Source organism: Mytilus edulis, chromosome 1, assembly GCF_963676685.1.
Source record: "Mytilus edulis chromosome 1, xbMytEdul2.2, whole genome shotgun sequence".
Taxonomy (NCBI): Eukaryota; Metazoa; Mollusca; class Bivalvia; order Mytilida; family Mytilidae; genus Mytilus; species Mytilus edulis.
The window spans coordinates 70,528,520-70,600,608 of record NC_092344.1 but is presented as its reverse complement, the minus strand read 5'-3'; the positions used below and the strand labels follow the sequence as shown (position 1 = coordinate 70,600,608).

Sequence of the window (72,089 nt, the reverse complement as noted above, 5' to 3'; positions counted from 1 at the left end):
TGTAATTCAGTGGTTGTCGTTTGTTTGTGTGTTACTTATTTGTTTTTCGTTCATTTTTTTTACATAAATAAGGCCGTTAGTTTTCTCGTTTGAATTGTTTTACATTTTCTTATCGGGGCCTATTATAGCTGACTAAACGGTATGGGCTTTGCTCATTGTTGAAGGCCGTACGGTGACCTATAGTTGTTAATGTCTGTGTCATTTTGGTCTTTTGTGGATAGTTGTCTCATTGGCAATCGTACCACATCTTCTTTTATATATTATTGAATTGATTGTATCTAAATTTCCGTGCTCAGTTTACAACATCACCGTAAAATTTACGATGTACTACTCCGTTTGAAATAGGAGTAAAAGGAGATGGATAGGTGAAAAGACAGTAACCCAATGATATAACATAATAAAAGTGCAATATATCGTCCTGAGACAATACACGTTTTAATTGCAATATACAAAACGAGATGATATAATTCTTTTTTTACATTAATCTGTTCTTATAACTAAAACCAACAGATACATACATGTACAACATACAAACAAAAATATTAATTTTATCATTACATATTTTTAAGAGATGAAATACTTTTGTTTCTCCTTATCTATAAGAATCGAAAATTTGTTGACGTTTTCAATAAAATAGTTTCCCTCCTTTGGTTAGTTGTTATTATAGAGAAAGGTAATATTTGATCCTTTGAAAAATTTCTTGCGTTCAAAATGCCGCCTCCTTGATTTACCTTCGTGACTAATATCAATTTAAATATACGCAGAAACGTTATGTGCTACAGTATATGACCAAAGGAGACCATAAGTGAACAGATAAATTCATCTAAGGTCTACTTTGACAAATGGAGTTGGAATCTTGCTTATCAACGGGGCATATAAGGTATCTCCAGTGTAAATACATAGGTAAGGTGTATGCCATTGGTTTGGGTGATATATTTATATTCACTTTCATTCCATTTCACAACAACTTAATCAACGAATAAACTTGTCAACATGAACAAAGTATACTAAGAGTAAACAGTTTTCTCTTCAAATTTACCCAAAAAAGTTATATCCACTTATTTGTTTAAAACATTATGAAACTGCGATTCACAGTCAAACCCCATGCAGATTCAGACTTAAATTATCTTATTCAACTAAAAAAGGGAACATTTCTTATTAATTTATATATATAATGGTTATAATCGGCCACAATGACAGTCAAGTTTCGTTTGAGTAAGATCATACATTTTACATCTGTCCTCGTTGATTTTCACTTTCCTTTCCTTTTCCTTAAGCACAAACTTGAGTAAAAACCAGCTGAGATTCGAAGCAATTTGTTAAATAGTGATAGGATAAAAAAGGAGGCAATCAAAATCAGAAAGCAAAGAGAACACATATTACCACATGTACATGCAAACACAAACTAGAGGCTCTCAAGAGCCTGTATCGCTCACCTGATTCTACTTGGGTTTTTGAAATCATATGAAAAAATATAAAATTTGGCTAAAAGTGACAACACAACCTCATTGATAAGGAAAGGAACATGTTTAATTTCATTCAAAAGTCCCCCACTGGCGGCCATCTTGGATGGCGGATCGGCTACAAAGTAACAACACTTGGTCAGCAGCTCATAAGGAACATTCATGCCATGTTTGGTTTTATTCCATTCAGTGGTTCTCTTAAAGAAGTCATTTGTATGCATTTCCCATAGGGTCCTATGTTAAACTAAGTCCCCTGCTGGCGGCCATCTTGGATGATGGATCTGCTACAAAGTAACAACACTTGGTCAGCACATCATAAGGAACATTCATGCATTGTTTAGTTTTATTCCATCAGTGGTTCTCTAAAAGAAGTCATTTGTATGCATTTCCAATAGGGTCCTATGTTAAACTAAGTTCCCGGCTGGCGGCCATCTTGGATAATGGATCGGCTACAAAGTAACAACACTTGGTCAGCACCACATTAGGAACATTCATGCCATGTTTGATTTCATTCCATTCAGTGGTTCTCTAAAAGAAGTCATTTGTATGCATTTCCCATAGGGTCCTATGTTAAACTAAGTCCCATGCTGGCGGCCATCTTGGATGATGGATGGGCTACAAAGTAACAACACATGGTCAGCACGGCATAAGGAACATTCATGCAATGTTTGGTTTCATTCCATTCAGTTGTTCTCTAAAAGAAGTCATTTGTATGCATTTCCCATAGGGTCCTATGTTAAACTAAGTCCCCCGCTGGCGTCCATCTTGGATAATGGATCGGCTACAAAGTAACAACACTTGGTCAGCACCACATTAGGAACATTCATGCCATGTTTGATTTCATTCCATTCAGTGGTTCTCTAAAAGAAGTCATTTGTATGCATTTCCCATAGGGTCCTATGTTAAACTAAGTCCCCCGCTGGCGGCCATCTTGGATGATGGATCGGCAACAAAGTAACAACACTTGGTCAGCACTCCATAAGGAACATTCATGCTATGTTTGGTTTCATTCCATTTAGTGGTTCTCTAGAAGAAGTCATTTGTATGCATTTCCCATAGGGTCCTATGTTAAACTAAGTCCCCCGCTGGCGGCCATCTTGGATGATGGATCGGCTACAAAGTAACAACACTTGGTCAGCACTCCATAAGGAACATTCATGCTATGTTTGGTTTCATTCCATTTAGTGGTTCTCTAGAAGAAGTCATTTGTATGCATTTCCCATAGGGTCCTATGTTAAACTAAGTCCCCCGCTGGCGGCCATCTTGGATGATGGATCGGCTACAAAGTAACAACACTTGGTCAGCACCCCATAAGGAACATTCATGCTATGTTTGGTTTTATTCCATTCAGTGGTTCTATAAAAGAAGTCATTTGTATGCATTTCCCATAGGGTCCTATGTTAAACTAAGTTCCCGGCTGGCGGCCATCTTGGATGATGGATCGGCAACAAAGTAACAACACTTGGTCAGCACCTCATAAGGAACATTCATGCCATGTTTGGGTGCTATAAACAGTTTCGTACTAAAAACTAGGGGTATTTCCCCAGTGAGATTTACATACTGATGGAATTCCCTGCTATTTATATACCACTAAATGAAAAAGTTGATTGTTTTTTTATGTTCAATGTGAAAAACATATATTGAAATTCAATTAAAATGCCACTTTTGTCAAGATTTAAAAAAAAAAATGTTTTTGTGACTTCCTACTATATGGGAGGCAACTCCATAAACAGCTGATTTTCACCTGTTGCAAAAAGCACTTTGATTTGTCAGGTAAGATAGCTCCTTTCGGAGCAGGCGAACGTAGGCTGAAACTACATTTTCTTAAATCAGCCGGATAAGCTCTTCGAAATGCATATTATAAGAAATCTTAAACATATGCACAGGTTACTGATCCGTGTGTCCAAAGGTGGTCTGTTTTTAAGGTTTTTTAGGGGGAAAATGCCTAATTTCCAGCTGATAACTTGTACCAATTTGCATGTTTAAACAAGAGATGTTGGATTTTTTTTTATTTATTCAGAAAGTTCATAGAATTATCTTTCCATTGATGTATAGATATCTATATAACTATGAATATCTGACTTCTGCATGATGGGTCCACTATTACATGCCCTGTTACAGAATGACGTCACGTAAAAAAACTGTTGATTGCACCCTTTGGTTTCATTCCATTCAGTGGTTCTCTAGAGGAAGTCATTTGTATGCATTTCCCATAGGGTCCTATGTTAAACTAAGTCCCCCGCTGGCGTCCATCTTGGATGATGGATCGGCAACAAAGTAACAACACTTGGTCAGCACCTCATAAGGAACATTCATGCCATGTTTGGTTTCATTCAATTCAGTGGTTCTTTAAAAGAAGTCATTTGTATGCATTTCTCATAGGGTCCTATGTTAAACTAAGTCCCCGGCTAGCAGCCATCTTGGATGATGGATCGGCAACAAAGTAACAACACTTGGTCAGTACCTCATAAGGAACATTCATGCCATGTTTGGTTTCATTCCATTCAGTGGTTCTCTAAAAGAAGTCATTTGTATGCATTTCCCATAGGGTCCTATGTTAAACTAAGTCCCCCGCTGGCGGCCATCTTGGATGATGGATCGGCTACAAAGTAACAACACTTGGTCAGCACCTCATAAGGAACATTCATGCCATGTTTGGTTCCATTCCATTCAGTGGTTCTCTAGAAGAAGTTCAAAATGTAAATTGTTAACGACGACGACGACGGACGACGACGGACGACGACGGACGACGACGACGGACGACGGACGACGGACGCCAAGTGGTGAGAAAAGCTCACTTGGCCCTTCGGGCCAGGTGAGCTAAAAATGACGATCTAAAAAATCTACACAAAACTACCGAGACACATAGATTTTGAGCAAAACGAACCACACATGAAATATGGAACGAAGTTAAGTGCACCGGAAGAGTATTTAGTTTCAAATGCTTCACGAGTGGCATCCGTCGTGTTAAGTTGCTCGTGGCATCCGTCGTGTTAAGTTGCTCGTGGCAGATAACCCCCACTGATAAGTTCATTTCCTGGTGTAAAACAAATATTTGCTAGAATTGCCAATGAGACGACTCTCCACCAGAGACCAAATGCGTAGAAGTCATATGTCGCGGATAAACAATTTTGAGGGAGCACAACCCTTCTCATACCACGGACAGTGAAATCACAGTACAACATAAGAACTAAATCTGTTGAAAAGGCCTTAACTCATCAGGTCGATAATACAAAACAAATTATCAAAAACACAGATCGGATGTGACAGGGTATTCATTTTACACATCCAAGCAAAAAAACAAAACACTAGGTACACCGTATACAAGTCATACCTTAGAGTACTCGCCATTGAACGAAAACAGACAAATTTGTGGCTTCGGCAAGTGTAACATTTAATATGTAAATTTTTTACCCGTAATCCTTCGAGGGACATATATTACATTTAGTGGTCAATCAAAACAGGATTGCGACCGTAAAACTTTTGCGCGGCTTACTTTGACATGAAGCCGTGATATCGCATTTTACACCGCTAAAAAAAATTTTTTGCATGCAGGGAAACTGTACACGTCACAGAATTTTTCAGACGGAGAATCTGACTGAATTTTATATAAATAGTTCATCTTTTTTTTGTGCAAATACTAGCAAATTAAAGTATTGCTTAAGTTCGCCCATCCATATCATACAGACGAACGTTAGTTCATTTTCTAGGATTGGAAATAAATTGTGTCACTAAATGATTGCATGGTCGTTATGCCTGAATATCATTAAATAAAAGGTTTACCCTTTAGACTAAATTAATAGTTAATGATTATACAATGTAAAGTTAAACATTTACAAAGTGAAGCACATATTGTTAAGTGTTTGAAAACAATCTAAGCTAACAATTTAAAATTATTAATGACTTTATAGTCGCTGCAAGGATGGTAGTAACAAAAGAATAAAAGTTTGACATAATATAATGAAGTCAAACGTTGTACTTAAATGCGTTCATGCATTCATATGTAAACTATTGAGAAAATGAGATATTATTTCAATCTACAAAAGAATTTGTATTATTTTATCTAAAATGTCAATATAAAGTAATTGTAATTGATAAATTTGATAAATAAACAATTAATAACAACGTTATTATTTCTAATTAATTAGTTTATTTAATGTTTAGATTTTTCTACAATATTTTTGAATTAAATATTAAATTTTATTGATTGAGCCACAATTCTACTTGTATTATTTTAATGTATTGATACTTGTTTTTGCTATTGTACTATGTATAATTGACTAAGAGCAAAATAATTGATTTCGATAGCACAGTCTGTTATGGAAGGTGACCGAATTGGTCAAATTGGGTGAAGGCAGACAATTACAAACTTAAGTTTCTTTTGTTACCTATTCTGACATCCGATTCTGACTTCTTTTAAACTGAGTTTTACTGTACGTTATTCTGTGTGTTTTTCTTCTTCTTTGGCTAGAAGTATAGGGGTAGGGTTAAGATCTCACGAAACATGTTTAACTCGCCGCATTTTTGCGCCATTCACAAGTCAGGATCATCTGGCCTTTGTAAGTCCTGTATGTTTTGGAGTTTAGTATGGCCTCCATTACCACTGAACTATAATTACTCATTTTTGTTAAGGGGCCAGCTCAGGGGCGGATCCAGCCATTTTAAAAAGGGGGGGGTTCCTAACCCAGGACAAAGGGGGGGGGGGGTTCCAATTACATGTCCCCATTCAAATGCATTGGTCGTCCAACAAAAAAGGGGGGGGGTTCCAACTCCCGGAACCCCCCCTCTGGATCCGCGCCTGCAGCTAAAGCACACCTTCGGGTGCGGGATTTTCTCGCTGTGTTAAAGACCCATTCTAGTATTTGACTTTGGTTGTTTTTTATTCTTTGATCAGGTTGTTGTCTCTTTGACACATTTCTTATTTCCATTCTCAATTTTAATCTATAAAATTACAGTATATGTATGTATCGTGACCACTTTTAAATAAATCTATAAATTATTCTCCAAAATACTTAAATTATAATGTATCCAGGGATGTCGCATTTTGCATTTTAGATTTATTTTATGCTCTGTAAATTTTGAAAATAGAACGCTTTTTTAAATACCAGATTTGCTTAGGCAGTTTTAAAAAAGCAGACATGTAACGTGTGTTAAATGGGTGTAAACTTTTGTCAGACATTCGAATGAAAGAGAGGTTCACTATTTAATAGTACTACTAATATGATGATAAAATTCTGAATTTACTAAAACAAACTTCACGTGAAATATTAAATTTTTCAAAATGTTTTAGTTGCATAAAATTAATTGTTTATGAAATATATTCATTTTTATTGTTCATTAAGTAAACACTAGTATCATGTAGTTACGTTTAATTAAAGGGGCCTTACCGCCCGTTTACACAAATGTACCAACTAGAACTTCTACACCAGTAAAGATAAAGATATGCCTTACAAAGTGATAAATAGAGAATAATACATGGCAAAATCTGTATCATATGTCGTATCATCCCGAGACATCAATATCAGCCCAAGGGTCTTTAGGCCCGAGGGATGATATTGGTCGAGGGTGATACGGCATATGATACGGATTTTGCCATGTATTATACACTTTATCATATATTTCAACAGAAGAGTATTATTATATTATATGAACTGTTTTCTGATCCATAGCACTGGGTTACCTTCAGTTCTACTTTTGTCTTGTTTCAAAGGCCTTAAAAAAGATCTGCTCAATTAACCGAAGCACCTGGGTTACCTTACAATTTGCGTGCTGTTGTAAATATTTTGTTTATTATTGTATTAATTTGTGTGTTTTGTATTTTTCATAGTTGCATTTAGTGTGCCAAAAAATATGAAAACTTGACGTTCGTGACGTCACATACAATATGAAAACTCGACGTTCGTCATTCAAAAAAATTACCTATTTTGAGGAAAATTTTTCTGAAGCAAAAAAAACCCCCAAACTGACTTTATGTAAAAAAAAAAAAAAAAAAAAAAGTAAGGGTGTGATAAAGGGTATGCGATAAAGGGTAGGGGTGTGATAAAGGGTATGCGATAAAGGGTGCGCATCAAAGTTGCGCGATATGGATTAAACAGCAGGCTATTTATCACATATGCAAAACTACTGTATTTACTACAAAACATATGATAAAACTATATATGTGGTCCCAAAAATGACAGATAAAGAAAGACATCTATTATTAAATTTAAAGGTATCAAGCCACGCATTGCCGGGGTCCGGTCGGAAAGAAAATATAAGAAAGTAGAACAAATCAAAATAATGTATAGCTTTGACATAAAATTACTGCTACAGTAACTTTATTTGAACTTAACGAAGCCATTAATGCTTGTCCTAGAACATATTAAGTCTTCGTAGGTTAATTCGTTTGCTTTCGACGTTTTTTTTTTATCGGATGTTGTTTTTTACTATCAATGCCCAACCACGTATTCTTATCAGAAGCAGCTTTTTTTCTCGTACAGTCAGTTCCAACAAATATTTGTGGGAACTTTGAATGGTAATTTGACAATGTTTTCATCTATCTCATTTCTGCTACATGTATAAATAATATATTAGATAAATAAAGTAAATATTGAAACAAATGTCTTACCTTAGTTATCAGATAGTGGAGTAATAAGAGGAAAGGGGGTGGGGGGGGGGGGGGTGCGTGTGTCTTATATATCCTATTTTGAAAAACTTGGGTTTAATTTTTTTTTCTTCATAAAATAAATTTGAAAAAAAAGGTCAAAGGCTATGACTGAATTCAAGCTAAAATTATGTGTTCGCGCCCCAATTGATTAAAATTAACTTAATCATTTTTGAAATGGTTCGAAGAGTTAAATTCTAATTTATTTCGAATCTAAAGCCGATCGTGTCAATCGTTTTTTTACAGATAGAAATAAATGCGAAGATAACATTTGATCATTTTATTAATGCAGTGTATATGTTTCAATGACGAATAGCTCGTGTTTCCGTTGTTTTAATGCCCAAGGGTGCGTGAATGTGACTTACGAAATCAATGTGGTCACTTTGGACTGCTTCCGACCAACAGGAAAACCATTTCCAAAGTGGGTAGTGTGTTTGGCTGTGCGGGATGTATATGTACGCAGACACGTCGGGTCTATGAGGGGGTTCGTAGTTGTACTGTTGCACAGCAAAAATGTCAGTCCCTTTCCAATATACTCTCATTTCCCAGTGGCAGTCCAAATTTTCCCGACCATCAAACCGGTGGAATCATATGACAGAAACCATCCATTGTTTCATTACTATGTAACGAGTATTTCTATTGACTAATTAATTCTTGTCCTGAACATGCATAAGCTATTTATCACTGCACATTAAGTAACCAACTATTGACCAACTTACGTTGTACAAAACAGACTTTCAATATTACCGTCAAATCCATTTTATTTACATGTATTTACATATTCTTAAAAATATAAAATGGAAACATGATCTAAATAAGTAAAATATCGAGGTCAAAAAGTTTGTAAACTGAGGATGAAAATGATGGACAAGGAACATAATTTTGCCTTATTTTATCCATTTTGATGTTACTGCTATTACTTTCAATATAATTTTAAGTGGTTAATAACTTAAAATGATGCTTCGAGAAAATAAATGCTTCCCATAAGAATTCGTGGTTTGGTATTGTTGTTTAAAGTTAGAATTAAATATCCATTAACAAACGTCGAAAGCAACGAAATTAACCTTTCTGTTATAGAACTTCCATTAATGTTTTTAATTGCAGAATTCAAGAGGTTATTCGCCATATTCAAGATGAACAGACCATAACATAATTTGAATAACGAATCTGGATCTAAAAATATAGCATTGAACGTTTTTATCTTTTGGATAACAAGTTTTACATAAAACTGGTCTTTTCAAATTACTTTATTTAGGTGTTGAGAACCTTTGGTGACCCCATAGTTTAAGGGTCTTTAAAATGTACATAGTGAGCAGTGGTCGTTACATACAAACGTCACCTAAATTGTCCCAGTCAATGGATGAATTTAATGTGTCAATCAATGGCCACAGCTACACTGTTTTGAATTTCATTCTAAGTGACGTACTTAAACTATTTACAATAACATATTTAGATAGGTTTTGATGAATATAAATGATAATTGTACTTATATACAAAAATGAATTATGTAACTCATTTTAACTCGTTTGTTTACGTTGCCTTGTTGTGATGATTTTCGGTATCACAAGCATGTATTTTTCCGTAAAATGCATAGCTTATATTTTCAATATTCTGACGTCATCGTTCTATGACGTCGGATAGATCATTCATAAAAAAGCATATGACCTGGAAGTACGATCGGAACAGCCCAAACAATATATTCATATTTTACCACGGGTGTGTACTCAAAGCGTTTGAAGGACGTTTTATTAGAAATAAAGGTAAACAATGTCTAAAAGCAAATATAAAATAAAAATACTAAAGATTATGTAGTTCTTCCTTCCTCGTCAACTTTAATAATGTGCATCTTGCAACTGACAGTTTGAGAACTTATGTAATTCCTGATTAATACAAATCACGTGGATAATAACCAATTTATCGGTACATAATAGCCCACATTATTATCTGGTAAAGCTATTAGTACATATTCATAATCGGTTCAATTGAGATAAAAAGCCCATTAAATTTGTTCTATTCGAAAAAAAATATGTTTAGAATATATTGTGAAAAACAAAACTTTCTGTTTCTTTAAATGTTCATGCGAAATTAGAAATATTCTTTGAATAGATAGTGTAATTAAAAGATAAAAGGCTATGAAGAGTTAAAAAGCGACAAAAAGCTATTATCTTTATAAAGGAGATACTGAAAATGTGTCGATTTCTGATGCATACAAATCGCTAAAGATTTTGATTGATCTGCTTAATTGCAATGTTTGTTGTTAACGTTTACATGACTTCATTTAGCAAATATTTCATGAACAAGGGAATAAGATAATTACAAATTCGCAAGATAGGTACTGTTAAGTTGATTAACCAGGGTATAGAACAGGGAATGTACAATACCACTGAAATAATTGATAAGAGTTGAAATTTTGTCTTCATAAATGGCGCAAGGTTATTGTAAGTCCTCTTTCGATCTATGGTCGACTGTGGAAGTCCCTTATTGGTAGTATAGATAGTTAAAAAAACCTATTTGTCTTGTTTTACATTTTCATTTGTAGAGATGGTGGCACTTTTTGTCGACTCTAATTAATACTAAGGCTTTTCTACCTCTGTAATAGATTACCATAGCTGTTTTTGGCAAAACTAATAAAATATAGGTATTTTTGGTCCTCAATGCTCTTCAACTTCATCATTTATTTGGCCTTTTAAACATTTTTTTTATTCAAGCGTCACTGAGGAGTCTTTTGAAGACGAACCGCGCGTCTAGAGATGAAAGTGTAAAATTTTAGTTTATTTATTTCCCTGCGATTATCACCAGCCCAGTAGTCAGCACTTATGTGTTGACTTGAGTTACCATTGATATGTTCATAATAATAAATTAACTGTTAACAAAACTTTTTGAAATACTAATGCTTTTCAGGAATAGATTACCTTAGCTGTATTTGGCAAAACTTTTAGGTATTTTTTGTCCTCAATGCTCTTCAACTTAATTTATTTGGCCTTTTATATTTGTTTTGATTCGAGCGTCACTGATGAGTCTTTTGTAGGCGAAACGCGCGTCTGGCGTAAGTGTAAGTTTTATATCCCACACCGCTGGACGGAAGTAAGAATGAAATCTGCAGCATTTTTCTAAACAAACTATGATAGTAGAACACCCTATTTGAAAATAGTTTGACTTCTTAATGAAATGGCCAACTTGGTAAATGTACTTCATTTATATATAAAAAGGAAAATTAATAAATATTCATTATTTCACTCTTTTGATTGTCAATATCACATCTTGAACTGGTTTTAAATTTCAAAATGATAAATTGTTAATGTTTTTTGAAATAATTAAATGCGAGTCAACATGAAAATAAATTAATGATCATGCATAATCGGAGACGTACTTCCCGCAAAATTTAGTGTTTCGAATTTTGGTAAAAAATGTCGTTTTAATCCATTTATCGTATAATTACTAAAAATCAATATATAACAATTGCATTGTTCATAATATTAAGTTCATAACACTTCAAATAAGGTTTGCACATGCGCTTACGTTTGCCTGTCACAATAGTGTTGTTATAAATTTCGAAGGGGCATCTGCTGTCACAATCGTGTTCACCGAGTTTGACTAAAACAAATTTTACCAAGTAAGAGCTACTTAAACCTCTCTATAAAAAAACCTTGTCACGAAACCTGAAAATTCTATTGGTTTTTTCTCTTTAATTATCATCTTTTTGTATCATAATATGTTTGTCACAAATACGACAATTCGTATCATCCCCGAGGGTATCAGAAGCCCAGGAGTCAGCACTTTGGTGTTTACAGGAATATCAATTATATGGTCATTTTAATAATTTCCTGTTTATAAAAGTATGAAATTTTCAAAATACTAAGGATTTTCTCATTCCAGGCATATATTACCTTAGCTGTATTTGGCACAACGTTTTGGAATGTTTGGTCCTCTATGCTATTCTTCTTTGTACTTGTTTGGCTTTATAACTATTTTGATCTTAGCGTCACTGATGAGTCTTACGTAGACGAAACGCGCGTCTGGCGAATAAAAGTATAAGCCTGGTACCTTTGATACTATTTACATGTATCAGTAAAAAATATATAGTAAACAAGAAAAAAAACCATTGTTATTAGGTTTGGATTATTTAACAAAACTGGGATAATTAGGTCATGAAAGATTTTAAAGCCCTTTCTGAAAATCGTTGCGTGAATCTAATATTATTGTTATTTCGTAATGGGTTATAGTGGTGAACAATTAATTAAAGTAAATACTGGCAAGTGTTTGACAAAGATGTTACAGGTTGTATAGGATATTTGGTAATTAATATTTTATAGTGTATTTGTTGATGTTGTAACATGAGAAATTTCAGGTTATGACGAAAGTTGGCACTTATTAAACGGTTAAACACACTGCAATTGTATACAAATGTCCTAAATCAGTAGCATGTTGTTCAGTGGTTGTTGTTTATTGATGTGGTTCATAAATGTAATTCGTTTCACGTTTTTTATATCATGGATTAGACTGTTGGTGTTAATGTTTGAAATTTTTCATACACGCCATTTTTGAACCCTTCATATCTTGCTCTTCAGTGTGAACCAATGTTCCGTGTTAAAGGTTGCACTTTGACCTATAATGTTTTATGTTGTCACTTTGATGGAGTGTTGTCTCATTGACACTCATACCACTTCTTTTTATTTATGTTTATTTATGTTTATTTAGTGTAAAGCCACAGAAAGAGTAGCTGATGCTCGATAGATATATAACGTTACTTTTATCATACTTCTAATAACGTTTTTTTGTATTGCTATTTTCTGGAGAACCCGTGTATTTTAACTATGAAGTCTGAGTCAGAAGAACAAATGACAAAATAGCAGTTAACCCTGATATTTGTTTTTTAAAAATTATTTCTGTTCAATTTTAAATTATCAGAAGACGTCCACTCACAAAAAGATTCAAAATTTGGGACATATCTTAAACCCTCCTGTTTCATCGAACTTACAAAAATGAGTGATTATAATATGATACAGCGCTGATCCTAACATTGAAGCTATAAAAGGAAGAGTTTAAAGAGTCACGACTGAAACCATTCTTTCGATTAAAAAAAACCCGCTCTTATTTATAACAAAATATTTTTTCATAACTAAATAACCCTTATGAAAGACATAAACCATGGAAAACCACAGAAAGACAGGCTCCAGACCTGGGAACGCCATATAAATAAGGTGGCAGGGTAAAACATGTTTACTAGGGCCAGTCTCTCTCCCTTATCTAGGACAAAGGTGTTACAGTCAAACACAATAATAAGCTATACAAAAGTCATATAACAGTATAACACAGAGATCGTTTAATACAGTTTATTAAACAAAATGTTTTGAAAGATACAACTATTACTTCATATGAAAAGTTCCTACCATTTATAATTTGTAAAAAAGGTAAATCAAGAAAAGCGCTTCGGACGCAAGAAATTATTAAACGTGTTGTTTTCAATAATAGTTTCTTTCCAGTTTGCATGAACAAATCATTTGTGGGAGAAAGTAGTAAAACTATTTTGTTTTTATTGAACCTCTTTCTAGAAAATCAAGACGATAATAAAATAGGTATGCTTTTTAATCAGGCCTACACATCTAAACATGTTTTTCTTTAGCTTAATTGTTTCTGTAAATGTGACTTAGGACGTGTATAAATATATTAACTCCGCTTGCTTCTAATTCTAAACATTTGCTTAAATTATCAAGGATCTACCAAGAATTGTAACATGACAGGTGTTGTACATTCGTTTGACTTGTCTTGTCGTACATTTTTGCCATTTGATTAGGGACTCTCCGTTTTGAATTTTCTTCAATCTAACAACTCATATCTTATGAAAGGTTCTACAATTTACAATTGACAATCGACAATTTACAATCAACAATTTACAATTTACCATCAACAATTTACAATCAACAATTTACAATCAACAATTTACAATATACAATCTACAATTTACAACACAATCCTATTGTTTTGTCTTTAATGTTTACAACGCGACATAAATGTACAACATATACATGATAAAGTACAGATCACTTAAAATAATCCTTTAGACAAAACCCAGATAGCATGCAAGTGAAACAATGAATTCTTTTTGAGATGCTAAATTTGTGTATATACATTTTTTGAGTTTTTGCTGTAAAATTAAACGATATTTTTTATATGGGATCACAATATTTAATGATATTGGATGTTGTGTATAATATTTGATTACGATCTAATATCGATCGCTGAATGCATTTTTTACAGAATTTTTATTTTTGAAAGAAATTCCGTTTTCATTTTTTTAGATGAAAATACCCAATTTTTTTGTTTCAATAGTAAATACCAATCTTGTGGATAAATTTATAGGGTACAAGAGACAAAATGATATTTTTCCACCAGATTTCAAGGCAAAATGAAAAGTTTACAACATGTATTTATAATTTTAGGCTACCGCGTGAGTTTACAACAGCTAACTAAACTATGTATTCATTATAAAATGGAAATATCTGTTGTCATAAATTTCATGCTAATTAATATCTGTTTTCTTCCTTCTTTTGAATGCTCGGAATTCGTTCACATACTGTGCTTAACTGAAAGTAAAATTTAACTCATATGATGATAATGGTGAGGATATTGATTTCAACGTGTGTGGCATCTAATTCACGCATATCAAGATAGCAAATAGTAATGCGATATGACTATAAAACATGGTTTCTAGAAGACCGATCCCTCAGCCAGATTTTTGCCTCGAGAGTTTACAGGTCAAAATATTATAGACTTGAATGGATCAAGAGTTTGCCATCGATATAATATTATGATTGCCTCTAAATGTTTTTTTTTCGTTTATAGATTTCCGACTCATTCTTCAATAACTTTTTATAACCTTCATGAATTATAACTAATTGCCATAGGGTTTTAAAATATGAACTAAGACAGTTTAACGTCATAAGAACGCCACATATGAAATTCCTTTACTAAGGAGAGACAGTTATGTAATTAATCTTGATAGTATTGAGAGACATAAGTGAGATTTAACTACTGATAACCCTTTTTAGAGAAACATATATCTGTCAAATATTTGTCAATTCGTCCTTAAAAGTTTGTCAATTCGTCCTAGAAAGTTTGTGTTTTAAATGACAATTCAAGAACAACTTGGATACGTTCTTTGATATTTGTACACAATTTGTTAGCCAATACAAATTGTGTCCGACTTTGATGTTTTATTTTCATGTGGTCGATAATTATCCCTTTAACTGTTTGTTACTAAGTTTTTGATTTGTTTTCTGATGATAATAGTTGGTTTGTTTTAACACAATGCCACGAACCATAAGGAATAAATCAAGTTCTATTTGACGGCATTTTTGATAACTGTTCGAAAAATGTTTTTAAATATTCAAATATATAACTTAAACACTGATAGGTACAATCATTTTTTCAAATGTTTATATGAAATAGACCATAAACTACACATGCAAAACATTTATTATAAGTGCAGATATGTTATTACCCTATTCCTAGTTATGCTATTGTTGTCTGTGGTTTTGGTCAGTTTGTTTATTATATATTGCGCTTCGTCTTCCTTGATTTTTTTCTCATGAAGTAATTTTTCAACTGTTATCGCGATTTTATCCGCCATACCATCATCTTCTGTACTCTTATCGTAAATAACTTTGCCTTTGCCTTGTGCAGTGCTTAGCCTACTGGAAGCTGCAATTGTACCAGTAGGTGATAAATGACAAGCAAACAAATGTGACGATTAATAATAAAAGTATTAAGCGATCTTTACATCAGTTTTAGGATAATGTATATCTATATAAATGTACCTTGGTCAACATAACTAGAATTTTATTTGGAAAAGCTTGATGAGGCTGGTCCTTTGTCGTCAGTTATAGATGCAGCGTAATTGCATTGCTGAAATAAGCTACTCATTTCATGATTGAGACATTGTAATTGACTTGCAAAAAAATAAATGAAAACTTGGAAAAGCACTTAATACGAACTTTATTCGTATATTGCATTGTTTCATTATTCTTTGCTTGCCTATCTGGATTTTGTACAACTTATGTTTAACAACTGATAATGGACAATATTTATTCTTTTATGCAGGGAAATATTTTGCAAAACCTCTTTTTTTATTCGTTGACACATATAACAGCTACTGGATAATATTCAACAAAGCGTTACTTTGGTCATATAGATTGTATATTTCGCCCCCCTTATAGTTTCAAATTTTACCGTTTGATTCTTTCGAAGTCACATTCCCAGTTTGGTACGTCTTCTTTTGCTGCAAACTCCTCTGGAAATAAAAAAAAAATACATGCAATGTTGTTTGTGCGTACAGGTAGGTTTAGTAGGAATTTATATGTCAAATGTATGTCGTTTGAGTTTGTAATGGAATATTTCTACAATATAGGTGATATGTTTATGCAAGTTGATTACATTTTCTTATGATGTTTGATAGTTAATTTGTTTCCATGCATTTTTTATTTACATTGTCAAGCTTTAAATCAATCTTTTTTATGAAGTGTTTTTTTCTGAAAGCTTTAAATTTCTGCATCAGTACTAAACTTAAGGTAGGTACATATTCGTTTTGTCTGTGTCTGACTCTCCATATTAAATCAGCAAAAGTACACAGAAATGTCACCTTATTTTAAATCTCCAGCTTATTAAATAAACTCAATGTAGATATCAGGATTAAAACTGTTTTTGTAAGACGCACTTTTCTACTTAAAAATTCTTACCAGTAACGCTCGAATTAAGAAAATGAGAAAGGTCAAATAAAGAACGAAGTTGAACATGTTGAAGAGCATTTAAAACATACAATGACTAACAGGTCGGCCATAGACGGGTCATGTATTTATTTTCATGCTCTAGACAATTAGACTTACATTGCAAATAAATTTTGTGAAAAGTTTATTAATGATGATGACCACATCAATGATTATTCATGTCGACACGGAAGCGCTGGCTTCTTCAAAAGGGCTGAAGATAGAAAAGGGAAAATACAAACGACAAAAGTATTAGATACTTACGTTTCCTCTGATAGATGCAAAGGTATACAGGAAAGGATTTAAAGCAGAGTTTATTGGCAAGATAAATACAGCAGTCCAGGCATAAACCTCAGCAGGAATGGAATGTCCTCGTAGCGCCATTAATCCTGCAAGTGTAGCATAAGATAAGTCTTTATTATTCAAATTGTTATGACCTATTTCATGGTCGATATAAGCTCTGAAAGAAATGATTCACTACTAAGCATTTTTACATTTCTGTTTGAAGAACACGATGTTTTCATGTATAATTCAATAAAACATCATAATTAACGAGGCCCAATTAAAACGAATTATGAAAAATCTGACCAATAACAATGTCTGTATTTTTTTCTCAAGTCCTATAAAAGTATAATGAATGGATTAAGCTAAAAAATATATACCCGAATTGTATGTGTCTTAATGATGTATTCTATTGATTTTTAAGTCTAGTTCTGAAATTGTTTTCTAAAACAATGATACAAGTGGAAAATATCGATGCATTTAAAAAAAAAAAAAAAAATCAAACTTAACCGTGTGAAATAATTGTGTATTTACAATAACGAGTTTTTGAATAATAATATTTTCAAATTTTATGACCGATCAAGTCGTTATTGATGAGCCAAAATGTTAAGAAAATGGGAGTGGGGTACATGATTTTAACAGAAACCTGAACACCCCATATCAATTTTTGTTTTTTTTTCAAATTTTAGATATGTATTTTGTCATCACTCATAACAAAGTAGTTGAAATAATACATGTACTACTTTTTTTCATCTAAAAACAGAGACACATCCCTTATTTCCAAAATTGACAGCATAATAAATTCGGTACGAAAAAGCAAAAAATAAAAAAATAATGAAACTTTCCTACATTAACACCTACCGATAGTTTGTTTTCAAGGTATTTTTTTGTCAGATTTGTACACTTTATCTTGAGTAAAAGTATGAACAAAAGTTAAATTGTGAAACTGTGATTTGTTTCATGATGATAAACCAAAAATGGATTTATATCTACTAAAAGAGAGTTATATTATTGACATCTAAAGTTATACATGCTGCGTTATACATACGTCTGAAATAGTATTCTCTTATTCTATAAGTAAACATGTTCGAAAAGAAAAGATAATCGTAAATCTATTTCACCTTTCGTTATATTTTCAAATCCTTTTCCAAATATTCTTGAATATAATTTTTATTCTCATGTCATTATACGTAAACTGTTTATTGTTACATTGCGTTATCGTTACCGCTTAGGAAGATATGAATATCTGGGTTTTTGATTGAATTTTGAGTGTCCAAAGATATCGTATAAATGGTGGGTGTTCGTTTACTTCTATTATTGTTTGTCCCTTTATCTCTCTTGTTTCTCATTCAATTAGTGTAATCTGGACACTATGCTGGAAATTTGTTCAGCTTGACATAACGGAAATGAAATGTTAACGGAAGTTGTTACCGATCTACCCAAATTTATCTATATAGCATTTCTTACCCATTACGCCAACTGGAAACCAACATAAAAAGTCGCTGAATACAACAAGGAAAAGTTTTCTTGCAATTGTTAAGTCCTGGTTTTTCTTGGTGGATCTAATCTGAATCGGATTTGTAACTTCTTTATATATCACTAACTGTGTAACAGCGATTATCAAGAATAAGATAAAATTAACCACAATGAAAATTACAAAAGAATATTCCCAGCCATTTGGTTTATCTCTGGTAAGTGGTAGTGCAAGACAAACTGCAGACCGTGAATAGAAATTTCCGTCGAAATATGATCCAGGAAATAATGGGACAACGGCAAGTATAAATGAGGTAAGGAAAACAACAACAGATATACGTATTGCTGATTTTTTTCCAAATCTTATTTCGCCAAATGGATATTTAACCGCGATAAATCGATCGATAGTTATTAGAAAGAGAAATACTACCGAACTTTCACTAGACACTGTAGATAATATTCCAGCTATTTTACAAGAGACTCCATACCGCCATGACAGGTCATTCCAAACGTAATTTCCACGAAACATTACATCGGCTGATGCTATTGTCAACATATATATACCCATCAAACAGTCTGAAGTTCCTAGACTAGTTATGAAAATGCCATAACTCTTTGACAACGATTTTCGGTCGTAAATAATGCGGTAAGCAAGAACAAATAAGTTTCCAAACAAACCACATATACCGATGATCCATAAGCACGTTCTAAGTATATCGTTTCTCATCATGTCGGAGCATGATGAGAACTCGTCTCTGGCTGGTAAACATTCTTCGTCTTTTACAGAATCCGGTCTAAGGCAACAAAATACGAAGGCATCTGAGTATAGTTTCTTAAGATTGATTAGACCTTCAAAAATACTTTTCTGAAATGTTGTTATTTTATTTCGTCTTATGTCTAGAATTTTCAAGTTTCCTAAACTTGCAAAACTGCGATCTTCCACCATTTTTATTTTGTTGTCAGTGAGATTAAGAGATTGTAAGTTTGTTAAACCAATAAAAGTATGTTCTATCAATAGATAAAGATTATTTTCTCGAAGCGATATCATCGGCAAACTATTTAATCCAAAAAACGATTCGGGGTAAATATTTTCAAGGAAATGATTACCTAATAGAAGAATACTTTTTAAATGGGTTAATCCTCTGAAAACATGTTTTGGGATAGCTGTCAACTGGTTAAAAGATATGTCCAATAACAGCAGGTTATGAAATTTACCAAACTCCAATCGTTTAAGATCGTTAAGCTCTGTCGAAGATACATTCAATTCTGCCAAAAGGATATTTTCTTTGAGTTTTAAACTAGACGATGATAAATTTGACAGACTCAAGTCAATTTTTCGAATTTCAGAAAAAAATGAAATTTCAGAGATGTTTTCAAATATACACTTTCTTGACAAACCGTGGCATTTACAAGTTCCTGCACATTCTGTATGACAGAGTAGTTCGTCATCAAATTGTGGGCAATCAGCAAATCCATTACAACGTTTGTCTGGATTTAAACACAAATTACTACTGTGACATCTAAAAAGACCGCTACATAAAGGTTTGCCTGTGGAATACAGAAAATATATAGAATTTTACAGTATCAGTATGGAAAAGTGCAATACGTGTTTCGATATTAAATACTGAATCATCTTTCTTTAACTTGTTTGTCAAAGATTCAAAGAATTTTTTTTTTTTTTTCATATTTTGCTTCTTAACCAATATAAAAGAAATTAATAAAGAAAATACGATCTTGTCAGTTCATTTTTTCTATATTGTCTTAACTTACTACAATTATATTCCTCTTCGCCTCGTGGGCAATCTTGAATTCCATTGCAAAACAGCTTTGGAGGGATGCAGTAACTATTTTGACACTTAAAGTATCCTGGAGGACATAGGAACTTTTCTGAAAAAAAAACTTTTTGTATTTTGTTTTATATAAAGAATAGCTGTAACAAACCTCCTCTCAACGACACATAACTTGACAAAAAATATACTCCGTAAAGGACCTTTACCATGTTTCATCGGTAATGTTTTTTTTGGAAGAAGTTCCTCCCGTAATTAAACAATATAGAAAAGAAAGATCTGGTACAATGTATGAATATCAATGAGAAAACTCTCCACAAGAGACCAACTGACGTTAAGATATCAACTATAGGTTACCTTGCTACATTTAACGATGATCAAAACCCATACCACATACAAGACTTTAATAGCGTGAGAGTCACCTTTTTTCTGACATTAGTCAAATTTCTTTCAGATGGTTTTCGTTGATACATATTTAGAAAAAAATCCTTCATGCTACTGTCATGATTTATTTGCAAATGAAAAAGACAATGACATCATTGGTATAAAAATACCTATACTACAACACATGTCATGTCATGATTGGACATATTATAGTAATAAACATACTTGAAACCAGTTAAGGTAAAAGAGAACTTAACTGAACAATTCATAAGGCTAAAATATTAATACCGACCATTGACACTGCACAAATTTATGGATATCAACAGGAATACTAATGACAATTCGCATCACGAATTGTTTGACCTTATTTGACATGTCTGTATCTAAACTAATGACATTTTACCACGTTTTAATTTGTGGCTCAACATCTAAGTCATGAGCCGTCATATAAGTACCGAATGTGACTCATTCCTGAACATGACTGTTTTGCCGATTGTGAATTTGCATTGCTATAAGACGTATCTCAGTGTTTGTAAATTCAGCGTTCATGTTTTTATTCATGATTTTTCGTTTATGGTTTCGATTGGATATTGTGTCATAGATATAGGAAGATGTGGTGTGAGACAGTGAGTGCCAATGAGACAACTCTCCATCTAAATAACAATTTATAAAAGTAAACCATTATAGGTCAATGTACGGCCTTCAACACGGATCATTGGCTCACATCGAACAACATGTTATACAGGGCCCCAAAATTACTAGTGTAAAATCATTCAAACGGGAAAACCAACGGTCTAATGTCTGATCGTTTGTGGATTGAATTCTGTATTTTTGGTAAATGATTTCTGAAATAAACATTTAAATAGCATGTATCAATTTAATTATGCTAAAACTGAAACAATGGCTACTTTATGATGGGCAGCCTACTAGTCTGATACTTGACCAGCAGTAACCGACCTTATGTTGGCAAACTCGTTGCCCTAATTGCTATTTGCTTGACAAATTTGTTAAGGAGACTTTCTTCATTTAGTTGAAATGTGGAACCAGTTCATTTACCACAGTTAGATAGATGCGACAGGTCTCTACAGCCAATAATTTCTCCTCTTTCGTCATAATCTAACAGACAAAGTACATTTGATGGTACACTCTGACCTCTACTGCATAAATAAACAGTTGACACTATTGCAACATCTGAAATGTATTGAACATTGTTAAGGTTTTTAAAACCGTATCATGTTTATCAAATAGAGTAAATGTTTTTTGAATACTACAATATCTTTCATGAGTGCCTTGATGTAATCAAAGAATATAAGATAGTGTATATGAGAAGTTATAGAAATAATGGCAATCCTCGAAAAGAAATAATAAACATAGTCGATTGATCAACTGACACATTATTGTCACGAATTAATAAAACAGACGGAATCTTAAAATAAACACCAGAAAGCGAATGGTTCTGTAGTTCGTTTCCATTTTTTGCTGTTGTTAATAAAAGTATAAAAATGTTGTGACAATTCATGCTAATAATTAAAAAACAAAAATGGATTTATTTTTATACAATGTGAATATTTTACACGTTTACTGGATTGCAACATTTCAGTGTCAACGATGTTTCGATAACGTAAGTCACTTGGAGTAAAGGTTCGTTTAGTACTGTGAAAAAAATTATTGAAACATATACATTTACATTGTTAAATGGTCATTTTTTGTCACGTTATCATAAAAGACTGACTTTTCTTGTTACTCTCAGAGATACAATTTAGTTAGTGTTCAACAAAGAGTAAGGGCCAATTTTCCCTGTTTTTTTTCACTGAAGGGCCTATTTCAAAAAGTGCTGAAAGAATAAAATTTACTATAAAAACAAAAATAAAAATGCTTTTTGATCAATATCTCGATTCTTATATATCATGATATGTGTGATAAATAGTTAAAATATAAAACAACACGTTTAATAATTTATTGCGTCCGAAGTTTCAACCCCTCAAAAAGGATGACAGTCGAAAATGCGGAATATAGGGTGTTTTTAGGTAGGAAAAACAGGGAATAACCCAAGGAAAACATTTTAAACCAAACAAAAGTTATGTTTTTTGTTAATGTTGTAATTTATAAAACTTTTCTCCTCAAAAATGAAATTGGTTTAGTGTGTCCTTAAATCCTAAAAACCAACTTTAATGAAAAAAAGTTGAACATCGCTAAATTGTACCTAAAGCTCCTTAATACACACATGATGAACAAGCATCGCCGTGGCTCCGTAAGTAGAGCATATAACTGCAAATGAAAGATTGTTTTAAAGATAGAGTTCAAATCTCACTCAGAATTTATGCCTTTTTGTGTTGAAATATAATTAAATTTTAATGTTTCTATCATATCTTTTCGGATGTTTGCTTAATTCATAGTCATTATGGATCATTTTGACTATATATCAATTCATTAAAGAAAAAAAATAATGTGTCTCTTATTGTGTGCTTTCCCATAACTATCCATTACTTTAAATTCCTGTGTTTATATTTAATATATATATATATATATATATATGCAAGGAACATCTGCCGTCGAACTGAAGTAGGTGCCTGTATATAACCAATTACACGATAATTGGTTATATAGAAATGAAGCCCAAATGTTGCGTGTATAGTATTCACATAATTGATAAAGGCCATTGTAGAAAACTTTCAAACAACACAAACAATTTTTCGAAACCTTGAATAAGGACGATTTTGAAAATGGTATTATATTTAACTAATGCAAACAGCAATTGTGTCGCCAATTCAACAACTGCGTAGATACTAGTGCTGATAGTTTTACCACCGTCCCTGAACTGGTACCTAAGTCATCAGAAAATAAAACAACTCCACAGAACAAATCAATTACACTACACATCGTCACTGTAGGTAAAACATCAAGAAGCTGTTGCATCTATATCACAACGAAGGGCCCATTTGTAAAAAAATGCCAGAAAAGTCCAAATTACATGTGTTTTTAACACAAGGTGTTCTATGACCAACTGGTGTAAGATGTTGTCCTGTTAAAATATATCTAACTTATCGTATCTTATAGACGATACAACCTTAAAGACCAGGACAAATGCAGATATACATGTATTAAGAATGAGAAAAACATCATCCCATTTGAATTTGTCCGATATCATTTGGCTTCTTGACAAGTTACGTGGTATGGTACCTTATGCGCATAAGGGGTGCTGACAATTAAACAAAATCGATATAAAAAAATCAGTAGTATTGGCCTTGTTTTTTTGTAGGAATACCTGTTCAAGGTATGAAAGTAGATGATGTGACGTATGTTCATGTACTATAATTAGCATCTATCGGGCTATTTAAAACATGATTTACCTATCTAATCGAACGAAAATTTAAGAACTCCGGGGAAAATGACCCTTGCTCTTCGTATCACAAAAATATTTAAAATGTATTATATTTTTCTCCTAAGTATTAATTTTATTCTACTGTCAAAACAAATGAAAATCAGATTAACTCGTATCCAAGGCTTGTCAAGTGTTGACTATTTATGTCTTATAGTTTCAGCAAATATTTTTATAGCTGCTTCTATACATGAAAATATTTACAGTTTGACGTATTGCATTGACGCTGGTCTAATGTTGAACACCTGTTTAAGACTCATGACGGTTTATGGGTCGTTCTGTTGAGCTCTTAATTTCGTATATCATAGTTTCTCTTAATATCCATATTCAGCAATGTTATTTTAAATTGGAATTGATTTGAAATTGGAATTTATTAATGATACTGTTAAGACAAACCATTTCCTGATACTGTTGATAATATTTCATTTAGATTTTAAAATACCTTCTTCACATTTTAATGGCCCTAGATGAACTTGATAGTAAGAATCGACACTTGATTTCCATTCTTCACGTATCTGTATTGTTTTAACGGGTAGATCAGTATTGTTTTTTAGAACACCAGTATCTGATCTTATTTCGTTATCATCAGCTAAGTACCAGTAATGTGGTTCATTACCACAGTTGCACCTTTAAAAGTAAACATATTGCACGTGCTGTCTATCAAACAAATACAAAACACATTATAATCAGGATCATAGTAAAATATATCAATAGAGCGTAGAAAGCGTTTAAGCAAAAAGATACGTTTACAAAAACAAACTTTGATAACAATTAAAAATGTCACAAAGTGTATGGTTCTATTTTGTAGTTGGGTTTTAAGTACTTAGAGATAGAAATACACTAACAGATATTAATATTATTGTTAAGTTTCTCAATGTAGATACAATTGTTCGTTTGATAAAGAGAACTTGCTTGTTTTGCGTGTTTATAAATGTTGAAATCGTAATCCCGTCCTATTTTACTTTTTTTGACACCGCAGAATGACACATTTTACCGATGTTTATCTTTTCTCGTAATGACCTATTTTCTGACACTTCAGACACACATGGCTTTATTTTCGGTTTCGATTTGGCTCGTTTTGCCCAGTCTTTATTTCTGTGTTAGACAAATGTCTGAAGCTTGTTCGGCATTACTTCGTTTTTTTAATTGCGTAATGGCATCGTCTGAATAAAGTTTTTTTATATACTTTTTTTCATGAACAATGGTTTTTACTGTCCATTTAATAATTTGTATCTGCTGTCCATATCTTACAAAGCATTCTATTTGACTTATGTCTTGTAAAATTCTGATTTTAACAAAATGATAAAAATATCCCTTTATCAAACATTTTCTTATTTCAACTTTTCAAATGTTTCTGTACTTTCAATCCTGCCTTCTTTTTATCGATTTCGACGTCAAGGGAAACACCACAAAATAGCTCCCTTTGATTAATAACTGCTGTAAAATATTTCCTTGTAAAAGGGTCTAAATACAGCACAAACAACATTTTGTTCGACCTGCTAGTCAAATGCGTTTTGTTAAAATATATTTTTTCACTCTTTTGGTCTTTGGAAAATGTTGTTTGTGCTGTATTTAGACCCTTCTACAACGAAATTTGTTACATGCACTCGTATAACAATTGCGGTTTTTATCCAACGCAATCATAGGTTTGAATGTTGTTTTCAATTAAGACCTGTTTATATACATTTGTATATGCACTACTTTGTTATTTTGGTTTGTCGTATCTCTGACTATTTTTTTTATCATCATGTTGTCGTTTGAAATAGATTTAACGATTTACCCGTGGAATGTTTATGTCTTTTTTATTTCCTAATCTCATACTATAAAAAAATATCTTACTTGTTGGTCTGGTTATTACAGTTTCCGACAAACGGACATTCACAGTTGCTTTGATTTTGTTTATTGTGTATTTCTCTTCCATCTAGCGATGATCTGTACATCATGCTTTGTAAGAAATGACATTTGACTTCAATGGCCTGTTGGCATTTTTCCAATTGCTTCAGTTTAATGATCTGGGCATCACTGGCAAAATATTTGGGCGTTATGTTGAAATCTTCCCTTAAAGTAACCGTTTCCTCATTATCATGGTGGACAACTGTTGTTATATGAATCTGATCATTTGACTCTTGGAATATGCATTCTACCAAAGCACTCTCTAAAATGATAAATGTTTAAGTGTAAATAGTTACAATCATAGAAGACAGGTAATTTTTAATACGAACTCTTTTTCCAGCAACAATGATATGTAAGTATGTATATTCAATTGAATACTATAAAGTCTGCCAAAAGTTAAGCACCACCTATTTTTATTGCATCCATTTTTTTCTAATTTCCAAAAATAATTACTCCTCGAAAAAAGAAAACATTAATATGATTTGGGTCACTTATGAAGGTTCTATGCATTAAGTTTTTGCGTTCATAGAAATAGTGTAAATTACACAAATCAGAAACGAAATTTAAGTTTCACTGTGATCTTATTTTTTTACAACAATTAATCACACAACATCATTAAAACTTTCTACACGTAATCTTTGGTATGTTCGGCAAATTTGATGTAAATCTATTTCAAACGACAACATGATGATAAAAAAAATAGTCAGAGATACGACAAACCAAAATAACAAAGTAGTGCATATATATAAACAGGTCATAATTGAAAACAACGTTCAAACCTATGATTGCATTGGATAAAAACCGCAATTGTTATACGAGAGCATGTAACAAATTTCGTTGTAGAAGGGTCTAAATACAGCACAAACAACATTTTCCAAAAACCAAAAGAGTGAAAAAATATATTTTAACATGATGAGATCACCTCTAGGTTTGTTGGGGTTCGTGTTGCTTATTCTTTAGTTTTCTACATTGTGTCATGTGTGCTGTTGTTTGTCTGTTTGTCTTTTTTCAGTTTTGGCCATGGCAAAATGAGCAAATATATGTTTACAAGGTTACTTACTAAATCTAAAGTATATTTCAGTATATAGGCAATTACTCATCATTTATTCGAGTTCCCTTGAAACATGCAAATATCCTTTATAAGTTATTAGAAATATATATATATAAATATGGCTTGAAAAAGATACTAAGCTTGCCAAGTGGATTAAATGAATTAAGATGAAGTGAAGAAGAAACAAAATTAAAATAAAACTAAATAAAACAAAAATAAGATAAATTTCATACAAAACGTTGAGTGTCACTGATATATTTCTGAACAGATTTAAAAAAAGCAATATTCATATATGAAAATAATCTGTTTCCAAGGAACAAGTAATAATTCAATATTAGTATCAACATTATCAGCAATGGAGTAAATGGAATCAGGTAGGATCTGTCTTACATCATTGTACAAAGGGCAAATAAAAAAGAAATTTTGGTTATCCTCAACAGGTTGGGTTGATTACAGCTGCACAAAAAGTGTTCTTGGATAAGAACTGATTAAGCAAATGAAATTTTAGGTTGCTAGCATTATTTCTGAGTTGACAATGACTTATATTAAGTTTCCTTATCCCATATTTGAAAGGTTCCCTTTTAAATTGGTAGACTGGTTGCAAACCGGATAAAAAAAGCTGCTTTTCGATGCATAGCAAGATAAGTTTTAATCTTATATTTATGTATTCTAACTAATTTCGAATGCAAATAAGAATGAAAATTTAAGATAACTAAAAGGTAACACATGTACAGATGACGCGCCGATCTCTTGTCTCTTTTCCTTGTTCGCATTGCCATTTAATTTTTGTTCGTACTATGGAACATAAGTCGAACTGACGGACCTCTTGTCACATTGAAAATAAAATTATTGGTAGATATTATTCTAACTATTTGATTTGAGATTTTGGTAATCTAAATAAATCCTAAGAATTTTCAAATTTTATTGTTTCAATTCTTAATCAATGATTAACCTCAATTCTATGAAACATATGTATTGATAATGCAAATAAAATTACTTTAAATGATTGATCCTCCTATAAAAAAGAAGATTCAATTGAATCAGAGACCTTTTTATCGCCATTATCAACCAGGATTTAATGTATGTAAAGTAGAAACAATTTTGATTGTTTTATTGAATATTAAACTTCATACTATTTTGTCTCATCTAAGAGGAATAGCAACATATATGATTTAACGCATCTGTCGTGCAAAAGATATATCATATAAAATGATATTACTCGAAATAATCGACCTTTCTTACTGTATCTCGGCATATTGCATTGAATGATGATAGAGGGGAGCAAAAGCTGTATGAAATTTTGAATTGATGGACTTTCCGATTGGATTCTCCACTGAGTTCAGTATTTTTGTGATTTTACTTTATACATACTTTGTTATAAAAGAGGGGCAAACTATACCAGAAGGACATTCAAAACTAAAGACTAAGCAACACGAATCCTACCAAAATCTGGAGATGAACTCAGGTACTCTAGAAGGGTAAGAAGATCATACTTTACATGTTTCTCATGTTATTTCAAACCCGGTAAATAGTCTTATTCGGTAGGTCATATTCGTTGACAATAGTAGCATTGAGCTGAACGACGACATTATGTGTTATCTCATAAGCATCACGACGGGTGCCACAGTGGAGCAGGATCTGCTTACCCTTCCGGAGCACATGAGATCACCCCTAGTTTTTGGTGGGGTTCGTGTTGTTTATTCTTTAGTTTTCTATGTTGTGTCATGTATTATTGTTTGTCTGTTTGTCCTTTTCAGTTTTAGCCATGGCGTTGTCAGTTTATTTTCGATTTATGAGTTTGACTGTCCCTCTGGTATCTTTCGTCCTTTGAGTGCATTTTATACAACATCATCATAGCAAATTGGATGTTCAATACCTTAAAGTATATGATGCCTGCATGTTTATTCGTATTTTTAAATAATTTCCTCCTACACATAATAAAATTAAGTAAAATGTTTGTGATGTTAAAAAACCAAGTGTAATAATTTTTCAGAGATTTTTGTCGTAACCACCAAATTCGTTGTTACATATACGACCGAATCGAAAACAATGAGATTATATAAACACCATAAGATGGTGGCATGGAATATGGAGAACGTCACCATCTAAAATACGGATAATTAACAATAGGAAATTAAAATCTCTATTAATTTAATGATCATTGACATAGTGGTTGGTCACCTAAAAGACAAAACAAATACTAGTACAAGAACTATCATCAAAATAGTATGAATGTCATTGAAAATTTATACAGGTACAATAACTTACCATTAAGATATAAATCGATAAGGTATGCTCCATTCCTTTTTTCCCCGCCGGCCCACCAATCTTTGCAAGTATGTTGTCTTTTTTGTAGACAGTCTTCAGATTCGTCTTCGTGAAAAAGTCCACTACAATCAATCATTCCGTCACAAACTCTTGTTGAGGGTATACATTGCTGATCGTAACATTGAAAACTGTCCAATCTACAGGTTTCTGAAACATTTATGTATGACCTTAAAAAACAATCATAAAGGTCAATGATATCGACGGTAAAGTCGCAAAGCAAACCATAATGGTTTTACGTTTTTCAAGACGACTCCAACTGGGACAATAAAAATCAAATCTAAAAATTATATACATCGTTGTGAAACCAATAACGATTGGATAGTTAGCTGATCTTTATAGTTAAACCAAAAAAGAATTTGAAAGTAGATATAATCTACATTCGTTAATGTAAGTTTGTTTTTCTGTTGTTCATATTTGTAACTAATGTTTAAAAAAAATGGTTATATGTGTAAAATAATGCTAAAGCAGTCAGCAAGTTAATCTCAATTATTTCAATAACTATTATGAAAATGCTGGCAAAAAATCTATTTAGAACATATGTAGAAGACACTCGAGTCGAGGAACACTTTTGGGTATTTATGAGATGAAAAATATTTACATGGTTAGCATATATATGTATTTAACACCAACGCGTTTACCAGTTTACGGAATGTGAACTATCAATTTATATGTAGCAACACACAAGCATTGCCTTTATATTGAGTATTTATCTATAATGTTACCATTATGTCATTAGAACTAGGTTTCTGTTTCCAAAGAAAGCTATTGAGTAAAGGGTTTCAAGTGGTAAAGTTTTAAACATCCTTTCGAACATTTTACGGACGCCTTCACAAATTTGTTGACTGTTATGGGAAATATGTGCCACAGATTCAAACGACCAAAGAGATGTCCTAATTGCCGTTACCACTTCCTCGTTCTCTTGTTCTCTATCGTGATATCACCGAATTAGATGCATCACCAAAAACGTTCTTGCCATTGTCAATAAAAAAAATTGATTTGGGTCATGTTGCTCAATCTTTGTTTCTTTATGTAGCATATTGTAGACTATCAATTTGTAATAGTGTTTTTCGGTTAATGTCGGCATATCATCTTCTGTGGTATCTTTCGCCTCATTTTTAATGGAATTTTGCTATACTTAAGTAATGAAAAAAATATGTGGGTTATTATTGTTTAAATTTCGAAACGCACTTAAATCTAACACCGTTTATTCAGCTTATTATTAGTAAGAAAATTGTATTTAATTTAATCTTGTGGATTTTGCATATCTTTTCTGAACAAAATTTATTTAAGAATGGCAACGGAGACTGTATAAACGAGCCATAAAACCTGATCAAAGATCAGAACACAAACCAACGCCATCAATGGCACTCCAACTCAGCAAGAAAATCTCAAACCCACATGCGGGCTTCAACTGGTCATCACATACGATTTAAAATTGATCTTCAAAAATAAACTATGCATGCATTTACCACAATCAATTTCCTCGGACTTGTCAAAACAATTTTCCACAAAGTCGCATCGTTGTTGGTTGGTTATACATTGTCTGTTGGTACATTGCCATTCATCAAATTGACCAAAGTTTCGTCGAAAATAATTAGTTAGTCATGAATAGTATAGAATTTTTAAATCATGAATAACATTCTTTTTCTAATACAGAGTGTTAAGGTACTTACATAATTATTGATATTCATTTTCAAATTAAAATCACTCAATTGAAGAAAAAAAAAACTTTTTTTAAGTTTTATTGGCAAATGCCAAATTATTATTTTATTTCGAAACCATTCGTTGTTACCACTGCATTTGGTTTTTTTGTTTTCAATTTAGTTCATAGATTATGTCGTTCAGGTTCTTCTTTGAATTGATTGACATTTGTAACTAAGGAATTGACGCTAACAACTTTATATCCGATGTACTGAATATGTTTTTTTCTCGTTTATACCAATTTTCAAAGGGATTTAAAAAAATAAATTATATTTGATTTCTTGGATCTGCCATAGTCTGCATAAAAGCATTCATAACATTTTTTCTCCCGTGAATATTTGAATTCGTAATTTACATGCACGACAATTGCTACCGCATGATTAATAATTAATCCAAAGTACCTGTAATTTAAAAATCTCTCTTTTTTTTAAAATTTAATAAACAGACTACATGTATACAATTAAGTCTTTTTACCACAAGTATTTTCATCCGACCCATCCTTGCAATGAAGTATGAAGTCACAATAAAGACTTATTGATATACGGCTGCCATCATCACAGGTAAACTGGTCCGTGGTATCTATTGATGCTGCAATAGATTTCAGGAGGTGTTATCTCATATTTTTGCTTGCTACCAATTATTATCGTGAGATTGTCACGTTGTCAATGGATCTTTAATTGGTTTTCTTATTTAGATCATGAAATTATATGGGTCTGCTAGAATGAACATTCAAATTTATTAACCTTTTTTGCTGACATCTGGGTTGTTGCCTTGTGTGTAAACTTTGTCTGTATTGTTTAACGACAGAAAAGGTTTGAATGACGTTTTTTTTTAAATTTTCTCTAGTTCTTGGAATCCTCGATGTTGGCTACTATTATGACAATGTTTGCTCGCCGGGTTTCGAGCTCATGCTATTCAAATATCGAGACAACACTGCAAGCAATGTGTGCAGCGCACAAGAACACTCGGCGACTTAGAAATCAGCTTTCGATGGCCTAGTATTACCTTTCCTTGTCAGTAAAACATAGAAATGCAACACAGTAATGCTAAATTAGGCATGAAGATGGAATTGATTGCAGACTAGCTAGAATTTCTTCGTAAAGGACCTTGAGATACTGTCTCAGAATTATAAATATGTGTTTTTAGCCGTGTACTACATCCACTGGTGATCTGCCATAGAGTTGCCACTCGTTTAGACGTTATTGTATACATAGCTTGCTGTTCGGTGTGAGCCAAGGCTTTGTGTTGAAGACCGTATCTTGACCTATAATGGTTTACTAAATTATAAGTTGTGATCGGATGGTGATTTGTCTCATTGGCACTCATACCATATCTTCCAATATTTATATATAATTCGTCTCAACATTTGTTCTTTTCTCGTCCGGATTGGAACTCATGTTTCTGAGATATCGTGGCACCAAATCACCTTGCACTGTGCCCGACGCGCTAGACCACTCGACCACCTAAACGTCACCATAATAAAGCTTTCGGTGGTCAGATGTTAGTTTCCTCGTCAGTTTCAATCTAGAGTTGCAACATAGTACATGATATGTAAAGCATGAAGATGGAAATGTTACAGATCAGCTGAATTATCTATTGGAAAGGATCCTACAAATTAATGTAAAATGCAGTCACAGAAATAATTTCATTATAAGTACGTCTGAACCGGTGACATGTCTACAGCATATTTTATCCATCGGATGACCAGCACTGATGGTGATGCAAGGCTGAAAATAATATCTGTATATATAATTCGTCTAAACATCAACCCAACAATGTTTGATCTGACTGTAAATTTGTTTTCGGAAATTTTTGTTCTTCCTTCGCCGGGATGCGAACGCATGCTACTGAGATATATTCTAATGATTACGTTTTAGTGGTAAAACCCTAAAAAAATTGGGAAGATACTAAATCCATAGTGATATTACCTCTGTCACTTCTTATATTTTTAGTCACAATGGAGTTATATGGAAGCGTTAGAAAGATATTTTATAACGCATGATATATGCACATAAAGTGTTTCTTGTTTGTTGAGCGTTCTAAACTTTTTTTAACCCCGCCACATTATTTAGGTGTCTGTCGTAATTCAGGAGCCTGTAGAATAGTGTATGTCGTTGGATCATGTCTATCATATTTGTTTCTAGCAAATTGTTCATGCTTTCTTAATTTAAAAGCGTCACTATTTTATATGTCGAGGCCTTTTATAGCGATTCTTACGGTATTGTGTTTTTCAAATTGTTTTAGGCCGTTCGGTTGCCTATAACTGCTTACACTGATTTGTTTTAAATCTGTCGAATTAGTTATCACACTACATCTCGTCATTTAAACATTGAAATGCGCGATAAACTATGTTGTTTGCTAATTATGTGCAGAGTTCTTTTTAGGGAATATCTTGTCAATGAACTGAAAGTTGTAAATATAAAATGTTTAACTATGTTCAAGTTTTGTCATTTGGATCTTAATTTTCGTAAAATTGTGTCTTTTTTGTTTGTTTCGAACATTATTATTGTTAAAAAGGTTTAAAATTATACTTACAACAATTCCGCTCATCATCACCAGAGATACAGTCCTCCACAGAGTCACATAGAAAAGCATTTAAGATATATTCACCAGATTCGCACATGTACAAATTATCTGTTTGTTGTGTTGGGACATGTTTCCCAGTGTTTCTTATGTCATCTAAAGACATGCCAAAAAAACACCCACATTTTGATTATTAATAAAATATCATCAAATAGAAAACCGTTTAAGAAGCCATTTTTTTTTAATCAAACGCTATGCATGATTGATGTTTACCAGTAATTGAATCTCTGTTTTTAAATTTTCATTGAGAGTCACCTAGGGTATAGAGATATGTTCGTATTTGTATTTCCACCATTTGGCAGTAAAACCCTGGCTAATGTGTGCTACCATTTGTCTATATGAGATAGGTTATTGCGTAGTTATGTTTAGACGAAAGGGACATTACATCCAATGTACGTTTAAGGGTAAAATCATTTTCTCCGCAAGTTACAGAACCTATCTAAGGCTTCAGAGGTTGGCCCTCTGCACGACAAATGTTTCTGATCTTATCCGACATCCCCTAATTTCAAGGGGAAAGTCTACATTTCCTCCATGCTTTAAAGTAGAACTACTAGTATTATGCAGATCTAGAATATATATATAAGTACATATGTTGTTCTTCCTATTCTAAATTCAAATACAATATTTTCTACCGATATCAAGGTACAGACATTAAATAAATATTTAATTCACATACATTCAGCCTATTCAAATGGCTTCTGTCTATTTCATTATCTTTATTTGAAAACATGCTATAGTAAAGAGAACATTTTCTCGTTGTTTTTTTTTATTTTGTAGGTATCAGAAATCTTACCTTGAGCTTGGAAGTCTTGACTTATTTCACAAAGGAAATTGGATATTTTATCATAAGCACAAGCAACATCATGCCAGTCGTTCATGTTATGAATACTAAACAACTTAATTATTGAGCATTTTTCATTTTCTAAACCATCCGGCTGTTGCATTCCTGAAGTAGGATCGTAGTACCTTGTCGAATGGGAAAAGAAAATGGTAAATATCTATACAACAACTATGGTATAATGGGAACAAAGATGGTCTGAACAAGATATATCTATTAATGTTATTTCACCGTTCACCATAGTGTAATTATATACAAATTAAATTTAGCATCATATTTATTATAATCCCATTGTTATCACGAAAGCTAGTAGACCATCGTCTAAGAAGATTAAATTAAACATAAACGACACTTCTTGTTCTTCATACTTAGTTAAACATTTGATTCTAATTGTCATATACCTTAAATAAAGTCTGAATTATGACAGTTGTTTTCCATTCATTTGATATCTTTGTGCTTTTGATTTTACCATTTTACAATGGACTTTTCGTTTTGAATATCCTTGGAGTGCGGTATTTTTTATTTTACTTTTTCCTTGTATATATTTTCTAACTTCTGTGAAGTTAACTTTTCTTACTTTTAATCACATTACTATGTATAATTATCGACAATTGAAGGTTATTCTTGTAATATACGACTTTTGTCGGGAAATAACCCTCGCTATCTTTGAAATTTAAACGTCGGGAAATAATCCTCGCTATCTTTGAAATTAAACCAAAACAAGAAAATTACATCATAAAGATATAACAGACATACATTTTGTCTAGCAAGTTAAGTGGTATTTTTTGTGACGACGGTTTCCAACAAGAGGCTCTCAAGAGCCTGAATCTGTTATTTATTGCTTAAATCTTTCATCAATGATTATTTTTGCTTTTCAATATATATTGATTTGTAGATCTTACTTTGCTGAAAAATTTTGCTTTGTACAGTTTTTCTTCATCTATTATAATATTCAAGATATAACAAGATATTGTCTGATGCGTCTGAAAATTTCAAGGCAGATAGGTCTTGACCTGATATACATTTTTACCGATGTCAGATTTGTTCTAAATGCTTTAGTTTTTGAAATATAAGCCAAAAACTGCATTTGACCCCTAAGTTCTATTTTTGCCCATGGCGACCATGATTTTTGATGAGTCAAAACTTCGGATACAATTTATAAACTATATAATTTAGGGAAAATTCAGTGTTAGTTTGAAGGTATTTGCCCAACAGTTTCAGAGAAAAACATTTTTCAAATAGTTTACGACGACAGACGACGACAAAGACGACGGACGACGACGGAGGTCAAGTGAGGACATAGGCTCACATGGGGCCCTTCGGGCCGCGGTGAGGTAAAAGAGTTGTAAAGATGACAAATTTTATCAAAGTTTGTATAAAAACATAATTTCAATCTCTTTAAAGAATACCTCTCATGTGAAACAAGTGTTTGCATTTAATTCTTGACCTATGCACGGTATGGTTAAGCAAAAAAAGACAATCAAACAGAAAAAAGGTCCATCAAACATATCATATATAATCTTGATGTTCATATAAACCCACTTTAGATTAAAGCAAAAGCAAATTAAAATAAATACCGAACTCCGTGTGAAGTTAAAAACGGAAATTCCTTAATCAAATTGCAAAATCAAAAGCTCAAACAAATTCGACACATCAAACGAATGGATAACAACTGAAAACATATATTAAAGAAAAAAAATGGCGAAATGAAATACAATTAAAACAAAGTGAGATATGACAAAAGACAACTTCTGGTGAGGTTCTTGTTTTTGGGAAATAACTATATACTTGGCAGGGTTCGTCGGGCTATTGTATTAAACATCCTCTGTGTTAGTGGTAAGAACAAACAAGCCAAGTTGCCTAACCTAGAAAGTTTTAGTAGGATTTTGATAATTTAAAGAGATAGATGTAAGTAAACTTACCATGATGTGAATGTCATTGGCTTACCATCAGACCAAATGTAATCATTAATACTATATCCATTCGTCTTCTTTCTTAACCCTTTATTATAAAGAAAATACAAATAATGTACATGTGTGAAATACTTGTTTTTATGGTGACATCCCTTAACGTATTTAATCAAATTGTACTGATATTATTGATATTGTTAAAGCATTCATACTTTCTTGATACTTCAAAGACATTTTTTAGATGGCTAATATGAATATATATACGCAAGGGAATAGTTGCAAAACTGAATGAAAACATTTAGTTGCAGTAGGAGGAATAATTTATACATATGCATACCTATGTTATTTTCTGATACAAGTGAAACCAATCTTTTTTTCAAACAATTTAGTTATATCATAAAAACTTTTTATGAATTAATTTATATTGTTTTCAAACACCCCTCACATGTTTATCTCAATGTAGTCTTAAGAGAATACAATATTTTTCAAGTCACAATATTCACTTGAACAACATTACAGCACAAAGTTTAAAAATTATGAATTTTAAAAAGTCAAAGGATTTTTGTTTATATTAATTAAAGAATCTGGTACTGTTAATCATATTGAAGAGCCAAGAACCTATATATGCACGATTTTCACTCGACTCGTTGCTAAGGACTGTTATAAGGTAATGAATAAATTCCATTTCTGATTGGTCGGCTATGCTGACAAGATGTCCTCCCTGAACCACGCATTCACTCTCAGCTTCAATCCATGTTATTCCAAACTTCTTCCTCTGCATCCCGTAGCAACTGTTTTTAAACATAAACCAATTTTCTTCACAACCTTAAAAAAAATAACATTTGACGAAAAAATAAACAAGCAGTACATGGTCAACATCATTCTTACGCATGTTTAACGTGACAATCAATAGGATATCAGCCTGTTGCATGTATTGAATGACTCCGTTTATAAAACTTTATATTTAGGACATTTTTGTTATATTTGAGCATGGATGCAAGGCACCTTCTTTATTATTTCTTCATGTTCAATTGTTTTTTTTTCTTTTTTGAATATTTGTTTCTTTTTGATAGGTATATCATGAATGATTCGAAAAATTTCTGAAAAGTGATTTTCTGTAATTCGAGATTCTTATTCTTGAATTATAATTACTATCAAGTTATTTCAGAAAGAACATGACCTTCGTTTGATGTGTATAACACAATAGCACAAACAAGCAAAAAAGCTAGACCAATAATACAAGAACTGATATAGATTTGATAAATAACTGAATAGTATTAAATATATTTTTACGACAATGTATGCTTACTGGTATTTCCTAAATCAAATTTTTCCTGTATAAAGGACTTAAATTCATATTTCCCGAGAAATCCACCATTTCCTTGTAAATCAGTTGCAGCTTTAAATTCAATATAGAGTTTTTCCCAGCTTGATATCAATACATTGTAAGGCCGACTGCCCTTACAAAACTTCCCTAAGCTTTTACTACGTCCTTGAAGATCGATATCATTAACAGAAATAAAGGACTTTTCGCATGAGGAGTCATCAGTAACATCTAGATTTATAATGTAAAATGTTACATATTGACCATATGCTCCCTCTATTTTCCAAAAAACAAGCGTCTCCCGGTTGATAAGCTATTGGGAACCCTGGTGTAAATATGTAAGCCGATTGCTGGTCACATGTCTGAAAACAACTATCTATTCCGCCACATGCAGGTAAATCTGAAGAAAGACAATAATAACATTTACAACCTGTCTATTGAGTGTTTTGCGTCAACAACAATTCTGCGTAGGTGCAACATTTCTGATCGTCTTTTATTCCTTTGAGAAGTAAAATGTTAACATATATCCGTGCTGATAACGACAAACACGCTGCCTTTTTGTCTATTAGTGGACGTACTGATGGACAAAAGATGGCAGTATATGGAACGCAAAAACTGTCTTGTTATGACCATTTTCATTATATGATGTGCATTTACCTTTATATGATGTGCACTGGTCATTATATGACGTGCAAACACCTTTATATGACGTACACATATGCTTTTATTATGTGCAAGTATCTTTATATGATGTCCAAACATCTTTATATTATGAGCAAATATACTTATATGATGTGCATACCATGCACTGCATTATTATTAGAATAGTAGAATAGAATGATAAACAAATGAAAAGTATATATACATGTAACTGTTGCATGTATATACAAATATTAATATAATATATTACAACAAACCAGAGTATACTGATTTGTACACTACAATATAATAGTGATTACGATGAGGTTGAATTCCCTGTTATTTATGAACATACTGGAAAATCATGTATTTACTTCTCTAAAAAATAAAACGCAAACGGTAGGTTTAAAGATATTGTCAGAAATAAGCCTTGTAAAATGAGCATAGAGCATGTTATAAAAGAATAATTTCTTTAATTTAATAACTTTAACTCTATGCTCATTATTGTAGACCCCGTATGTTCATTATTGAAGACCCATCGATTAAAACTAAACTTTGCAATTCACAATTTGTCAATTGTCCAATGATATTTGGTTGGATTTTTTCATCTTTTAAATCAAAGAACAAATATGATAAGAATTTTCTCTTTTTAAATCTCAACCAAATGATAGCTACAGATTTGATCTGGGTTTATATTAATTCCGCAGAAGCAAATCGGAATCAGTTATGACGTTGAAAGTAATCATTATAATCGTTATCATGTTCGTTGACCATAACGACGATGAAAGCACATCATATAATGACGTTTTGACATCATATAATGAAGTTAACCGAACCACATGACATAAGATTACAAGCACATAATATAATGACCCAACCGCATCATATAAAGATGTTTGCACATAATGTAAGGGAAAATGTACATCATATAAGGAGTCTGCACATCATATAAGGTGTTTGCACATCATATAAGTATATTTGCACATCATATAAGTACATTTGCACATCATATAATGATATTGGCACATCATATAAGTATTTATGCACATCGTATTCATAATATAAAGATGTTTGGACATCATATAAAGATGTTTGGACATCATATAATGATGTTTGGACATCATATAAAGATACTTGTACATAATAATACTGATACTTTATTCAGAAGCAATACAGCTGATAGACTATACAATTTTACAATATGTTTAAATACATGAGTGTTGTATAAATAACAATGATTATATACAATACATGTATGGCGTTTTTTGTTTTGTTTGTTTAAAACTTTATCATTTTTAATCATTGATTAAATAAAATATTAATATATAGCATCGAATTATAAACAGATATTAACAGTAACAGGGGTAAACTGGAAGATATTGTAAGTCAATCAATAAAAAGAGGAAGCTTCAGAGCATTCTAAGATATTTGGTGGGTTGGTATGCTCAATCTTTCATTGTATGTAACGTTTTGTGAACTGTTGTTCTTTTATTTATTTTTCTCTTTTAATCATTTTTTTGTCTTCGGATTATGATTTTTTGATTGTCAAATATGTATTTTGTTCTACTTTTTTAACATGTGAATAAAATTGCACATACCAATCATAGATACTTTCAATTCAAAAGCTTTTGAATCACTTTCTTCCAAATTAAAACAAGTTGACAGCTGTATCGTCATTTCATTTGATACCGATATTAGTTTGACTCCATCAAGTTTTTTATCAGATGGAAGAATATTCTTTGTATAGCCACTCTTGTCTCTGATACTCAAGGTGTCTTCACATTCTCCTGGATTTATGTCGTACACACCAATCTGAAGTACAAAAACAAGATTTCCGATTTATCAACCTGTGTAATATGCAACCAAAATGTGTGGGTACAAACTAATATAACAAAATCGCTAGATTGCCAACTTTAACCAAAATTGATTGACTTAATTATTCAAGACAATGATTATAACGTTGAGAAAAGTTGTTGATACTCCTCCATCCAGCTTGGTAAAGACACAGAGGTTGTCGGTACGAATCAATGGCGAGTCTATTATAGATAAAACGCGCGTCTTGCGTGCTAAATTATAAACCTGTTAGGTATAAGAAGTTAGGTTTGATCTGAAAAGTTATTTAGATCTGAATAGCTCTTGAAAGCCCGAATAATGAATTATTACGTCGTTTTCAGTTTTCACTGACTTTTCATGCCTAACAATTACAGTACATTCAGAACTGTTTAGATTGTTTGCTTATAGTCAATTAAGTTCTGTTAAGTCACTGATTAGTGGCTTATATTTACTTGGACAGATCAACATCATATTGATTCGTCTGAAATGCTACTTAGCAGTCCTAAATCAAAATTCGGTAAATTCACTGCATTTTTCATAATGAACTCCTTTGCGTCATGAGCAATTACACTGAATCTCCATAAATATATATTGAAATAGAAGATGCGACATGTACAGTTTTGGAGCACCCGAGTTCACTCCCAGTTTTAGGTGGGGTTAGCATTGAGTAGCCTTTGATTTTCTATGTTGTGTTTTGTATTTTTTTTCGTTATGACGCTGTCAGTTTATTTTGACTTATGAGTTTGAATGTCCCGTTGAATGTTTGATAGAGATCATCATAGTTTTATGTAACGTTGTGAAATATATGTGCAACATCATCCACATGTTCAAAATGTCACGAAAACAAACCGTTCCTCTTTCCCACGTATTTTACATTACAAAATGCATTATATCTCTGAATTATTATTTTTTTTATGAACAACACGAAATAGTGGGACAAGAATTTTTTTCCAAAGAAGAAAGTGTGGTGTCGTGTGTAATGTTTTGCTATTGTTGTAAATTTGTTATATTAAACCAGAGTGTCGTTTCCCCTTGGGTGACTGGGGAAACGAAATATGGTCACTTGGTCTTCTCCCGACCGGCAATAAAACGCTTGCCAAAGTGGGGAATCCGTTTGGCTGTGCCGAATGTATCAAGTTTGCAGTCACGTCCGGTCATAATTGGGACGTTAAATCCGATGTCTCATGTAAAGAGAGTGCCACGCTCTTTGAACGTTTAGATACCTTGTGACAACTCTTTGAGGGGTCCGTAGGTGGCCTGTTGCAGGCAAAATGTCTGCCCCTATCCAATATAACCTCATTTTCCAGTGGCAGTCCAAATTTTCCCGACCATCATCCCGGATGGCCTCTATTATTACAAGACCTACCTGTTGTATTTATTGTTAATTTGTTCTAGTCCTGAACATGCATGAAATATTTGCCACTGGACGTTAAGCTACCAACAATCAATCAAATATATATGGAACATGATATTCAACAACACAGTGATTGTAACTTTAAACAATTATTCCTCTTTGTGTAGTTTTGTACGCATTTTTTGCAAGTAGAAAATATATTTTTGACAGCAGATATTGAATAGTTTATGCTAAAATCGTTTCCAGACTTATATGAGGGTGATCAAGGGATAGGATATTATACATGTTATAAACACTTTTTTCTGTAATAATAAATTATGGTTACTGCTAGATGTTTTTTCTGGTATTTTGCATTACTGACATATTCATATTTGTCAATATACACAATAAGTTTTGTTTTACAAAAAGAGTAACAAATTTTTCCATTTTCTTTGGCCGTTTACCGTTTGGTATATACATTTATGACGTCTCATTTATTAGTAGTAACTTTTGCAACATTTTGATATACATATTATGATACGATACTACTGTGGAAGTTCTGCGTTCGTTTTAGGTGCAAAACGGCTTCTGGATTGATAATTGAAACTGCCATCGCAAATTTAATGATCCTATAGTCAATATGCATCTCTATATTTGGCAAAATTGTTCATTTAAAATAGATGATAATATATGTTATGAGAGGAATTTATTTTAGCACACGAAAAAAATCGAAATAAACAAACACAACCTAAACGATTCGACCTATGATGAGAACAACAGCTAGTTATCACACTATAAATTTGGTATACATGGTACTCGCCTGATGGCTAAAGTTTACATGTGTATATCGTGCCATGAAACTTACATACTGTAAGCCACATTATTGGTAACTTATAGCAATTATGTATATTTTAGTGTCTGCTGAAACAGCGTTGCTTCTTTTCTATCTTACATCGTACAATTTAATTTTAAAATTCTTTGAAGTTTTGGTAAAATTTGGTGTGTATGTCATACTGGCCTTTTGAAGATCATTCACCAAAATTTTCTTTTGTAGTTTGATGTAGACAATTTCAATCTTCACATAGTTTTCAGACTCAATAGACCAAACACAATTTATTCCCTGACCATAATTCAATGGAAAACCCGGAGAGAAAATTGTTGTTTCGTCCTTGTTTTTCAGAAATATTTCTGAACCACATTCGTTAAATTCTAAGAATTCTGAAAGATAAGATAAAGACATTGTATAGGTAATTAATTTTTTCTCGGAGTTTAGTATTATTTTTTTTAAAATACCTTCAAAAGTAAAATTCAATGAAACATGAGTAAAACTACTACGAATCTTTTAAATAAACGTCTATGTACCTGTGCAATAAACAAACAAAACAAAAATCAAGTACAATAGTTTCATCATTAACTTTACCACTCAACAACATTAATGTTTATCTTAGAATGAATTTTGAAATAATATCTACCTGACATAAATTTTACCTTGAGTTAATTATATAGTAAAATTATTTATCACCTGCTAATTATAAATGAGATATGGTATGAATTATGCCAGATTGTGTTCGGTTTATAGATTTGTATTCCGCCTCGTATCGTTTCCAAATTTTTAAATGTTCTTTCTAAGTTAAAAGTTGAATGTAAAAAAATAAATCTTACCTTTAAAACACAATCTTTGGTAAAAAACGTTAACGATATCGAGTTTATCAACCCACCACTTTTGAAATTGTCGTGAGTATCTTTGACCAAAATGCAAAGAGCAAACATTTTCGCGGTCATTAAATGTAAAGGATAGGCATGTTATATTTTGGCAGTGTCCAAAACATTGCTGTATATCGGCACCTTGTTTTATCATGCGGATAGCATCATGGTGTTCTTCCATCCAAAACGCATGGTATGGTAGAACCTCAAAGCCTAAATCGTATTTGTAATTTTTGCACCAAAGATCACGTCTTGCTGAAAAATAACAGATAATGACTAATATTTGTAAATAAGAATTGTGAAAAAATGTCAAAACATTCAAATTAATGACGAAGTTTCTGTTCACCACAAGGACAACCTTTTTGTAAAGTGATAAAAGTTTAAAATATGATTATTAAGTCATTGATATGAATAAAGAATAAAATTCAATAGGTATCAGTTGCATTGGATCAGTGACAAATAACAAATACTTGATAAATTATTGGATATGCAGTATTATCTACCAGCAAAACGATTGTATGACTTAACACATAAGTTCTTCTGTGTTGTCTGTCTCCTTTACAATGAGTTCATTGCAAGATTTCAATTTGTTAATAAATGCTTTCGGACCGTTTATCTGTAAATGTTGACAGCTCTTGCCCATGGTGAGAAATTTCGAGGATATTGTTTATTTAACTGGAAGATTATCTTAGTCCAACGGCAACCATTTTTTTTAAGAAATGGAAAACGTAACTACTGATTGTATTGATAACTCTGCATGATTCGAGTATATATCACGTACATACCAATTAATTCAGGCATTACATCTAAAATTTGGGACAACAGATAATTTTACGTTATTTTGACACATTTTACATTCTAGGGAAACAAATTCTGCCCAAACAGAAACAAACTCAAAATTGATCCGTAATGTTTTATTCGTTCGGAAAACAGTTTAAATGAAATAGTATATGTTTAGTGGCAATTACTTCTGTCAAAATTGTCAAACGTAACAATTGTCAGACTTGATCTGTAACTTTTTATAATTTGACTACGTACAAAATAGCTTGATCAAAAGGTTGAACAATAAACTTACATACTGACAGTTTTTTGGAGAAGTACATGCCTAAATTATCCTTTTGGCTTTTGTCTTCGTTTGGTTGTTTACTAGTAGACATTTCCCTTATTTTGTTTAATTAAAGTATCCCTTTCATTCTCGTGTATCAAAAGAAACGACATAAAAGTTAAATCTCTGATTACTGAAGATGTTTTACGTCTGGTGTTTACCATGTGAATTTATAGACTTTCAATATGCAATGATTAAATAGTATCATTTGAAATAAAAGTTTAATCCATTTTATTTAAATAAGTATATTTTACCACAAATTTGCATTGTTTTCCACATTTATTATTGTGCTTTTACCTTGTTTTGGACAGCCAATTATTTCTAGCTTTAAACATGCATCTGTATATTCAAGTGGAACAATTTTTATGTACCGGCTGTAAATTTCTGTGGTGAAAATAAACTGCTGAATTGATACTCCTATTGAGGGATTGGTTCTGAACACCTGTTGGAATATAGAAAAGAAATAAAACTCAAATTAACTACATAAGTTCTGCGTAAAAAAATGGCGCGTTTTATTTCAGTTGATTTAATTTTCCTTGTATCGATCTACAAGTCCAACGGATTTTAACAGTTTTTATTAAGCAGCGATTGTGGTCTTTGACCGTTTCACTGGTACCTATATTATATTGGGCTTCAAATTGTTCGGTCATTTTTAGTCTTCCAAATGAAGCGTCTTCTCGAGATCGATACTAGCTGTAACTCTTTATACTACAAGGTCGACGTAACTTCTCGTTACTATCAATTACCAGTGGTAGATTCCTACCTATATCAAGATTGTAAAGTTTTTTTTTGTATTACAACTTTCTCATATAAATTGAATATACGATAATTTGGTGTAACTGTTTGTTTATCCTCCTGTAAATGGTTATTCTCCTTAATATCTTATGTATTTGGCTTTCAAAAATAGCTAGAAACCACAAAAATCATTCATTATATTTTTTTTTATACTTCGAATTTTAGTATGACAAACTAGTTCACAATATTGATTAGGGGCCACCTGGAGCAAGCCTCCGGGTGATGGATTTTCTCGCTGTATTGAAGATTCATTGGTTGCCTTCGGCTGTTTTCTGCTCTTTGACTGGGTTGTTTTCACTTTCACATGTTACCCATTTTTATTTATAAAACACCTTTAAAAATGAATCCTGGTTCTTTATAATTGATCATGCTGACAAGATATCAAGAATTGACCTGGTCTTCTATCAGAACTCAGCAAGTCTTTGTTAAGATCAATAATCATTAATATGGTTATATTAATACATTAAATGTTTACAAACATTTGAATTTTGATTTTTGTCCCATTAAATCAATTACCTTAGCTGTATTTGGCAAACCTTTTCAGATTTCTTGGTCCTAAATGCTCATTACTTCGTACTTTATTTGCCCTTTTTTCGTCGTTGAATCCACTGAAAAGTCTTTTAGACGTTTGGAGTACATAATCGTTATCCTGGTATATATGATGCTTTTTCTGCATTCGATTGAAATTATAGAAATTGACCATGTTTACCGTATTCTTAAAGGTATAAACGAATAAAAGAGTTTGACATATTTTTCATCCAACAAAGGGTCATGTAATTTTAGATGACACAACTTACCTTTATAGTTCCCTTTGGGTCTTCGAAGGTAGCAAGATTATTCCTATCAATTCCGTGTAAAATATTGAAGGAACTTATAAGTTTAACATTTTGTCCGGCTTTTATTCCTTGTAGCTCAACGCCTTGTATTTTTAAGGACACTATCAAATCAACCTAGAAATATAAATATATTTTTGAAGTTGTCGCCGTCTTAGCTTAGATACTTATATAAACGTCTGATCTTTAAATTTAACAATTATGTGCTAACGACATTTTGAGTGAGTGTTATATGGCATGGTGGGTGATGAGTAAATAGCAGGAGATAATTACATAACAGTTATTGACAAACTGGTCATAATCGTGATATATTGACTGCAAACAAGACTGGTATTGACTAAGACAGTATAATGACTGAGCCTACGGACAGTCCATGTAGCACGATATTGACTAGTTCTTCAAGGAAGTTTGATTAAAGGGAAATCCTTCTAAACAGATAAAACACGTCCCATTGATCATTAGCATGTACAAGTCCGTTAACAACCAATTGTTTTGGGGCCATTTTGTTCTGTTAAAGATTGATGGAATGTATTACTGGGGAATACATAATATCATATACTCCCTTTTATTCAATACGAATTTAAACCGATATGAAATAATGTAGGTTTCTTACCATAAACCATGGGGCATTATCAGTAGATCTTGCACACCAACCATTTTCGGGACGGAAGAGTCGACTAAAGGTAAATTGATGATCATGGTCCTTATGTGATGAAGATTCAATCTGATAATCATAGACGTCACCAGTAATGAGTCCAAGTCGCCGTCCACACATTGTTGCTTATGTTATTAAGAAAATTATAAAAATATAATCAACAAATTAAAACATTGAACACGTCATCAACAGAAAGTCATTGTTAAAATGACAGAAGAATAGCAACAATCGTGGATTGTGATTGTTTGCATAAGGAGAGGAAATGCCATTACTTTACGAAAATGATGGCCACTGGTGGTGTTTCAGATGATAAGGATACTTTTTAAATATCGATGAGACGTTGTTTTAAATCTCAGGAACTCCGTTTTGTATTCTATGTTTAGCAATTATCTTGATTATTACAAATACATCACAATTATCTCATTATATATGAGTTTTCAATTGAGTAACACTACTTTAATCAGCTGTCGAACGATTTTTTGATCGTCATGATAGACAATGATTTTGAATATTCTTAGCAGAAAGATAAAGCTACTCTACAAATGTATATGTAACTTTTCATCACGATGCAATGATTTTTTTTTAGATGAAGTTGTTCAAAGTTGTCTTTCATTATTGATTTGTAAAAGGATTTTTACAACTGCTTTACTGCTTTCTAATACTTGGTAATTGCCGGTGTATATTTCTAATTCGAATTACTTTTAAGAACAGTACAGCAAAGATATACTGGTGCTTTGATGCAGATGATGAACATGAAGTAAGACGAACTAAAAAGGAAAATACATGTACAAATACTGTAGTGTCATAGGTTTGTGAATGCAAATATAAAGAAACTGTTATTTGTTCTTTATTTTTAACTTATTCATAAACTGAAGTGTAAGTTGTAAATTCATTAATACATATCATTTAGAAAGCTGTCTTGTTTAACTATAACTTAACCAAAAACTCACTTCAAACAGAAACAGAAGTCAATTAGAGGCCGGACGTCGATCTGAGTCTAACATGTATACTGCATTTACTTCGTGTTTGACATATCAAAATAGCAAAGTGTTACTTACATTTTCCAACGACCTGTATTTCGTCTATTTCAAAGTAATGCAAGAAGCCTTGTTTATGACCAGGGTCAGTAATGTCATAGTTCTTTACGCTTACATATTGTCCTATAATTGGACGTTTACACTGAAAGCGAAATATTTTGTGTTTCCATGGGTTTCTATTATCGTCACATCTGTATGCTCCATATGTCAGGAAGTCCCATCGATGTTTACTAACATACGTTCCTACATATCTGTTGTTTAAAGGGTACCATACTGAAATGACGAAACACTTTTAATTCATTTGTATCTAGTCAAAAATAAAAATTAAATACAGCAGGAGTTTGATTGCTAACAAATTGAATCTTAAACTTGAACATTTTCTTTTATATAATAAACAAATATGCATGTTTTTCCTAGCAAATGGGAATACGTTTCTCACAAAAAACAGTAGCTGTCGTAGTTATTTGCATTAACACATATTCTTTTTTTTCCCTAGCAATTATCTTCCCAATGGAGCCATTTCCAATATTTCATTTATTTCCATTTGTCTTTAAGATAACGTGATAACACAAAAAGTTAGACTCAAGTCAATTGAATACACTGATCATATATTCAAACTTCATTTTTTCATTGTGTGATTAGAGTATGGCTTAGGGTTGGTCAATGGATAGGAATGAAAACAAATGCAAGCGTGTTGTGTAGATAACTTCATATACATTAACAGCATATTAAGTTTTATTGGAATCGATGAACACATAATAAAACTGAAAGAACAAAACATATGGCATAGTAAATCCAAAGACACGTGCCTGTGGTCGATACCTCACGATACTTCAATACATGCATACCGAGATGGTTGTGTTTTATTGCAATGTGACGTTCATATAGCATGTGAAGCCTCATCTTGATTATGTTTTTCCTTTTGCATAACTCTCATGTTTCTTGTCGGGGTTCATATATTGGTTTTTTTTTTTGCTTTTTTCGATCATACATTTTGTTATTGGAAAATAATTGTTGAAATGCAATTGGGGTAGTATAAGTGGATATGCTTGTCTTAAAGTCGAACGATTTAAATTTGAAATTTTCATCGTTTCACGTTTATGCTAATAAGCTTACCTTTCTGTCGGTGAATAACGATTGCATGGACTTCAATATACTCTTCAAGGTTAAGTAAGTACCATGGTTTAGAAGATGGCCTCTCGGATACATATGATGGTCCATTACCTGATAATTTCAATATAAGATATTTAGAATTAAGAACGAAATCAATAAATCATACTAATCTTTTGTAAAAAACACTTTGATTTTCGTTAAAATTCATATTTATTGACATGTCATCACCAAGATGTTTGAAGCGAAGCCAGGCCCGATATGCATTTCATTGCCCTGATAAATTCCGTATTAGGACAATTGAACACTGTGTAACGAATTTATCCTGATTTTGTTATATTACATATCATTATATTCAAATTCAATATAAGGACAATGTAAGTAGCAACATATATTTTATATATTTAATTTAACACTGTAAAAAATTAAAAATATTAGGACTATAAAGCAACTCAAATATTTTTTTTATTAGGTCAATGATATAAGGGAGATAATTCCAATTAACGAAATAAATAAGGAAGATAATTCCAATTGACGTTATAAAAATTGTACTGAAATTTAAAAGGACAATATCAGACAATCAAATTGCGAGAAATTACTGTTAATCAGAATAATTGATATTATTATGGAAAATATCTGTATCCTCGTTCTTGTATCTTTTTCATACAAATAAGATTGTATGTAAGAGCTGATTTTGGCAGGTAAAAAAAAACAATTGTTCTGAACCTTTTCCATGTTTCACTACAAAGATAATGTCTTTGATTTAGCCATGTTATTATGGACTTTCCGAATTGATTTTCCTCTAAGTTAAGTATTTTTGTGATTTTACTTTTTCCTTATATTAAGTAATTAAAAGTTGCAATACTCCGCTGCACGCATCTATGGTATGGGACTTGAAATAAAGGATACACAGTTACTGTCTAATATGCTTCCTATCGTGACCTACTTTTACAAACTGACAATCGAATGAGAACTAAAGTTTACCACAAAAGACATTACTTCACCGTTCTATATTTATGTAAAGAGAAGTAAAGCTTCTCTAGTATACTGAGTATATTTCTCTAGATATTGAGATATGCCATAGCTTGATTTCACAATCATGCTTTAATTGATCGAGTGTTGCTGATTACAATGAAGCTTCTTGAATTAAGGATACAAACGGCGCCATATGCGGAGCAGGGTCTGCTTCCTGTTCCTAAGCACATGAGAGCATCATCCGTTTTTCTAGGATTCCATATTATTTTTCATTGAAGTGTTTCGTAGATCATTTTTTTTTTCAAGTTTATTTTTTCATGCTGTTTGGGGGTTGTTGTAGGTGTTCTGATGATTTCTTTCATTTTGTTCTGCTACTTTAAATTGCCTCTTCATAACATACGAATTAAGCCATCCAATACATATGACGGCATATTTCTTTCATCATGTTTGGCTGCATTATAGCTTCTTCCTTTCCCAAATACTTGCAAGTTGACTTTCTCTGAAAACAAAGATAAATAGATAACCTGCAAGCTCTATTCATATAGAATTTAACATGATCTTGTAGGTCTTGGCTCATACCAAAGATTATCTGCATGCAGATTTATACATGACAATTATCAAATCAAATGTATTAGAAGTCCTTGTTCATGATATCAGCAAAATTAGTGAGAGTGCATTCAAAATGATAGTGAAAGTGGTTAATGAGGGGTTAGTCGTTCAACAATTTTCGAAGTATAGCACAGCTATACATGCAGTTGGTCTTAATAACATTCAATTATATCTTGTTGTAAGTAATGGGAAACTAGTTAAATATTCGACATACTGCAGAATTTTTTCCCAGTCATGTATGTTTCTTATGTAATTCACTTCTTTATATTTTCTGACACACAACGTACCTTTAACCATGCTTGTTAAGATTGTAAACTTTCCATCAGAAGGTTCGTATAATTGTATACATGTGCTATCCACGCAGTTGTTGTTACATCTTAACTGTCATCACTTTGGAAATTTAGAGTTGTGCCAGTTCACATCGCAAATAACTATTTTTATTTTTGCATATTTTTGCAGTCTTTGCGCAGTGTTTGGAAATATTTAAATTATACCAGCGTCTCTGATGTTTGCTTACACTGTTTTTATTTGTATAAATTTCAAGATTGTAATAATGTTATGATTAGAACAGATGGACGTGATTCATTTTACATCAGGGTATTACTGAAGAGAGATGTCTTGTATCCAAAATATTAAATATGTGTTCATTTTATTGTTATTTTATGGTAATGCTGTACCCTTATTGACTTGTTATATATTATATTTTGTAGTGTACTGTATCATAATTACATGATCCATCGCCCTGTAAGATTAATTGTTGACTCTTTATTCAGTCATTTTATATATAAATATATTTATATATATATATATAAACACATTACAGTAGCATTGATAGCTTATTAGCAAAATTATATGTAGTAAAGTTTGCGTTAGAACAGCAAAGTTTCCAGAAACAATTAATGAGTTTCGGAATGAACGTGTAGTCAAATAAGACATGTTAGATTGGGTTCGAGCGATACATATTCATTAGGGGTTAAAACGTCAAGGTTGAAAATGCTTGAGATCACTGTAGATAAACTATAAAAAAGCACTATTCTACAGATACAGTTTGTTTAATTCTGATCTAAACTTTTTCCTTTATACATGTAGGGTTGATACAATTTATTGAATATTTGATATATTCGTTTTTCCAAATTTTGTATATTTTTCCAAATATTAATACGAACTATTTCTTCGAAATACTCACCACATTCTGGAATATCACATGTCGATCGGGTATTATTAATATAACAACTCGGAGGATTTATTCTTGTTTTTCTACAAAAGTTGTTTTCAAATTCTCCAACCCATCGTGTATTCGTGGCAAAGGTCAACTCTACATCTGTCCATAAATCGCAGGGTTTTCCATATTTTGAGATATTTAGATGGCCATTATAAGAGGCACCATTGTCAGTTTTATACGTACATTCTCGTTTGCCTATGTTTTAAATAAAACTTAAAGATAAGATAAATGTGGTACCGTCTGTATATTCATAAATTTTCTATCTTTGAAGATCATCATTAAAGATGGAAATGGTACATCACTAAATGAATATATTATTAAGATACATATATATTAAAATCAAAATGAGAATTGTAACATTTTGTGTCTAAAGAAAATATTTCTGATGTTGATACTAATTTTATTTCGGGTGTATATTTCTCTCGCATTTGTATAATTCGTCCGGAATTTTTAATTATGTAAAAGATTACTTCTAAAATATTCATAATTTAGAACGGTACTTTTAAACTAACAATGTTAATTGCTTATATCGCACGAAAAGTAATGTTATGCTTTTACTCGTTCCAACGGTCGATTAAATGGAATTTACTAATAAGAAAAAGAGCTATGGTGACGTTTACTGCCATATTAAAGTAACCTTACATTTTTCATAATAACTTAAATTGGCCTTTTTAACTTACTTGGATTCGAGTGTAGCTGGTGTGCCATTTGTGGACGAGACGCGCGTCTTGTGTAAATACATTATTTAAACCTGGTATCTGTAGTGAGTTTATTGGCAATGGGCAGATTAATTTAATGGAAGTATCTAAGAAAGGTAAGATAGAGTTTGATTTAAAATAAATTGTCAGTCAAAAGATAATCAGATTAAAAAATGAAAGCAATTTTCTACATGACATGCACCAGCGCTGGTACTTGTTTTTCAAATTATTATAAACTTTTATATTCTTGTCAAAAATGTTAAATGCAGACTCGATTTCTATATTTGACATTGTCTGGTTTTTATTAAAAGTTACTGATCTTTTGACAGTCATATATGACGCAATATGTATACAACTAAACATATCATCATGAAAGTTTTCCAACAAAGCCATTTTACCACATATCATTATAACCCTTCTTATTTTTGTTATTTTATCCTTAAAATAATTTCCGTATGCACAATAAAAGCCTGCCAAAGGCAAATTGCAAATTATAACTGACAATTAGCGCAATTAAATTAGATAAATTTAGTTTGCATTACATTCTAGGACATTTTTTTATCATTCAATGTTCTACACCCTTCTTACATTAAACATAAAAAAGTTAAAGCCATAAATAGATAATCTGAAGCCATGGTCAGGTGTTTTCGAATAGGACTGACATATGGACTTATCTAATCGAATCTGTGTTATTATATAGTATGAAAATCAAATATATGTTATTTGTTCCATAAACTCTTTTATTATGAATATAAAATGTATACTACATGAAACACAAATATTTTCATAACATGTGCTTTGACAGGATTTTTATTTTATAAAAATATTATACTGCATTTTATCATGATTCTGATTACATTCGATAAAAGAGAATTTGGGTTTAAAGAATGGAATTACAGGCAAAATTTTAAACAAGTATAAAAAAACATAATAGAGAAAAAAATAAAATAGAGAAATAATAAAATAGAGAAAAAATGACAATGAATAATGACTAAAAAGTGTGTGTGTGTGGGAGGAGAGGAGCATATGTATCAAGTATAGTAATTAACTGGCAAGATAAGAAATAAATGGCGAAAAAAATGGTCTAACATTAAAGATATAAAGGACTCCCATGCTGACCTTCATAAACGGTTAAATTAAAATACTTACTTATTGGTTGGTAGTAACATAAAGGTAATCCAATATGTGAAGTATGCGTAGGATGTGATAAAAAGTTTGGGAGCAATCCATCAAGCAAAAAATTATTGTCGTAAGGGATGTAAACTTCGTCTAATTTCCAGTCCATTTTATCTATTTCTTGACATTTTTCGGAGGAAGGCCCCTAAAACATAAACAAATTAAATCAATAAAAATGTTATCCAAATAAAACAGACATAGACTATATGAAATCTGCTTGTGTGGAACATAGATTTGTAACCAGAAAACATAACTTTTACATATGTATAGTGATAACAAGGCTATTGTGTATCAAATCATGAGACAAACCAATAGAAGCCTCTTAAAGAACTTAATTCTACGAACATTGTTTTGCATTCCCTTGACTAGGCCAATTTCACCGTGAGGCGAAACTAAGGGTGTACTGCAGGGTACCGAGGGGTGTGAAAATATACATATCTACAGATATTAACATATATAACGAGTTTATTCCCAGTCTTAGTCATTTTTTGACGATTGTTTAAGAATTTAACCACACAGTGTAATTTGAAAGCAACGGTTTTCTTTCCTTATTGAAATGAAGTTATATTGAAATTTCGAAATTTGACAATTATTTACCGGAGTGTATGGTAGTCAAATATAAGACGTTGTTTATCCAGAGACCGTGAAACTGGAATGGCTCAAATTGGCGCTCAATGATTAGAGTGATGCGTCATAAACAAACTGGCGTCGACGTTGATCATCATGGCAGCCTAAAGTCTCGGTCACACCCTTAAGCCTCGGTCACGCCTTAAGGAATAGCTCGAACGGATGCCTAACGGATAACTTTTTTTCAATCCGTTAATGTCCGTTAGACGTCCGTTCTTATTCGTTAGACGTATGTCCATATCCGTTGCATGCCCGTTTATCGGACGTTTTCTCCGCGTCGACGTCCGTTCTGTCCGGTGGAAATTTTTGAGCATGTTCAAAACTTTGAACGGACGTCCAACGGATGAAATGTCCGTTGAACGTCCGGTAGGCGTCCGTTTTGTACTGTACTCGTCCGTTTCGTTTCCGTTTTGTATCCATTACGTATCCGTTATACATCCGTTGAGGGTCTGGAAGATAAATTCACCAACGGACTTCTACCGGACGTTTAACGGATAAAACGGATGTTGAACGAATGAGAAACGGACTTCTACCGGACGTATAACGGATAAAACAGATGATGAACGGATCTGACACGGATAAATGCCAATTGAAAATTTCGCGTCAGAAATGCCAATTACTAGTATGTCAGATTTCTTAAGGTTCTTGAATTCTTATTATTCAAAATCGATCTTGGAGTAAGGGCACTTCTTCACAATCAAGCAGCTCTTATTCAGGCCAGACACTGCCCTTTGGTGGCATTTTGAAGAACAAATAAAAACCAGTTACACAGACACATTTTGAATATTTATGCGATTTACATGTATTATAATTGTCGCCTTTAATTTTTTGTATATCTTGTTCATCCGTTTTGTCCGGTACGCTTCCGTTAGGTGTCCGTTTTATGCGGTACTCGTCCGTTTGATGTACGTTCGACATCCGTTCTGTTCGGTACGTTTCCGTTCCTCGTACGTTGGATATCCGATCTGTGTCCGTTATGCATTCGTTATGCGTCTGTTTTATTCGGTCAGTACATCAACGGACTCCCAACGGATAACAATTTTGTCGACGGACAACTTTTATTTTCATCCGTTAGGCGTCCGTTCCTGCTATTCGGTAAGGTGTGACCAAGACTTAACGGATAGCTCGAACGGATGCCTAACGGATAACTTTTTTTTTAATCCGTTCATGTCCATTAGACGTCCGTCCATATCCGTTGCATGTCCGTTTTGCGTAAGTTTTATCCGTCGACGTCCGTTCTGTCTGGTGGAAAGTTTTGAGCATGTTCAAAACTTTAAACGGACGTCCAACGGATGAAATATCCGTCGAACGTCCGGTAGGCGTCCGTTTTGTACTGTACTTCTACCGGACGTTTAACGGATAAAACGAATGTTGAACGAATGTGAAACGGACTTCTACCGGACGTATAACGAATAAAACGGATGATGAACGGATCTGAAACGGATAAATGCCTATTGAAAATTTCGTGTCAGAAATGCCAATTATTGTTATGTCAGATTTCTTAAAGGTTTAAGAATTCTTATTATTCATAATCGATCTTAGAGTAAGGGCACGTCTTCTCAATCAAGCAGCTCTTATCAAGGCGAGACACTGCCCTTTGGCGGCATTTTGATGAACAAACTAAAACCAGTTACACAGAAACATTTGAATATTTATGCGATTTCAGCTGTCTATACCTGTAACTTGGCATTCCACACGGTCATATTTTTCTCTGACTGTTAATGACGTCTTTACACTAAATCTATTGGATGCTGGATGTGTACGGATTGATAATTGAGTTTTAGATGCATGATTTTTTTATTAGTTGTTAGTGGCTTTGAACTAGCTGTCAGATAACTGCGAGTACTCTCATATCTGTTCTTAGTGTCTTTTTGTTGTCGGGATGTACAAGTATCCGGCCACGTTCACTTGTATTTTTGTCCATCTGATAAGTTAAGCCTTTTTCAACTGATTTTTATAGTTCGTTCTTATGTTGTACTGTCATACCACTGTCCCATGTTAGGGGGAGGGTTGGGATCCCGCTAACATGTTTACCCCCCCCCCCCCCCCACATTATTTATGTATGTGCCTGTCCCAAGTCAGGAGCCTGTAATTCAGTGGTTGTCGTTTGTTTATGTGCTACATATTTGTTTTTCGTTATTTTTTTTATATAAATAAGGCCGTTAGTTTTCTCGTTTGAATTGCTTTACATTATCAAATCGGAGCCTTTTGTAGCTGACTATGCGGTATGGGCTTTGCTCATTGCTGAAAGCCGTACGGTGACCTATAGTTGTTAATGTCTGTGTCATTTTGGTCTCTTGTGGACAGTTGTCTCATTGGCAATCATACCACATCTTCTTTTTTATATTGCCATGAGTCTATCATTGTCGTCTTCAATTTTTCCGTATCTCTTGTTCATCCGTTTTATCTGGTACGCTTCCGTTAGGTGTTCGTTTCATGCGGTACTCGTCCGTTGGATGTACGTTCGACATCCGTTCTGTCTGTTACTTTCCGTTTCTCGTACGTTGTATATCCGTTGTGTGTCCGTTATGCAGTCGTTACGCGTCCGTTTTATTCGGTCAGTACATCAACGGACTCCAAACGGATAACAATTTTGTCAACGGACAACATCTATTGTCATCCGTTAGGCGTTCGTTTGCGCTATCCGGTAAGATGTGAGTGAGGCTTAAGTGATTCATTTACTTAAATGAGTGCAAATAATCGATATACTAGGATAAAATCGTTAATGGAATAAATATTCAACTACAGACTTCACGGTTCTGTTGGTCTGGCAAATGTTCCATATGTAGAGGTAGATATGCGTACCATTTCGGAGCAACTGAAATCACTCAAGGTACGAGGTGTGGTCCGTGTCGGTCAGTCCTTGTTTTTCTGTGTTTTGTTTTGTAAACTGTTGTTGGTGTTGTGATCTCTTTCTGTTGTTAAAACAGGATTACCAGTTTTGCGACTTTTTAGTTTTAAAATCCCTTTAGGATCTTTCACCTCTCTTTTTGAAATGTGTTTCGTAATTAATATTTGCTGTTTATTGATATCGGAATCCATAAAGTATGTTTGTATTAGTTATCATTCATTGTTGTTTGACACTTTGCACATTGTACAAGTTGATCATCTTTTAATATTTCTGCAACGTAAATTGCGTCCGTTAAACATGTAAATGTCAGCAATAATCGTGATTATGTAAGAAATTATACATAATGCTGAAACCATATAAAAGTAATGCAATGGTAAAACCTGGCTTTTTTCAGTTCCAATATACCTACCAGATATAAGATAAAAGGAAATTCACTAGGAAGATCAACTGACTGATCGACATTTCCATCTTCCCTACAGCAATAAACAAGCGCGAAGTTCGAGAAAGAATCAATTACTATGTATGGTAGGTTGCCGCCCAAACTATAATCGTAACCACGGATGGTTAAACGTCCTTCATTAAAACCTACAAAAATACAAAAAAACTAAAAAAGGAATTCATCAATGATAATTTCTATAACGCAATATTAAAAGTACTTTTTAAATTATAATATAAGAGTAAAACAAACATGAATTAACCAAAAGACAGACTTGTAAATTATGAAATTATTTTCAGTCTAAAATTGCAGTCAATTGTCATACGAATTATATGCAGTAAATTTAGTGCTATTAAGTCGATTAGCTAGAAGCCAATGACTATCTGTTCAGTTCATTTTTAACTGTTCTTAACTTGTTATTACATGTACATAATATCAACAAACTGAGTTGTCTGAAAAGCTACAAAACAGTACTTGTCTGACTTGTTTGGACGGTACAGTAATACTGGGACTTATACCAAATAAACCGTTTATAAAGAACACGAAAGGAAATTGTCTGTTGCAAGTTTAGGCACTTATATGCAGTGAAATAGTATCCATATTGTATCAAAGTACAAAGAAATAAACCGATGTATGAACAAAACAAGCAGACATTATAGCCAAAAACCGTACATGTACAGCAGTCAACAATGTTATATAATCAAAATAACTTTGAAAACAAATAAATAATTCAACAACGAAAAACAAAAAAGCATATTATAGATAAAGCACATAAAGAAAAACGAAAGACATGAAAACAGACATTAACCATAGCATGATAACACAATGTCCGAAAGTAGAAATAGTAGACATGTCAAATGGAAATTAGTAAAAAAATACACGAAACAATAAAAGTAATAAATAACAAAGACAAACAAAAGATATATGTAACACTAAATTAAGATGATGAACTTTGAACTGCGAAAGACCAGAGTTGCCACCCAGCGTCACTTGTTATGCTTAAAATTAGTTATGATATAACACAACTATACAATTTAGTTGTATTCATAATGTTCATTCAATGGAATTGTTATCGATGTTTCTACATCCATAAATATCAACAACAGAACAAGCTAGTACTGGTAATGAATATTAAATTTAACTTAAAATACAAATTCAAAGTAAGAATATATCATCTTGATGCGTAGTCGTTGTTGTAGGTTTATATAATAAAGGAAATGTATAGAGGAATAAGGGTTTCAGAATTTATGGTCTTTTAATATGGATTGAAACAACAAGTACACTGTTTTAAAGATACAAAGCCTTAAAGTCGGGTTTTTTAAGGGATTAAATTCAGAACAAAACGACGCATATTATGTGTCTAATTTAAAGATACCCTTACCAAAAGGACACTTCCCACCAGTCCTGTATATACAGTAATTTCCAGAAGGCCATGTTCGGTTGACTCCATCATCATCATCTTTATCATATAATATTGTCACGTTCGACTTCATGACACAAAAGTTCATCTGCATAGCATGTTGAGTGTATGGACCAAGAATGTGTGGCTCAAATGTAAACAGGTCATCATCGTTCCAAATGAAGTTCCTTGAGTTTTCGAACAGTGTTAAATTGATATATCCAGTAGACCATCCGTATTCGTTACTCTCTGGGCATCCAAACATCGAAGAATGAAGGGCATATGTTCCTTCTGGCCATTGCGTCGACTTTATTTCTACAAAATAAATTATCAGATTAGTTTATTTACTTTAAAGATATGTTAACATATTTCAATCATAACGATTTTATAACGAAAACATTTGACGTGTATAGTTTAAACACAAACTATGTATATTACTATTGTTTAACGGTAATTATATTTAAATATTACAATAAAGTATCTCTGACATTATCCCAATGATTCATATAATAAATTTAGATATCAAACTTAATTTTAATTATCCTTGATACCCGATATGATCCACATGTAGAATACACGTTCCCCGCAAGAAATCATTTAAAGTTTCCATACCTGTTTCACAGAATAATCCGGTAAACATAGTGGGACAGCGACAGGTACACGTTTGCAGTACTAACGTCCCATTATTAAAGCATTTTGCAGCAGGACAGTCTAAATGAATAAAAGTTTTGTCAAATTAAAGTTAAGAAGTGGTAAACTTTTTAAACGAAAATTGAGAAAAGATACATGTAAGGAAGTCCAATGTGCATAACATCATTCACCTAGAAACACATAAAATAGTATGGATCTATCTTGGCATTTGAAATAGTAACACAAATTGAATTTAAATTAACGAAAACGGGTTGTAATTTACTATTTAGTTTTTTTTTTTCCGTGTTGTTCATGTCTCTTGTGAGTCATTTTTAATAAAAAAATAATGTCAAATAATTAAATATAATGATTAAAAGTCAGTTCAATCGAAACTTCCGCTCTTGTGTCATTTCAGCATAATGAAATTTGAGATCTACACTTTATTGAGGTCGATCACAGGCACCAAAGGCAAACTATGATAGTACACAATATTTGAATCTGTTTTTTCCTGCAACACGTTGCCTTATGGTTGTCTTTTTGTTCCTGTAATATCGATTGCGCTGTATATATAAAAACACATTATCAATCATTTAAAAAGATAAAAAATTACAAACACACATCAGTTAAGTTTAAATTTGGTGTTCTACGGTAATTGGTTATTTAATTGATGGTGGAAAAACTTTCAATTTTAATTAGAGCTATATATAGCAAGTACCCACAAACACCTATGGACCTAATTCTCCAACAAATGATTTTGATATAACCATTTTGATTTATTAGCATTAATATTAAGAATATATACAATAAATGTACTGAATATTTACAATAAATTTAATGAATATTTACAATAAATTGGAATATTTATAATCACAATATTAGGAATAAGTATAATCAATATAATAATTAATATTTATTTTAAGTATAATCAATATTAGGAATATTTATTATAAGCATAATGCAGATTTATAATAAATATAATGAATATTTATAATAAAGATGATGAGTATTTATAATAAATATAATGAGTATTTATAATAAATATAAGGAATATTTATCATAAATATAATGAATATTCATTATAAATATAATGAATATTTATAATAAATATAATAATTATTTATAATATGTATAGCGACTTCTAGATGAAAAGCAACAAATATTCAATTCATTTTATTAATTTTTAAAATACACATGATGAGGAGAAGAAAAAAATCTTTGTAGATCTACTCTTGAAAACAATCAAGGTATACTTCTTTAAGTGAGCACCATATGATAAGTCTAATGTTCGCAATATTCCTATGTGGAGTTTTAACTGTGGAGTGACACGGTCCATGAAACATGTTTAACTATTCAAATTGAGTTTCCTCACTACAATATAAGTCTCACAGCAATTTGTATAATTCAACAAACATAAATAAGCTTACTAAACATTCTTATCATATGTAAATTGATCAGTCCCCGAGGGAATCACAAAGTTGCTCTGGACGCTTGACATTTATAACGTGTTGCTTTCATTCAATATTTTATAAAGTTTTTATAAGTGTAACCTGTCACAAATAACTTTATTTACTTTTGAGTTAGCTCTCTTTGTATAGACATGGTAGAGTTCAGTAAATGAAGTAAAATTGGCAGATAACTATAAAATAATAGTATTATATGTTTTATCAACTGATATTTATGATACAGTTTGATCATTATGCCCAAATATTCAATAAAGATATCACAAAATAGTATTTACCTCATTATAGTAATTAGAGTGTACAGGTCAAAACTGCTCACTGCAATTGTATGTATTTCACTATTAATAGTGAACAAGAATAATTATTTGAAGATTTAAGGTTGGTGTTTTTTTGTAAATATCTATCACAATTTTGAATATGACTGTTTTATATAAAAGTGATTTTTAAATTACAAAAGAACACATAATATTATACATGTTATATGTACATGAACATAACCTTCTATTTTCTTTTCTGACGTTTTGCAAATGCAAACATGAATTTGATTTTTTTGTTATCATTATTGGAATTTGAAGTATTGTTTTATTGTACCAGTTGGTAGGCATTTTTGAGAAAATTTAAACCATGAAAGATATGTTTAATATTTTTTTTAATTATAAAAGATTCTAATTAAGTCAGTATTGTTCACAGGTAGATCTAAGTGTTTGTCCTACTAGAAGATGATAATTTGCCGTGAAATTGTCTATTATTTTCTATTGAGGGTATATATAAATATCCAATTAAATCATTTATTGTGTGCCCCTTATTGCTATTATGATTACATTTAATGTATTTGTGATACATCTAACTGAAACGTATTTATTATTCATGAACAGATGTTGGTTACTTTGAAGAATTTCTCATATTTCATACTTTGAATGAGAAAAATAAAAAAATCGTTATATTCAGAAAGGGAGATAATCATGTTATTGTAGCTTTTATAAAGCAAAGTGTGACTAAATATTTCTGATGCATTAATTTAATATTTGGATAACCAATCTTTTTTCAAAACTTATTATATATCTTATTTCTACTGAAAACTAAAAATCGAGAACATATAACAAAATGTACTTCTTCCGCAAAATATATCCTTAAAATAACGGATAACATGATACAGCAACTACATAATACACAAAAACGATTACTGTAAGAACGTTTCTGCTTGATTCGATAACTCGATAATGCGTATTCCTTTTTAAAGTTGCACTAGCTACGAGATATATAAAAAATCTAAAGTATGAACTCTTTTTGTTTAATCATTTATGAAAGTGAAATAATGAAATAATAATCAATTTTTAGCAGCCAGTATCGTTAAAATTTGTCAAATTACACTAAGAAACATTGATAACGAATTCTTCACTTGCAAATGCATAATTCGACATCATTGCATCCGTATTCGAGCGAACTTCAATTTAACCACTTAGCTAGAGATAGATTACGCATACATTGTGTATGCTCGGATATTTAAAGAAGAAAAAATGTAATCATTGAAAGTGTAACAAAGCTAAATGATTTTATTCACCGATTCGATCCACATACAACATGTACAAATCGTTCTTATACAGATGAAAACCATGACTAACATTTATTTTTAATCTACAATATGAAATTTAACAGACATAAAATAAAACAACTACACGAGTTCGATTTCCATTTCTATCTTTTTTTATGTTTACATCGCATATATTACTATCGAAAGTCTTTGAATGACAATCAATAGTTAATTAGATACCGTCAATACTAAATGCACACACATACACACAAAACAAAGCTACATTTAATCCAGCTCATGCCCTGTAAATTGTTTATTTTACTATTTTTTTTTATAATTTGGATAAAGGTTTTACATGGTTATAAAAAAAATATGAGAATTTAAGTCAAATCGCTGAACAAGAACTTGAACGTTAATGCCCCTTTAAGGACAAACGGACGATACTTTTTGAATGTCACCTTATTCTATTATTTGTCAGTGAACTGGATTTTTTTAACAGAAGATAAAGAGTTACGCTTTAGTACATTCGGCGTATCCTTGCACTGTGTACAAAGAATCGAACAATATTTATTTGGCTATGTCAGGTTCATGGAACAGGTATATAACGTCAACATTTACAATGGGTATACATTTTATATTAGTTGTAAGTAATGAATCGAAGATCCCTTTTTATGTGAATCTGTGGGTTTAAATAATTTCTTCCGGCTAAAAAGAATTTAATAACACTAAACGTCTCCTCAGCGGTTGCAAAGCAACTTGTCGAAATCAAATTTATTTTGAACCAATAGTCCACAGCTTCTTCAGTAAAGTACATTACCTTTTGATGTTGATGTAAATGTGTCCTAAAACTATTACAATGTCAATATATAAATTGCTTTGTGCCGATTTCCATCGCACGCCAATCTTTATCTTGGACATTTGATTGAATATTCTAATGCCTATAGTTTCACGCACAAATTACCGTTGCACACGAACAGTTTGTGTCGTAAATTCACTATTTTTTTTTTAATATTTTGTTTGATAAAGAATGTAAAATTATTGTATTTTTGTCACTAAAGAATTATTATCGTTATTTTACGTATCTGTGAAATGCTCAAAATGACATTTAACCCAAATTCACCATTTTCCCGCGAAATCTTTTGGTTTTAAGGCAAAATATTTGTTTTACCTTATCGGTGGCCATTATTTTTTATTTGCTTATTCTTTGAAGCTATATTTCAGCTTTTTATATTACAGCTATGAACCAAGTGTCACAAAACTTTTTTTTAAATATTCCGATATAAATATGTCAACACCTCTATTTACTCTATAATTTCATTGAAAAATGGTACCTTTTACATATCTGTTAAAAAAGTAATATTTTGAGCTTAAATGGTCCGGGACCCCCTATTCTTTTACAACCAATTTGATTCACTCTCTGTAAAGATCAAAATAACAATATATGCGGCACTTCTGACAGAAACTTCGAATAGGCCCGAGCCACCTTAAACGCGACCTGGACATAATTGTTATAATTCTTTTCAAGCTTTTTATATTTTATCAACCGTAGTGAACTATTTTTGAAGAATACGAATCTGTTTTTCATTGCACGTTTAACGAAAAATAGACTGAAATTTTGTTGTTGTTTTGTTTAATAAGAAAATGCAGTTTCTTGTGTGTAAAATAATTCCAAAGGAAACTTTCTGAGTGTATTTGATAGGACGTATGCCAATTCATGATGACGAGGGCGTGACAAATTGTCACTAATGTCTAATGTCTAAGCAGCTTTTCTGTTCATTTTGACGTGCGGTGATGTTTGAACAGTGTAAATGACATTGTCATAGTATTATGACATTGTCTTTTAGCAGTAAAGACTATTTACCATACTATTGTGACTGTGTTATCCTGATTGAAAATTAAATTGATATAGAAAAAGTGCTTTGCAACCGCCGAGGAGACGTTGAGTGTAAATACCTATAATCTTAATATGACACTTTCAACACGATCATGCAATGCATGCTCATTTATAAATATAATGATTAAAAAAAAGTTCTTTCTAAATAATAAGAATAGAAAGGAAAATTATAGCCAGAGACATGCAAATTGTGATTTCCTAAAATCTTCGCATAGTGAGAATATATATCATCCTTATATGTTCAGAATCTCTTCGAAATTATTGTATAATATAATATTAGTAATATAGCGAAATGATATCTGAAATATGTCTTTGTAAATGACACTACAAACTGCCCAGAGTCTTAAAGACCTTATTGCGTGCTCTACAATAAGGTTTGATCACATAATTTACTTGATAAGACTCGACATAATCTCGACAGTATTTAACTGTACTTAACTGTACCCGAGTTTGGTCTTGTTTAACGTTATAAGTCTGATTCAGTAGTTGATGATTTTGTTGTTGTCTGATATTGTCTCGACAAATAATCGACCAATCGCCGCCAGTTTCCACCAATATCATTCCAGTCTCGATCAATCTCGACCCGTCTGATCTGAACTCAGTCTTGACCTTGAAATTAATTATCGACTGGTCTGATCATGATTCAGCCCATATAACTGAATTATGTATTGATCTTTTAAATTTCAGGTTATCATGTAGTTTGATTCATTGCTGTCAAATTAAAGGATTTAATAAAAAGGTAGAAAAAAGTTAAAACTTTCAGTTTTTAATTAAATTCAGATAGTTACCTTCAATTATTTTTTTCAAATAAAATTGGATGTTCATAAAATTCTACAGATCTCAATTATACATTGATGTTACGGAATGCTAGATAATTTGTAGTTTGGTTTATTGCTGTCAAATTTAGAGATTTAATGAATAGGTGAAAAAAAAGCTAGAACTATCAGTTCGACTGAACTTACACTTTTAAATTATTTCATAACTTTTTTCAAATGGACTTGGATTTTCTTTAAACTGTAGACATGGTAGAGCTATCTCAGTTATATATTGATGTGACATGTCTGTGTATTGTTGTCAAATTTAAGGATTTAATTAAGAGGTGAAAAAAGCTAGATATTTTTTTTCATATTAGACTTATTTCGGATTGTCACTTTTGCACTATGTTATTACTTTTTCAAATCAACTTGTATTTTCATCAAATTTACTAGCTATTTCATTAATGCAAATATATATATTACATTATGTCAGGTTAATTTGTAGTGTGTTTTTTGTTGCTGTCAAGTTAAAGAATTTGATTAAAAGGTAAAAAAAAAGAATTTTAAGTTCGGACAAAATTCAGATTTTTACCTTGGATTTGATTTTATCATGTTTATAACTATTACAATACAACATGGATTTTCATGAATTCCATTTCAGACTTTTGAGTCTTTGTACAATTTGTAATGTCAACATATAATTCATCTTAATATCAAAATAAAAAGATCGGCTATGATCATGATGATTGTCAATGAGTACAAAATGACATGCAATAATTTTGACTTTTCCTCTTAATCAGATGCGTACACTTTAGTATTCATCTTTGCATTTTGCATCCGTATATATCAGCTCTAATATTCAATTTCAGATTCACTAATTTGCATATGCAAACTGCTTAAACAATTTACTTTTCTTTAATTCGACGCATCTACTATAATAGCACATTTTAATTTCCGACGGTAGTTTAAATAGTTATTTTAAATAATTATTTTTGCTGTTTACTCAGCTTAAAATATTCCAGTACTTCTTTTATTGCTTCATGATGGGACTAATCAAATTTTGTATGTGAAAAACTTTCTTTGCATGTTAAAATAATGAAATTCAGAATGGTGGTCTTCAGTAAAGAAGAACACAGTAAAGAGGCGGGGTCAATCATATTGGCTATACTGCTTTTGTCTGGCATATTTGTATCCAATGCATTGTCTGATAGAATTAAAGTCTGTCTCAGAAGTTGACATTTTATCATTCCTATTTTATCAAATCAAAGCTGAAAAATTTCAATTGAAGAGAGAAGGATTTCAACAGAAAGTAACTTGTCTTTTGTGGCTTTATTTTCGTGTATTTGACCATTTGTATCCATTATTCGATTATTTTTCTCACCGTCTGTCGATTAAAATGAAACACTATTCAAAAAATAAATACTTTAAAAAAAGTTTTAAAACATAAATATATATAAAGTAATAGGTATAAACTAAGGAAGCGTATTAGCGACACATATTTTTTAACCTTTGCGTTATAACGCAAACATATGCGAAATAACGCAAACCTTTGCGTTGTAACGCAAACATTTTGCGTTATACATGTAACGCAAACATTTGCGATATAACGCAAACCTTTGCGATATAACGCAAACCTTCAATGTAATATATATAGAAATATGTGTTTGTAAATGACACTACAAACTGCCCAGAGTCTTAAAGACCTTATTGCGTGCTCTACAATAAGGTTTGATCACATAATTTACTTGATAAGACTCGACATAATCTCGACAGTATTTAACTGTACTTAACTGTACCCGAGTTCGGTCTTGTTTAACGTTATAAGTCTGATTCAGTACTTGATGATTTTGTTGTTGTCTGAAATTGTCTCGACAAATAATCGACCAATCGCCGCCAGTTTCCACCAATATCATTCCAGTCTCGATCAATCTCGACCCGTCTGATCTAAACTCAGCCTTGACCTTGAAATTAATTATCGACTGGTCTGATCATGATTCAGCCCATATGTTATTTGTATGGAGAGTTGTCTCATTGGCACTCACACCACATCTTCCTATATCCATATAACTCAATTATGTATTGATCTTTTAAAATTTCAGGTTATCATGTAGTTTGATTCATTGCTGTCAAATTAAAGGATTTAATAAAAAGGTAGAAAAAAGTTAGAACTTTCAGTTTTTAATTAAATTCAGATAGTTACCTTCAATTATTTTTTTCAAATAAAATTGGATGGTCATAGAATTCTACAGATCTCAATTATACATTGATGTTACGGAATGCTAGATAATTTGTAATTTGGTTTATTGCTGTCAAATTCAGAGATTTAATGAATAGGTGAAAAAAAAACCTAGAATTATCAGTTCGACTGAACTTACACTTTTAAATTATTTCATTACTTTTTTCAAATGGACTTGGATTTTTTTTTAAACTGTAGAGCTATCTCAGTTATATATTGATGTGACATGTCGGTGTATTGTTGTCAAATTTAAGGATTTAATTAAGAGGTGAAAAAAGCTAGATTTTTTTTTCATATTGGACTTATTTCGGATTGTCACTTTTACACTATGTTATTTCTTTTTCAAATCAACTTGTATTTTCATCCAATTTACCAGCTATTTCATTAATGCAAATATATATATTATATTATGTCAGGTTAATTTGTAGTGTGTTTTTTTTTTTGCTGTCAAGTTAAAGAATTTGATTAAAAGGTAAAAGAAGAATTTTCAGTTCGGACAAAATTCAGATTGTTACCTTGATTTTGATTTTATAACTATTACAATACAACATGGATTTTCATGAATTTCATTTCAGACTTTTGAGTCTTTGTATAGTTTGTAATGTCAACATAACATTCGTCTTAATATCAAAATAAAAAGATCGGCTATGATCATGATGATTGTCAATGAGTACAAAATGACATGCAATAATTTTGACTTTTCCTCTTAATCAGATGCGTACACTTTAGTATTCATCCTTGCATTTTGCATCTGTATGTATCAGCTCTAATATTCAATTTCAGATTCACTAATTTGCATATTCAAACTGCTTAAACAATTTACTTTTCTTTAATTCGACGCATCTACTAAAATAGCACATTTGAATTTCCGACGGTAGTTTAAATAGTTATTAATAATTATTTTTGCTGTTTACTCAGCTTAAAATATTCCAGTACTTCTTTTATTGCTTCATGTTGGGACTAATCAATTTTGTATGTGAAAAACTTTCTTTGCATGTTAAAATAATGAAATTCAGAATGGTGGTCTTCAATAAAGAAGAACACAGTAAAGAGGCGGGGTCAATCATATTGGCTATACTGCTTTTGCATGACATATTTGTATTCAATGCATTGTCTGATAGAATTAAAGTCTGTCTCAGAAGTTGACATTTTATCATTCCTATTTTATCAAATCAAAGCTGAACAATTTCAATTTAAGAGAGAAGGATGTGAACAGAAAGTAACTTGTCTTTTGTGGCTTTATTTTCGTGTATTTGACCATTTGTATCCATTATTCGATTATTTTTCTCACCGTCTGTCGATTAAAATTAAAACACTGTTCAAAAAATATAACTTTAAAAAAAGTTTTAAAACACAAAACTCAAAAATAAATATATATAAAGTAATAGCTACAAACTAAGGAAGCGTATTAGCTCAACATATTTTTTTAACCTTTGCGTTAAAACGCAAACATATGCGAAATAACGCAAACATTTTGCGTTATAACGCAAACATTTGCGATATAACGCAAACCTTCAATTTAATATATATAGAAAGTGATTGAATTTTCATTTCAATATAGTGAAGTATTTTTAAGATGCTTTGGTAGCAATTTTAATGAAGAGAACATAGTTTTATAAATAAAACATCTTCATTCTATACATTTATTGCCAAAGGGTTGCTTGTTTTAATCTAACAAACTTTACACAGTTCTCAAACGAGAGCTTACTTTGGAAGTATATTTATATTCGGTTATAGCTATATTAACAGGGTTGATTTTTTCTTCGGTATAACCTCAATTTACTCAATTTTCTTTGTAATATATATACTAGTACATGTAGTAACATGGATATCGTTTTTTGGGGCCTTTATAGCTTGCTGTTTGGTTTGAGCCAATGCTCCGTGTTGAAGACCATACTTTGGCCTATGATGTTTTACTTTTACGAATAGTGACTTAGATAGAGAGTTTTCTTATTGGCTCTCATACCACATCTTCTTATATTATTATGCTCATTATTAGTCAATGATATGTTCTAATTATTCAAGTATTTTTCTTTGCAATGACTACACAGATGATACATTTTAATATATATATACAGCCTCCTCCTCCTCGTAAATAAAAAATAAGATAACACAAATGTTTGCGTTATAACGCAAAGGTTTGCGTTAAAACCAAAGGTTTGCGTTTAACGCAAACATGGGAAGAAATATAAAAAAAAGTTGAGTGGCATTAATACGCTTCCGTAATAAACTACTGAGGTTGGAAGTCAAGTAATAATTAAGAGATAGTGTCATTCTAGTATGTTATAGGGTGGTAAACGGTTTTGTAATTTTCGTCTGATAAGTTTAAGACAAGTCAAAAAAAAAGAAGGCCGTACAGTGACCTACATTAGTTAACTTCTGTGCCATTTTGGTCTCTGGAGGAGATTTGTATAATTGGCAATTACACCACATTTGATTTTTCTTATATCAAATATCATCATGGCAAAACAACGCTGAATATTCATTATACTACTTACATTTCCTTTCTTCAAACGGACTTCCAACTACAATGTTAAGAAAAACAATATATCAGTTAAGCAAAATAAATTAAAATAACTAATTTGTTTGAAACGTCGAAGTACTTGAAACTATGCAATAAAAGAATTTAAAAAAAATCAGATTATCTAATAATTCGGTTTTATATCGGAACGTAATTTTGTTTATATTATATATCTATAGTATACAAGTTCTGACGTTTTAATTCTGAACGGTGTTCATTGACTGGTTAATATAATCCTTCAGAAAATGATATATGGAAAAGTGGTTTTATCTCAGCTGGTAAGAGGTGGTATATAATTTTAATATCTAAATTGTACAATGTTTGAACCTTATATATTTGTGCAGTAGATCTGATTATCTATATATCTACAAGAACCAGGTCCAATATGATAACCGGTAATATATTACTTATATAAACCAATGGTGTCTATCAAAAAAATATATTACTTCAGGCCCTTTTGTTTTCTTAATATAATTATTTATTAACAATTTTCGGGTCGAATCCGATACCGATATAAATATCGCATTGAGATTCCACTTGTTATAAGATAATAAAAAATAATACGAATACTAAAAAGAATACAAATAAGGCACCTTTATTCAGCCACCGACCCACGCTGTATCGCGGCGGGTGCTTTCTATTATTCACGAGGTAAGCATAATATCATTGACATTACCACAAAGCGGGACATTACAAAACTCCCGACGTTTGTTTTTATCAGTAGTATAACACCAAGGTCCTCCATCAGCCATCATTGGACTTCGGCAGTAGTTATGGTCTCCAACCCATGTATAACTGTGATTGTGAGGAGTGATGGCTGACCATTTCTGACAAGTCAAACCGTTTATGGTAGAGTTTATCGTGCCTTTATACGTAGTACCAAACAGATCAGACATGCAGTTATTATCTGTTTAAATATATTAGTGTCAACATTACATATGTAAACCTATACTGTAATATAAAGCAACATTCAATAACAGCATGCAATAATAATAAAAGGTCAAAATAAAATACTATGGTCCCACTAAGCCTACATTTGAAACAATTGACTAGTAAAAAATATTGTCAATCAAATTTTTGAACCTATGCATGCATATATCATAAACTTAGTCTTCTGTGCATGAGTTTATCATTTTTTTCGCATCCATTTCGTATAATCGGCAAACAAATATTTCACTCTATCAGTGTTGTTGTGACAATATGGCAACTAATTAATGGTCGTATTTTGAAGCCTTTGTCACCTTTTTGAAAAAGAAATAAAAAACAAGCAGGGGTATCCGGCATGTTTAGGTAACCACTTGTATAACATGTACAATACGATATAATTTATTTCGATGACGGAGCGATGTTAATGTTTGTTGGCTCACTTCTTATTTGGTTCCTTCGAACTGGTGTATTGCAATCGCCGGATTTTTACAAGAAAGTTCATGCTTAGGTTACTACATATGGTAAACATGTCAACGAATTGTTGTCTGAAATATTTTTTTGAATTTGAAGGTTTATATGACTTTAAAAGTCAGTCAAACAGTTTTACGTGTTCAAGCGAGATAAAAATAAAAAAATATAAAGATAAAATAAACAAAATGTTTATAGACCTGATAGATAGCTCACGACCCTCTTTTTCAATTTGTTAGCGGAAAACAGGTATTAAATTTATTAGTTCTTAATTCAGTCATCCTCAAAATGCATACAAAAGATCAAACAATAAGTTGCAAAATAATTAAACAGACAAAAATAGTATAAACACCTGTCCTAAGTCAGGAACCTCTGTTCAGTAGTTGTCCTTTGTTGGTGTGGGTCATAGGTGTTTCTCGTTCCTATTTTTTTTTATATAAACAAGAACGTGAGTTCTCATGTTTGTATTGTTCGTCACAAGTCATTATGTGTCACTTCATAGTTTGCAGTTCGGTGTTAGTAAAGGGTCCTTGTCGGAGGCCGCAATTTTACCTATAACGGTTAATTTTCTATACATTGTGACTTGAATGGATAGTTGTCTTATTGGCGCTCATACGACATTTTCGTATTCAAATTATTAACACTGGGCGTTAAGCAACTGTCAATCAATAATAATTTTTTGATATAAACCATGCTTAAGGTCAAACAAAAATCACCTGTGGTATATTTAATTGCTGTATATAAGCCTAAATTTTTCATCAACTGCGTTTTTCAATTTCAGCATTAAACCTGTATTATGATTTTTTAGTAGTTGTATTCTAGTCTCATT

At 31.9% G+C, this 72,089-nt stretch overlaps 1 protein-coding gene across 1 annotated transcript; it reads right to left on the bottom strand.

The window, feature by feature from the left end:
• Positions 1 to 14,630: 14,630 nt before the first annotated feature.
• Positions 14,631 to 70,761, bottom strand: LOC139482100 (uncharacterized). Its single transcript, XM_071265805.1, has 31 exons — positions 70,560 to 70,761; positions 69,843 to 69,869; positions 59,451 to 59,549; positions 58,821 to 59,153; positions 57,413 to 57,588; positions 53,499 to 53,670; positions 50,221 to 50,319; positions 48,852 to 48,959; positions 47,757 to 48,008; positions 46,657 to 46,823; positions 46,008 to 46,160; positions 44,713 to 44,857; positions 42,559 to 42,824; positions 40,039 to 40,252; positions 37,787 to 38,077; positions 37,096 to 37,302; positions 36,490 to 36,568; positions 34,544 to 34,695; positions 34,093 to 34,164; positions 33,682 to 33,789; positions 31,621 to 31,734; positions 29,386 to 29,592; positions 26,013 to 26,328; positions 24,616 to 24,800; positions 21,851 to 21,985; positions 20,394 to 20,510; positions 18,618 to 20,171; positions 17,133 to 17,257; positions 16,336 to 16,396; positions 15,608 to 15,807; positions 14,631 to 14,690 (listed from the first exon to the last, which is right to left on the bottom strand). The coding sequence occupies exons 1-31, from the start codon at positions 70,759 to 70,761 to the stop codon at positions 14,631 to 14,633; spliced, it is 6,396 nt and encodes a 2,131-aa protein (XP_071121906.1).
• Between the last annotated feature and the right edge of the window lie 1,328 nt (positions 70,762 to 72,089).

Bases quoted from the DNA above. Each gene is read 5' to 3' on its own strand.
- LOC139482100 (XM_071265805.1), bottom strand. From the start codon at position 70,761: ATGTCTGATCTGTTTGGTACTACGTATAAAGGCACGATAAACTCTACC. The intron at 38,078-40,038 runs GTATGTGCAATT...TTTGGAAAATAG, and splicing joins ATTGAAAGTATCTATGATTG to AGGGAGCATATGGTCAATAT. The intron at 31,735-33,681 runs GTAAGTATAATT...AATCTATTGCAG, and splicing joins TGATGATGAGCGGAATTGTT to CATCAATAGATACCACGGAC.